General features: G+C 49.8%; 1 protein-coding gene across 1 annotated transcript; it reads left to right on the forward strand.

Moving 5' to 3' along the window:
- Positions 1-21,533: 21,533 nt before the first annotated feature.
- On the forward strand, positions 21,534-25,019 carry cdkn1cb (cyclin-dependent kinase inhibitor 1Cb). The gene is made up of 3 exons (XM_038807460.1): positions 21,534-22,322; positions 22,880-23,018; positions 24,280-25,019. Exons 1-2 carry the CDS (start codon positions 21,812-21,814, stop codon positions 22,984-22,986), a joined length of 618 nt encoding a protein of 205 aa, XP_038663388.1. The 5' UTR covers positions 21,534-21,811; the 3' UTR covers positions 22,987-23,018; positions 24,280-25,019.
- Positions 25,020-72,089: the final 47,070 nt, after the last annotated feature.

Below are 72,089 nucleotides of genomic sequence, written 5' to 3' on the forward strand. Positions count from 1 at the left end.
AGTCAAACAGCATTAGCACAGGCTTTTTACTCTGGTCAATTTCACCTCAGGCTCTTTTTTTAATCTAATCTTTATTATTGTCACAAGTAGGCTGACATTAACACTGAAATGAAGTTACTGTGAAAGGCCCCTAATCGCCACATTCCGGCGCCTGTTCGGGTACACAGAGGGAGAATTCAGAATGTCCAGGTTACCTAACAAGCACACCTTTCGGGACTTGTACGAGGAAACCGGAGCACCCGGAGGAAATCCACACAGACACGGGGAGAACGTGCAGAGTCCGCACAGACAGTGACCCAAGCAGGAATTGAACCTGGGACCCTGGCGCTTTGAAGCAACCGTGCTAACCACTGTGCAACCGTAAAAGCTTTCTGGTCTTGCAAACTGCAGTCAAACACACTCTAACACAGGCTTTTAACCCTTAAATTGCCAAATGTTTATAATCTAATATATCTATAATTCTGCATTTGTCATACAGATGCAAAGCCCCCCAACCCCCAGCCCAGGGGAGACCGCCGACCTGAAATGCTTCAGCCCCCAACCAAACCCAATCCTCCTGAGGGGATCCCCAAGCACTGGGGCCAGCAGTTCTAGTGCCCTTCAGCTGCATGCCAGAAAATGGAAATGGCTACTCACCTCCTCACTTTCCCACAGCAGCCACTGCTCCAACTTCACATTTTTAAAAATGAATAATAAGCGTCGACCACGTGATTTCTCATTGGCGAGTCGGGTAATTCCCGGGAGGCTGCTGCATTCACCTTCAATCTCTGTAATGAGATTGGAATTAATGCAAATTAATTCATGATATTCTCGCCACCTTTGGACATGATCTGGACATGATCTGGAACTCGCCATCAGGGGTGAGCTGGTGAATTGCAAACTGGTTCCCACCCAGCATAAATCTCCTGCTATTTACCCAGTACATCCAGATCCGCGCTGGGTGCAGTGCAGTGGTTGAATCGCGCCCCAGGGTTCTATATCGCACATAGGATTATGAGATATCTTGGTGGTGAAGAAAGGAGTTTTAATCACCGCGCCTGCCCCAAAATGTGGATCTGGCAAATAAAAAACATTTACAATCTCCAACCTGGGCCTAATGAGCCTCAACCCCGCCCATGCTTCTAGTTTTAGCAGAGGTAAGATGGCTGGTGGGCAAGCAACCCATACCCAGGAGGTGAGCTGGCCAGTTAATTATTTTTACAAGTATATTTATGAGGATATACTTAGCGTCCAAAGATGCGCAGGTTAGGTAGGATTATGGGGATGGGGGGGACATGGGCCTGGGTAGGTCCTCTTTCAGATGATCGGTGCAGACTTGACGGGCCGAATGGCTCCTTCTGCACAATAGGAATTCTAATAGGACATCCTGGGAGGGAGGGTAGACCCTCCTCCCCATGCCACCCAAGGGCCCACAGCCGCTCCACCAAGCCAGACCAGAACCAGAACCAGCCCAATGTTCGTCCAAATGAAAAAAACGGAGAACAAACAATATCCACGGAGGACACACCCAACTTGTAACCACCGCCATATGAAGGATATCCAGGGCTACTCCAATCCCCAATCCTCAGCCACAACTACCAATCCGACTTCAGCCTATTCTAATAACAGAAAAGCTTAATTCAAATTTAAAAGAAGAAAAAAAAACCTGAAACGGAATTGCTCTAACTGAAGGGACTACCCACAATCACAGCAAAGAAGAACTAACTCTACCAACCCCAACCTTCCACTCCTCTCCCCCCTCTGGTTCCACTCAGCTTCCTTTCAAACGAGACAGGAGATGATAATGAAGACCAACCCGTTCCCTCAATCATTAGGATTAGACGATACCGTGAGGCATAATTACAATTAGGAGTAAAACTGTACACAAATCCCATTTCCCATTTGCTGAATCGGGAGAATGAACGGTACAGGCCATCGCACGCATATTTCACGCTCCCTGTAGGAAAAAGACGGCATCAAGAAAGCACACACGTCACAAGGAGTAATGTTCAGGATAACAAACAATCTGCAGGACAGTCCTCAGGATAAAGACATCTTCCCGGTCACACAAAGAAAGCAAAAGCCAAGGTTAAACCAGGATCAACGAGCACGCTTCAGGGCCTCGCGACGAGCATCAGAAAGAGGACAGTACAGGATCAGTGCTCTGTTGGCCAGACTGATTCCTGGCCTTGAAGGATACGTTGTGCTCCATCGAATCTGATACTCAGCCTCCAAATCGAGATTAGCGAAACATGGCAGCCAATTTTCAAACTCACTTGGGAACTCTTCTACCACCGCTCGCCAGGAGCCTGGCCCAGGGTGCAACGTGCTTGGTCTCCTTTTCTCAAACCCTTCAGGAAGTACTACACGCCATGTAGCAGGAACACAGAGGCAGGGCCCCACCAGGGAAATTACTCCCTCAAGTACCAGAACCTCTTTCTGAAACTTCATCGCCTTCATAAAACTACCCGTCAACTCTTGCAAGTGAGCCTTGGTGACCTGTACCACAGAGCCGAGATTTTCAACCAAGGCAACATCTTCGTTGGCATCTATCATCTGTTGCACACAGCACTGCCAAGATGAAAGCCCGCTCAACAGCAACTATGTACGTTCTCCCTGTGTCTGTGTGGGTTTCCTCCGGGTGCTCCGGTTTCCTCCCACAAGTCCCGAAAGACGTGCTTGTTAGGTGAGTTGGACATTCTGAATTCTCCCTCCGTGTACCTGAACAGGCGCCAGAACGTGGCGACTATGGGTTTTTCACAGTAACTTCATTGCAGTCTTAATGTAAACCTGCCTGTGACAATAAAGATTATTATTATTATGCCACCCATAGAAGGGCCCGAACACCGCTCACTCCAGCCACCACAAACAAGCAAGGATCCCAGCATTTTATCTCAGCTTTCTCGCAAAGACATCTGCCAAACATGTCCCAAGGCATAGCACAATCCACTTAACTCAAGAAAAGATGAATAGGAAATGTGTTTAGGATGGGAAGCCAGAATAAAAGATGAACCGAGCCGGAGCTAGTGAAAACATAGCTCCTTCCGCACTCACATCATGTGACCCCCATTAAATATTTTAATGAGGCTCAGATTTTATCTCTCTTCTCAGTTTAACTCTGGCTGCTGGACCCCATTCTCCCTGGCAGGGAGGATGCAGCTGTAGCCACCTGGGGTGGCCACGTCCCGATTATAAAATGGACACTTGCAGAGAATGAAGGGAAAAATGGACAATACTGAGAAAGCAAGCAGGTGCAAGGTTTGTCTGTTGATTGGAGTTTACAGCTCCCAGACAAGACCGATACTGTAAAACCATTAGTGTACTAATGAGCCATCTCCGGGGACAAAAGAGAAACATTTAGGTAAACGATACTAATGCAGACACCCCGGCGTCAGAGGAGACTAGAACAAAGCAGGTCAACGGCCACCTAGGGCCCGCCCAGCAATCAGGGCAGCCACCCCTTTATTGGAGGAAATCGCTACCAATGATCAGGATGCGGTCCAATTAATTGGGACCAAGTTCAAGGACCGCCCAAAAGTGCACGAAGCCCCCTTTGGGTATAAGAAGAAGCCCCCAAGAGAGAATTGTTCTTCTTGGCCTTGGCTCTCAGCGAGGAGAGACCTGCCTAGCAGTTGCACCAGAACAAGTAAGTCCAAAGTCAACGCATGCTACCAGATAGACGCTCCTAGCTACTATTCCGTACCAGCTCAACCCCAGCAGCCTCAGAACCGGACAACGACCACTGTTCCTCTGACTGAGTGGGCGCCCGAAGCTAAGTATAGGCTTTAGTAGTAGTCATAGTTTAGTTGGTAGAGTTTGTGCATGAGTATAATTGACTGTGTGTGTAAATAAATGAGCATTGATTTCGAACTTACTAACTGGTGTATCGAGTCTTTGACCAGTATTCGGGTTTGAACCTTGTGGCGGTATCGAAAGATACCTGCCGACTCTTGAGCAAAGGTAATTAGAATTAAGGAAGGCGACCATATTAACCGCCATAAACAGAGCCAATTAAAGAGAGAACACAATGAGCAACACAGCCAATCAAGATGAACGTACTGTCCAGGTTCCTCTTCCTGGTCAGATCCATACCGATTTACATCCCCAAGGCCTTCTTCAACTCAGTAGTAAAATTGATCATGGCATTTGTGTGTGTGTGTGGGGGGGGGGGGGGGGAGGGAGGGGGGGGACACACCTCCCTCTGGGCCCATCCACAAATTAGACACTCAACGAACCCCTGAAGATAGCCACACTACGGTCATGGAAGCAACTACGACAGCACTTCGGTCCATTAAGGCCCCCATCTGCAACAACCACATGTTCGTGCCAGCCAAAATGGACGTCACTTTTAAAAGGTGGAGACAGGAAGGGGGGACTTCTACACAAATGGCAGACTGACAGTATCAGACAGGAATTGAGGAAAAGAGATACCGCTGGGGATGGTGATTGGTCAAAAAAAATTTCCTTACCTCAGGGATACTGCGATCAATTGTAGTATTCCTACTGCTGCCCCGACCTAAGATGAACTGGTGTCAAAATCTAGGACTTCTGCTGTATTCTGACTTAATCTGCTAAGGCATTGGTGGAGCTAACAAGCGTATGACCATAAAAATAAAGAAAAAATTGTATTGATACACCTTTCAAAACCTCAGGCCATTTCAAAGTACTTAACAACCAGGGAAGTACTTTTGAAGTGTAGTCACTGCTATAGTGTATGAAACACAGCAGCAAATTTGCGTACAGCTAGTCACAAAAAAATTGATAATAACTAGGATACTGGGATCTTCAAGGTCCACAAGAGATGCTCTTCATTTACAGTCAGAAGATGGCACCACCTACAATGTTGCACTCCCTCAGTTCTGCAATTTAGTGTCAGCCATGATTTTTGTGCTCATGTCCAGGAGTAGAACTTGAACCTGCAACCTCGTGACCCAGAAGTGAGAGTTTTTCCCACGGATCAACAGCAGTTCCTCCCCATTACTCTGGTCAATTGACTGCTGGGTTTGTAAACAAACATACGTAATAACATACTGTATATGTAAAAAGTGACTTGTAAAATAATTATTTGTTTCCCGAAGAACTGCTTTGAAATCTTCAAAGTTGAAAGTAGCTGAATGGTTGCTTTGGAAATTGATTTTTGGAAGAATCCAAGGAAACTTCCCAAAAGTTCTTCTTTTCAAAAAGTAAAATGACTAGGTTCAGGAATTACTTTGACAGTGCACTCTCCCCACACACGGCATCAGACCCTTCCCCCTTGCATTATGGTCACTAGCCAGACAAAGCACACTTGAAGTACATTCTACCTGACATGTCTGCATTGCCAGATTCAGGTAATTTGAATGGGCCCAATATTTTTCTAGTGCAGGCTTGCCACTTGACAGGGGTCTGCTCTCAGAATAAGGGCTAGGCCTGAGTGGCTTGTGGTAAACAGTTTTGAGGTGCAGGGCCTTTGGGCTTGTCCAAAAAGCAACCACAAGGCATCCCGTCACAAAGATCTTACTATGACCAGATTTCATCCTCTAGCTGCCTGCTCCTTCTCAAATTCTCTGACCTAAACAGATTTGAGCCTAAGGCCTACTACTTCTGCATCTCCTTTCAAATGGGTGCAGTCAGCGAATGGTGAAATATTGTGGCTTTATTGTGCTCAATGTAAAGCCTCCTGCAGCTGGACCCAAGAATGGGGGCAGTGCAGGAGAGCGTACACTTTTATACAGAGCCTGCTGGGTGGAGCCAGCAGGCCGGGATTTACCGTAATAAGTGGAGTACAATGGCAGTGTACCGTAATACATTTAATGTATGTTCAGTGGTTTACCACATTAGTATTGACATTTATTGTCACGTGTACCAAGGAATGGTGAAAAGTATTGTTCCGCGTATAGTCCAGACAGATCGTTCCATACATTAAAAACATAGGACGTGCCATAAATACACAATGTAAATACATAGACATTGGGTGACGCATACAGAATGTGATGCTACAACAGTAGAGAATATGTATAGATACAGCAGTTGATGTTATGTCACTCTGTCCCAGGTGAAAGCACTTTATAGATCCTCAAAAAAAAATCCCAGAGCTACATGAAATACTTGGAGACCTGTATCATAGGATTCAGACTTCTTTTTCTCTGGTTTACCATCTGGGAATTGAGTATTCCCTGGTTGCAAATCAGGGGTAAATCAGCATCAGCTTGAAATTTTGGAACACTGGAGAATTGGACTTGAAATGCTTGATCAATGGATTGGCAGTAATTGAAACTGTGATTCAGGCAAGATACTACATATTTATCCCATGCTCATGGGCAGCACGGTGGTGCAGTGGGTTAGCCCAGCAGCCTCACAGCCTCACAGCACCGAGGTCCCAGTTTCGATCCCGACTCTGTGTGGAGTTTGCACAGTCTCCCCGTGTTTACGTGGGTTTCACCCCCACAATCCAAAGATGTGCAGGCCAAATGGATTGGCCACGCTAAATTGCCCCTTAACTGCAAAAATGAATTGGGTATACTAAATTTTTAAAAAACAAAAGAAAAAAAAATATTTATCCCATGCTCAATACCACCAGAATATTGACCCAGCCTGCTTTGCGAAGCCAACATGATGAAAGTAGGTCTCTTCAGACATGCCCAAGTATGTCTGCCTGTGTCTGAATGCTTAATTCTTGGGTGATGCCAAAAATGTTCCAGATGCTGAGGAGAACTAGAGCTGGCTTTATTCCCACTACCCCAACTCTTCTTACTCCTTCAGATCGGTGACAGCCAAAGGAAGACCTGATGGAATATTCATGCTGAGCATGTCAGGATAGGACTCAAGCTTGCAGCAGCTGCCAGCAATTATGCTGAAGTTACAGGTCTGTAGAAAAGAAAGCCTGCATTGCAAAATAAATAATTAACAGCAGAATAAATGCTTGCAAGAGCAATAATATAGAAGGAGTGGGTCAATACTCGCAAGAACAGCCAACTCACCAAATATATTTCAATCCCATTTTAGGATTCCAAGTTTTCAATGACAGTTAAGAAGTTATGAGGAGTGAGGTGTTACAAGACTGAGGTGGCCTCAAAGCACAGGAGACGCGAAAGTTAATTACGTAGTCCTGCTCTGCTTTCTGGGCTGGTACAACCGGCAATGAAAGCCTAATCAACTAATGCGATGCCAGAATCTCCTGGCCTTCGTCCTGGCCATGTATTCAACCAACTCTACAAAGGTCAGGCATGAGGCTGCAGGTTGAGCCACGCACCAGCATTCTTTAAAGATCAATGCACCAAAAATTGTAGACGGTCATTTCTGGCAATTTCTTTCCAAAGCAAAGTCTCAGGATGTACTCTGGAGAGATCTTGTTTGTTGAATTTCTGCATTTGTTTTCTCACAGGGAGGACAGAGGAGTGGGTAACCCATCTGCACAAAAGCTGCGACAGGTAAGGTGACAGCAGTGGCATTGCCTTTGGGTCCACACCACGACAGAGAGTCAGAGTAGAGGCTGTGGTGAGGGTAAACTCTGTGCAATGCCCTCTACCAGCTTGGAGCCCGGCAGCACGGTAGCATGGTGGTTAGCATAAATGCTTCACAGCTCCAGGGTCCCAGATTCGGTTCCCGGCTGGGTCACTGTCTGTGCGGAGTCTGCACGTCCTTCCCGTGTGTGCGTGGGTTTCCTCCGGGTGCTCCGGTCTCCTCCCACAGTCCAAAGATGTGCGGGTTAGGTGGATTGGCCATGCTAAATTGCCCATAGTGTCCTAAAAAAGTAAGGTTGGGGGGGGGGGGGGGGGTTGTTGGGTTACGGGTATAGGGTGGATACGTGGGTTTGAGTAGGGCGATCATTGCTCGGCACAACATCGAGGGCTGAAGGGCCTGTTCTGTGCTGTATTGTTCTATGTTCTATGTTCTATGTTCTTCCATGCTCCTTGACCACAGGAAATTGTCTAAGAACTCTCCAGAACATATAAGAATTAGAAGCAGGAATAGGCCATTCAGCCATTGAGCGTGCTCCGCTGTTCAGTAAGATGATGGCTGATGTGATTGTGGCCTTAACTACATTTTCTTGCCAGCACCCCCCCCCCCACCCCCCGCCCCCGCCGAGCCACCCACCCCCAATATCACCTGACTCCCTTGTTAATCAAAAATCTAAGTCTGACATGTCAGTCAGCGCATCCAGCATCTCAGTATGCATGCCTCTCAATATTCTCCCTGTGTGTCATCCAGTCAAAGTCCTCACCTTGTGCCCTATGCAGAAGAATTCATCTGTAACCTCAACCTGGCAAACGAACCATCCTTTCCCCTTTCTTTAACTCTGTAGGAGAGTTATACAGACTTGAAACGTTAATTCTGTTTCTCTCTCCTCTTGTGATGCCAACCTGCTGAGTTTATCCTGCATTTTCTGTTTTTATATCATATTTTCCCACTGGCCTGATTACTGTCCATTTGCATCCAGGTGGCATGCCACAGGCTCATCCCAACTCTGTATCAGCATTCAAGGTATAGGCAATGCATGTATCTGAGCTAGTGGCTGCGAGGACCAGATCACATGGTAGTGTTTGTTCATCAGTGCTCGCTGTCCTCTTCCCTTTTTTGTGCGACTGGGCAGGCAGCAGCTATTGTTGTCTGAAAGCAGGAAACCAGGAGATGAAATTTGAGGTGAGGGACGAGGTTTGAGGTGCAGAGCAAGAGATACATCACAGCACCATCTGCAGCTTGCTCATCCTGTTGGATAGCAGGATGAGGGTGCACTGGGAGTTGAGAGGACTTAGAGCATGTACATAAAATCACCCTCAAGGTTCTCAGCAGCCCAATTGATGCAGCCCAATGATGCCAAGAACCATATAAGGCTCAGGAGGTACTGCCATTCTCGTCCCTCACTTGTCTTCCTCCACTCCATTCTATTTTCTGCTATCTTATGCTGCAAGAGAGAGGGACGAATGTCAGTGACTGTGTAGCACTGAGATTAGGTGATGTGGCTGCCATAGCTGAATAGTGCAGGGATGGGGAAGCAGCACGAGTTGGGTGTGAGGCTGGCAGCATTGGCAAGTGTGGGAAGATGAGAGATGTATTTGGATGTTAGGCATGAGTACTGAGTTTGAGGGGGTGCAAGGGGGAGCGATGGGTGCGTGATGGGTGTGGTGGATACGAGATGTCATATGAAGATGCATTCACTGACATTGACCCTTTTCATGAGGTCATTAGACTTTTGTGACACAGCTTCCTGGACCTCAGGTATAGGTGCCAGTGATTGACATCCATGGCCACCTGCTGCCTATCTCTTCTGAAGGTCTCCAGGCTCCACAACCACCCCCCCCCCCCCCCCAACCCATGACATCTCACCTGCTGTCCACCTTCATACTGCTGCCTCCTGTGCTGCCTCCGCCACCTCCTCACCCACTTTCTTTACTGGTGTTCACTTAGCCACCATCTAACTTGCAACAATATTCTTCAGTGCAGCTTCCCTTTAAGAGGGGTAGCCTCCATTTAAGAATAGCAGGCTGGATGCGCCACATATGTTGTGAACAATGCTACTCAACCCTCTGATGATCACAGAGTCCATGGATAGTGTTATATCAAAGATAACAGAGTGACACCTACTTGGGGTGATGCTGCAAAGGTGCAGGTGTGGGCCTGGGGGTTGGTGCAGAAAGTTTATGTGTTGCCCACCTCAGTCTGACTGCATGTTGGCGGGCCATGAATAGATAATAGATAATACAGTAGCAGAATTGAAGCCTTTGAAATAACGGGGCAGTGACTGTATAGATAAAAGATTTTCTAAGGAACAGGTTGCAGAGAGTTTAGGTGAATGCTTGTTTTTCTGACCAGAGTGGAATGTTCAGTGGTACCCTTCAGTAGTCCATGTTGGGACCACTACTCATATTGATGTATAGTAATGAACATTATTTGGGTATACAGGGCATAATTTCAAATTTTCCAGATGTCACAAAACATGGGAATGCAGTACACAGCAAGGAAGATGGACTTCAGGAATGCATAGACAGATTGGTGAATTTTAATGCAAAGAAGTGTGAAGTAAATGAGGAGAGGCAATATAAGCTAAATGATGCAACTTTAAATGGGTGGGGATGCGGGACAATGCAGGCACAAGAGACCCTAGGGTGTATATTCGCAGGACTTTGAAAGGAATCAGGTATGTTGAGAGATCTATTAAAAAGACATGCATAATCCTTGACATTATAAATAGAGGCACAGAGTACAAAAGCAAGGACGTTATTCAAACCTTTTATAAAACACTGGTTAGGCCTCAGTTTATCACAGAATTTACTGTGCAGGAATACTGTGGCCAATTGTGGGCTCCTCACTTTTGTCATGGCTTTATGGAGAATGCAAAGGAGAATGATACCAGAAATGGAGAACTTTAGTTACGCAGAAAGACTACAGAAACTAACGTTTCTCTTTACATCAGAGAAGATTTAAGGAGGAGCTTGATAAAGGTGTTTAAAATCATGAAGTGTTTTGACAGGGTAAATAAGGAGAAACTGTTTTTGATGCCAAATGCTCGGTTTACCAGTGGACACAGATTTATGGCTATTGGCAAAGTAGCCAGAAATAATATAGGAACACTCATTTTGCAAAGTGCATTATAATAATGTGGAATGCACTGCCTTAAAAGGCAGTGGAAGGAGATTCAATAATAATGCTCACAAGCGAATAGGAAAGATAATTGTTGGGGCAAAGGTTTACAGCCAATGGGGAAAGAGTAGGGGAGTGGGACCAATTCTAGTCAAATCAGATATGATAAATCTCATAGTTACCTTCAGTATTGTATCATTCGATGCTTCTATGAAGTGTGGGTTTAAGGGTCTATTTTTCTCTCTCACGGTTTGTCGGCATATTTCCAGGTGATGGCGCTATAACATTGCAGTGGCATCAAAAGTGCTGTATGGGCCTGGGTTTGTAATTTACCTCAAGCGTGTTTTTAACTCAATAATTGTTGTGTATTGATGTGGATATAAGAGGGGATAAAACATTTTTAAATCTTCTTTGAAGAAAAGCGAGATGATCTGCATTCCAAACCTTCTTGTTACTTTTCCCATTGCAGATTAAATGAAGGATTTGGCACCATTTGATTGAAATTTGGTGCTGCACCACCTTTTTCAATTCCTGTGAAGCTGTTCCAGAACTCTCGGAAGTGATTTTCCAGAGAAAGAGTACTGTTTTATTGAGAATATGCTGTAAATGATTACATGTATCACCATTTTCATCAACATTGTCTGTGTGCATATGAAAAAAAGTGCCTGTTAAGGCAATACTGCCAAAGAAATATTCTTGGTGCAGAAAAGATCTTGCAATGTTCTACTCACTCATTTCATTTTAAACCAGTGTAACTTTTTTTTAAATTTTCATTAAGAAATTGCAACGTGCTACACAATGCACAACGAATAGTAGCAAAAACAGATGGGTGTGGCTTCCTTGCCATTGCAATTTTAATAGAATATAGCAAACCAAACAATGGGACTTGGTGACTTTCCAAATGTTAAACCAAACTTAGTGCTGGGCATATAATTCACTCACTCGTAGGACTGACTCACTCTGTAGTTTATTTATCATTAAACCACTGAGTTTCACTGTGTAGCACAGTTACATTTCACATTGAATTCATTACTTTTTTTAATGTTGCCTTGAATAGTTCATATATGGAATAATGGAGGACACCTGGCGTGGGATAGAAGCTGGATCTGGCTTGGATGATTCAGATATAGCTCAGATAGCTGGGCAGCTGGTTTGTGATGCAGAGCGACACCAACACAGGTTCAATTCCTGTACTGGCTGAAATTATTCATGAATATCCACCTTCTCAACCTTGCCCCTCGCCTGAGGTGTGGTGACCTTCAAGTTAAATCACCACCAGTCAGCTCTCTCTCAAAGGGGAGAGGAGCCTCTGGGACTGTGGCGACATTTACATTTAGAGTGAGGAGCATGCAGGAGTGAGTTACAGGCTGGAATCTAATCAAGGGTTTAAGATAATTTACACAGAGCTCATGGATACCTGAAAGTGAGTTACAGGCTGGAATCTAATTAAGGAGTTCAGATGGGTTTTAGGTAGAATTGCAGACACTTGAGAGTGAATTACAGGCTGGAATTTATTGAAGGAGTTTCAATGGTTTAGAGATGAAATACTCAATACCTGCATTTGAGGTATAAGGTGGAATCCAACGAAGAAGTTGACATTGTTTAAACATAAAATAATGGAATGATGAGTAAGTCATGAACATGAATCTAAACAAGATGTTCATATAATAACAAAAACTTTCAGTGCCTTTGACAACAAAAATATACTCGGGCATTTGACAGAATCAGACAAAAATGATTGTCTGACAAAAATAGACATTAAGATAGAGGGAGATATTAAGATGGAATGAATAAATGCAGGGGCAAAGTTTTAAGGGAATTTAAAAGAAGGAGAGAAGGATATGGAGGTACCTCACAGAGAAAATGCGTGAGTTTAGGATCGAGACAAGTGAAGGCACTGCCACCGAAAATGGGGGCAAAGTGACTTTGTAACACACAAGAATCCAGAGTTTGAACAGCACAAGGTTCGGGGAGGGTTGTAAGCCCAAATAAAAACATAGAGATAGGGAGGTGCTAGGCCATGAAAGGATTTGAACTCGAGAATGAGAAGTCCGAGGCATTTGTGGATTGGGGGCGAATTTAGGTCTGCACGCACAGGGCTAATGTGGGGAGCAGAACTAGGGTGGCATGGTAGCATAGTGGTTAACACTGCTAACTCTTGTAGTGGTGGCAATGGATGCCGAAAAAGCTTTTGACCGGGTGGAGTGGGACTATTTATGGGAGGTGCTGGGACAGTTTGGGTTTGGAGAAGGCTTTGTGGACTGGGTTAAACTGCTATATCAGGCCCCGGAGGCTGGTGTAAGGACGAACAGGACGACATCGGAGTATTTTAGACTACACCGCGGAACAAGACAGGGGTACCCCCTCTCTCCACTGCTGTTTGCGTTGGCCATAGAACCGCTGGCAATTGTTCTGAGATCGGCAAGGGGATGGAAGGGAACGGTCAGGGGGGGATAGAACACAAGGTCTCGCTCTACGCGGATGACCTGCTTTTGTATGTGTCTGATCCAGCGGCAGGGATGGACGGGATTATGGAAATCCTGGGGGAATTTGGCCGGTTTTCGGGCTACAAGTTGAACATGGCAAAAAGCGAGATGTTTGTGGTGCAGGCGAGGGGTCAGGAGAATAGGCTGAGGGAGCTACCGTTTAGGCTGGTTGGGGAAAGTTTTAGGTATTTAGGGATACAAGTGGCACATGACTGGGGCAAGATGTATAAGTTGAACTTGTCTCGGCTGGTGGAGCAAATGAGGAGCGAGTTTCGGAGGTGGGATGCGCTCCCGCTGTCACTAGTGGGGAGAGTACAGACGGTGAAGATGACGATCCTACTGAGATTCCTGTTTATTTTTCAGTGTCTCCCTATTTTTATTCCGCAGTCCTTCTTTAAAAGAATCAATAAAATCATCCTAGGATTTGTTTGGGCAGGGAAGTTCCCGCGGGTAAAGAGGGGGATGCTGGAAAGGAACCGTAGCGAGGGGGGACTGGCGTTGCCGAACCTCAGCAACTACTACTGGGCGGCTAACATAGCCATGATAAGGAAATGGATGGTGGGTATGGGGTCGGTTTGGGAGTGGGTGGAGGCTGCTTCGTGCAGGGGCACCAGCTTGGTAGCCCTGGTCACGGCTCCCCTGCCACTCCCACCGGCCAGGTACTCCACCAGCCCTATAGTAGTGGTGGCTCTGCGTATTTGGGGCCAATGGAGGAAGCATGCAGGAGAAGTGAGAGCGTCGGTCTGGTCCCCAATATGTGACCAGCACCGATTTGTCCCGGGGAAGATGGATGGCGGCTTTCGAGCGTGGCGGAGGGCGGGGGTGGGAAGTATGGACGACTTGTTCCTGGAAGGGCGCTGCGCGAACATGAGGGTGCTGGAGGAGAAGTTTGGGCTGGCGAGGGGGAATGACTTTCGGTACTTGCAGGTGCGGGATTTCGTACGTAGACAGGTTCCGTCCTTTCCACGCCTTCCACCAAGGGGGATCCAGGACAGGGTAGTTTTCAGGGGTGAGGTAGGAGAGGGGAGAGTCTCGGATATTTATAAGGGGCTTATGGGAGTGGAGGACACAGAGACCGAGGAACTGAAAGTCAAGTGGGAAGAGGAGCTTGGTGGGGAGTTGGAGGGAGGCAGATGGGCAGAAGCTCTGAGGAGGGTAAATGCAACCGCAACATGTGCCAGGCTCGGCCTGATTCTGTTCAAGGTAGTTCACTGGGCCCACATGACAGTGGCCCGGATGAGCAAATTCTTTGGGCTGGAGGACAAGTGTGCTAGATGTGGGGAAGGACCAGCGAACCATGTCCACATGTTCTGGGCGTGTCCAAAACTCAGGGGATACTGGCAGGGATTTGTGGATGTCATATCCTGCGTACTGAAAACAAGGGTGGCGATGAGTCCAGAGGTGGCGATTTTTGGGGTGTCGGAAGACCCCGGAGTACAGGAGGGGATAGAGGCCGACGTTGTGGCCTTTGCTTCCCTGATAGCCCGGCGACGAATACTGTTGGCCTGGAGGGACTCAAAGTCCCCAAAGACCGAAGTATGGCTGTCGGACATGGCAAGCTTTCTCAGCTTTTAAAAAATCAAGTTCGCCTTACAAGGATCACTATCGGGGTTCGCCCGGAGGTGGCAACCATTCATCGACATCTTCGCTGGGAACTAATCGTCAGCGGCGGGGAGGTAGAATAATGTAGAGTAGGGGGAAAGAATAGGTGGGTCTATTTGTGAGAGAGGTACTGTTATTTGCACTACGTTTTTTGTAATTGGTATCCGCACACTAATGTATATTGTTACTGTTTACAATGCCAAAAAGTACCTCAATAAAATTGTCTGTTAAAAAAAACACTGCTAACTCTAAGCCCCGGAGACCCCTGTTCAATTCAGGCCTTGGATGACTGCCTGTGTGGAGTTTTCGCATTCTAACCCGTGTCTGCGTGGGTTTCCTCTGGGTGCTCCGATTTCCTCCCACCGTCCAAAGATGTGCGGGTTAGGTGGATTGGCCAAGCTAAAATTGAACCCTATTTTCCAAACATGTGCAGGTTAGGTGGGGTCATGTGGATAGTGCGGGGGAGTGGGCCGAAGTAAAGTGCTCTTTTGGAGGGTCGGTGCAGACTCGATGGACAATGACCTCCGTCTGCACTGTAGGGATTCTATGGTGCAGGATAGGGGTATCAGAGTTTTGGGTGATCTGACATTTTTTGAGGTCGACAGGTGAACGACTGACCTAGAAAGCATTAGTACAGTCAAATCTTGAGATAACACAGGCATGGAGGAGGATTTCAGTTGGCAGTCAATATTTACTGGTTAATGTAGCTAACAGATTAGGATGGCGCATGGATGAGTGGATAATATATTGACACTAGGAAAACCAGTGTCATCTTTATAAATCAATTTTTGGACATGAATTCAAAGATTTTCCTTTTCTGCAATGTGTACATTTATATACATCATATGATAAGGTTGCACTTCAAAAGAACAATCAGCCAACCAGCTGCTTGATATTGAGAATCAAAAATAAACTGGCCAAAGCAGTCGGAGGAAACTGAGGAGGCAGACAGAAGTTGTTGCTGAAATTTCTTAAGACGAAGCAAAGCCTGTGGTGGGAGAGAGAGAGCGAGAGAGAGTGTGAGGAAGATATGGACAGAAAGGGTGTGGCATTAGGTAGCAGATGGGCAGAGACTGCAATGGAAATAGACAATTTGGGAAAAATTGAACTTTGTGGTCTTTGCGATGGAGAAAATGGCATTGGAAAGTCAACTCAGAGTCACCTAGGAACCAAGGCTATGAACAGTCTGGTATAGCCTAAAACCATGTCCAAGAACAAGGGGGGATTAGCCTTCACTCTTCTCATCCTTTAGCTGAGGGAAATTCTGGTTTGTCAAGGAATTTTAAACAACAGTCCTCCAGCATGGGGAGGTAGGACTGGCCGTTGTTGGTGTCCATGTGGAACCTATCCTCATGTCTTCAGATGATTATCTTGAGCAGCATATAGATGAGGAAAGGAGGTGTTAAATCTGGGATATTGAATGCCTGGGAGGGAGTTGCAGGCTGGAGGTATTCAATTGTTTTACGTAATAGGAATATATTTTCTAGTGTACTTCATCCATCACCAATGTAACTCGGAAAATCACAAGCTGCGCACCTTTGATTTTTCCATGTGTATTTATGGTGAGAAAGGTTCACCTTTGCTAGTATAGGTTCAAAAGATTATTGCCATTGAGCAATGTCAATTGGGTAAATTACAGATTGGCATCTTATCAATCAATAGGATCAGATTATTTATCTGTGGAGTTATTTTCAGCCTGTGATCTAAAAAATATATTCAAATAGTTTCTATACGGAATACTTATCTGGAGGTGAGCCACAGACTGTAATCTAATTGAATGTTTTATTTGTTCATGGGACATGGGCATCGCAGGCTGTGCCAGGATTTATTGTCAATCGCTAATTACCCTTGAGGGGCAGTTAAGAGTTTCTGTGGATCTGAAAAAATGAAAATGAAATGTCTGGAATCAAGTGTAGGCCAGGCCAGGTAAGGATGGCAAATTTCCTTCCCTAAAAGACATTAGTAAACCAGATGGGTTTTTACGATAATCGAAAATGGTTTCCTGGTCACCGTTAGACTTTCAATTCCAGATTTTTTTTATTGAATTAAAATTACACTAGTGGCAGGATTTGAACCTGGATCCCCAGAGCATTTCCCTGGGTCTCTGGATTACTAGCCCAGTGACAATACCACTACACCACTGCCGCCCTTCTGCAGTGAGGCCTACCAATTGTCACTAGAGTCTTCAAAGGCAGACATATCAGTGATTGACAGCAGCTGCAGGAGAGAAAGCAAGAAAGGGACAAAAAGATGTACAGGTTTGGGGTAATCCATATTAACTTGTTAACTCACATTAGTTAGTGCCTGCACATGAAGCATAACCATAAGCGTGAAGATACTAGCAGCCTGCCATTAGTTAGATTTTAGTTCAGTTCTTTCAGGAGAAAAGGGGGAGTAAATAGGAAATTAAAGTCTACAGATATTTGAACTCAATGTGATAATCTATAGCAACCCTACAGAGCAAAAAGAGGCCCTTTGGCCCATTGAGTATGCACTAACACTCCAAAAGAACACTCTGCCTAGGCCCACTCCCCTTGTCCTATTGCTGTTATCCCTGTGCATTGATCATGGCCAATCCAGCTAATGTGCATGTCTTTGGACACTAAGGGGCAATTTATCATGGCCAATCCACCTTACCTGCACATCATTGGACTGTGGGAGGAAACCAAAGCACCTGGAGGAAAACCACGCAGACACTGGGAGAATGTAGAAACTCCACACTAACAGTCACCCAAGGCCAGAATCAAACCTGAGTCCCTGGTACTGTGTGGCAGCAGTGCTAACTAGTGTGATACTGTTAGGACAAAGAACAATACAGCACAGAATCAGGCTGACCATGATACCTGCCTAAACTGAAACCGTTGGCATCCTTCCATTCTCACCCAATTTATATATTCGTCCAGATGTCCCTTAAATGCCGCTATCATACCTGCTCCCACCATCTCCCCAGGCAGCGTGTTCCATTTATTTACCACCCTCTGTGTAAAAGCCATGCCTCGTACATATGTTCTAAACTTTCCCCCATACTCTTTAAACCTATGCCCCCGAGTATTTTACTCTCCTCCCCTCGGAAAGAGCATATGACTATCCGCTCTCTCCATGCCACTCACAATCTTGTAGACCTCTATCAGGTCGCCTCTCAAACTCCGTCCTTCCAGTGAGAACAGACCGAGTTTATCTAACCTCTCCCCGTAGCTAATGCCCTCCATAACAGGCAACATCCTAGTAAACTGCTTCTGCACCCTCTCCAAAGCATCCACATCCTTCTGGTAGTGTGGCGACTAGAATTGTACACAATATTCCAAATGAGGCCTACCTCAGGTCCTGTACAGCTGCAACATGACTTGCTATTTTTTATATTCAATGCCCCGACCGATGAAGGCCAGCATGCCGTATGCCTTCTTGACCACCTTATCCACATGCGTTGCCACTTTCAGTGATTGGTGGACATGCACGCCCAGATCTCACTGCCTGTCAATACTCGCAAGCATACTACCATTTACTGTGTAAACTAGACTAGACTAGGCCCAGAGCTCTGGAATTTCCTCCCTAAACCCCTTCACTTTTCTCCCTTTTTGTTTTCTTTTTAAGACACTCCTTAGAATCATACCTGATACTATATGTTGATTATTTTCCTATTCCATGTAGAAATTAAATACAATTTGTCTCACAGGACTATTTTTGAATCACAATGAAATGTTGCAATCATATTGCACCTTTATCTTGTTGATCTCTTCATCCCATATCCAAATGTATCATTTTTGTTGGTTTCTCTTATTCAATCTCATTGCCGATAATCCCTTTGCCGGGTTATGTGCTGGAAACGCTGGTGTTGGGCTGGGACCCACAATCTGTCGAATTGGACAGTGCTCCAACAACACAGCTGACACCTTGGAGAGCAACCTTCGCCCCATAATGCCCGATCACTGAGGATTGGCACACGTTAGGTCATCCTCTCGCAAATATGTGACATTGTTTGCCAGTCTTTCCACCAGGTAAATATGAGAAGATGCTGGCCTAGTAAACCAGTGCTTTTAAAAAGCACTTTGAGGCTGAGCCCCCATTGTAAATGTGAACTTTAAATCTGGCTCCTGACTATGTCACTTCTTAGAAGCAGTAACATCTAGTCTGTTACCACCACTGTGTGTAATTTATTTCGACTCGCCCACCAGCTGGTCTCTGTGAAGTAAAGCCTAACTGCGTATTTTAAGACCCGGGATGGTGTTATAAAGGAAAGACTTGTTACCTATGAATGGTGAATCTGAATGTGCTCCGTGTGCATTTTCATAGCGTGGGGTAAACTCCGCTATTGCAAAAACGATCGGAATGCGATGTGGTCTCTGGCATTTACATAACTATTATCAAAACTTTATCAAAGTATTTTACATCCAACCAGTGTTACTCGGGATCAATTCCATCATTTTAGAAATGGCTAGTTCCATATTCGGTGCTCTGAATTCTTGGAGCAAATAGTTTTTTTTAAACGATAGCCTACACGAGTCGCCCCCACAACTGCATGAATAAAATATTTTTGTGTTTTTATTAATGAATGATTGAACACTTCCCTTTGTATGCGTGTGATCATGTTTCATGCTCATTTAAAATGTTTCAATCTCTGCAACGGCTTTGAACAGTGGGTGAGATTGTTGTGCTCAAAGGCGTCCACCCACACCTCCCCATTCATTCTGTCTGGCTAGTTGAACCAGCGTACTACTTTCACTGAACCCTCGATACCGTCAATAGTCATGAGGTACCAGACAGAAGATTATCTGTGTTAAACCTCAATCCCATCCCTGGCAGGATACGATTCGCTGACGATAACATGAAACCAGGAGTATGAGTAAACATCTAACCTTCCAAAAATAAATTAAAGTACTCCAATGGCTTAGGGAAAGTCGTTCTTTTTAATGTTAAAAGGAATCTTTAATCCGCTTTCGTCTGCTCCCACCTGGGACTGGTGTTACGGTCTACTTTTAAGTTTATAGTGTGTGAATGACGGAAGCTTTTGAGATTGGGAAAAATATTTCCATGTCTGCGAGTGTATTTTCTTTGGAGAGGGTTGGGGGGGGGGGGGGGGGGGGTCATGCTCTGTTTATTAATAGGGAGTAGCCAGGTATTTTTAGAGCAATTACTATACATTGCAAAGTTACTGAGTGACAACTTGAACTTTGTTACAAGACCGCAGGAGACATTGTGGCTTTAAATGGCACATTGCGTAAGCAACGATTCCTCTGCATTTGGACTGAAGTCAATGGACTAGTAAATGAAGTCTGCCCGCGCGAGCGTGTGCGATCACTTTGCCTTCATGTGAATTAAATAATCTGTCTGAAGCTGCTCCAGACCCCACCGGGTCAGATCTGTTATTAACAATATTCCGTGCCGCTCCTGCACATGTTATATATTTTTTAAAGCAGGAGAGGGATTCGCTGGGTTATTTGATGTGAATTTGTTTATCAATTACCTATGCAGATTTCCTGTTTTTTGTTCCAAAGTTCCGGATTCTGCTGGAAATGTTGCATCAGGTAATGTGTGCGCTGGCCAAGGTGGGGTTAGATTCAGTGGAAATTGCCTTCTGGATACAGGGCAAGAGACTCGATTACAGTCGGGGCAGGGTTGGAGGGGAGGGTGTCTTATTTCACCTACACCCAAAAGCCACATCACAGCAAACATGTGTGTGTGTTTTGCTTAACGATTTTGTTTTAAATTAAAGGTTCTTAAACGCCCCGTTTGTGCGTTCAGTTTCTTTGTAGCCGGAACAATCTGTAAAAGGACGATGTGAAACTGCCTCCTCCGCAGGGGGCAGACAACGGCGATGGCTAATCTGCCGTGGGGTGTGACGGCAGGGGGGGAAGGGGTGCCTGGTGTGGTTAAAGGCAGCTTCGCCATGTAAGGTGGTGGATTTGTCAGAAAATCGCCACCTAATGGGACCGATGTTATCAGTTTTCCCAGCGGGAAGTTGCGGTGCTGTAAACAACCCCTAAAAGGTTTGTTGACAAAGTCACTACGCGCCAGAAGAATGAGGGAAACAGCCGCAGCAGCTGAATGTGTGCAATACCTTTAAAAAAAAGTGGGGACAGTATTCGTGTGGAACAGAGCAAAGTTTCTTTTCCAAATCTGTGTTTACTTTAACCGACGGTCGCTTTTAGATTAGCGACCCAGAGAGCCCACAGGAATAAAATATTGTCTTTTCTGTTGAAACTAAAGCCATCATTAGGGCGAAATCTCAAATATGTTTTATTATCCCTGGAACTCGTAAACATTCTTTGAAAGCCCGTGTTGAGTTTTAAAGCACCTCTGCGGACTCCACCCAAGTCACGACGGGGTAATGTAAGGGTTAAATTAAATTCCTGCACGTTAATAATACATTACCAAGTAATAGTTTGGAGAGTACGTCGAAGATATGTGTAGAAGAGTCGAGCGGAAATTGATTTTTTTTTTACGTGTTTTACAACTTGTTTTGCAAGGCGACACGCGGACCGTCTCTTCGAATTGGTTTGATAACCTGGTCTGCAGTTGCGATTTTGTTATTGTTTGTGCTGGTGTAGTGGCAGCGGTTTAAAAGGCCGGGATGTGTTTGTGTGTGTGTGTGTGCTGTGCGCCTTTTGCACATTGTCCACACTCAGCAAGTCTCTGCCCCAGCCTCTCGTAGTAAGTAGATCCTGGCGTAAACAAAGAGAGTGCGCGGGCTGCCAATCAAAGCCAACCTCCCCGCCCCCTGCTGATGGACGGGTGGCTCGGCCAATCCTGCAGGCGGAGGTGTCGGGCGGGGGAACCAATGGACAAGGCGGAGACGGCGGGGAGGGCGGCGCCGCCGCTGGTTGACTGAGGGTATAGGGCGAGGAGAGGGAGGAGGGCGGGCGCTTTGGAGTGTGCTGATGTCCAACCCTCCCGAGGGCTGGTTAAATAGCATGGAGGCGGTGTTGCAGACAAACATCGCATACGCGCGCCAGTGAAGCAGTCGCAATAGCATCCCTCTAAATATATTAATCCTGCCTCAGGGCTGTGCTTCGTGTTGCACTCGCTGTATTAGTAACCACTCCCTTTGCAGAAGGAGCATCCCCCCTCTCTCTTCCTCCACTATCCCCCTTTCCCTTCTTTCTCCCCCCCCCCCCCCCCCCGTTTGCTGGTGCGTCCACTCCCCCCACCACCCCACCCCAGCTCTTGGCATTTGGACGGGACGTGCAATGTCCAGCGTGCGGCAGCTCTCTAGCGGCTGCCTGGAGAGGATGGCAGCCAGGCGCACCTACCCTCTCCACGCCAGGACGGCCGTGTGCAGGAGCCTCTTCGGACCCATCGACCACGACGAGCTGCGGCGGGAGACCAAGAGCAGGCTGCGGGAAATCAGCGAGAGGGACCGTAGGAAGTGGAATTTCAACTTCGCCACCGACACCCCGCTCCAGGGAGGGGAGTACGAGTGGGAGGAAGGCGAGGACGTGCCCGCTTTCTACCGGGAGAGCGTCCAAAGGGGGAAGGTCCGGCTGCAGTGCCCGCCTCAAGAGCCCTCCAACTCGGACGCCGACAGCAGCGATTCCGCCGCCCTGGAGAGCAGGGATTCGCCCGACCTGGTCAACCGATTGTTAGGGCTGGAGAGCAGCGAGACGAACCAAGAGAACAGATCGGATAACTTGCACTCAGGAATTAAAGGAGCCAGAGGGTCTTGCTTGTGCAAAAGGGGCTCCACGGCACGTATCACAGGTGAGGGGACAATCCCAGTAAATAACCTTTTTCTCTGTTTTTATTTGGAATGGGCAGCGATTGTAATCTCTCCTGGTGGTTGTTATTGAAGGGTGAGTTGTTTTGGTGGCGTGTAGTAACAACTCTCTCTCTCTCTCTCTCTTTCTGAGAAATGCTTGCACAGCAACTTTCTACCTTAAGGGAAAAACAAGAGAACAGAGCTCACAATACGATCTAACAGACAATGTTAACGGAAAGTCCACAACTCTCCTTAACGTTTTGAGCCCCTATTTTAAAGAAGGCATTTAATTATTTGATTGGATTTGAACAATGGATAAATAATTAAATGTCCTTTTAAAAAATATATATATTTTTAAATATGTTTATTTAGCCATTATTTAATTTAACCGGGGTTTGATAAGTGCAATGGGGAAGAGTTAAAATTGCCCTTTTTTAAAAAAAACATTGTGATTTTAAAATATGTTTAAGTAGACAGTTAGTTGTTTAGCCGACTTCGAGTAATTGCAATGGGGAAATAAATGTATTTTTTTTTCTAAACAAAATCCTATCGTGAACAGATTTTTTCGCCAAGCGAAAGAAGACGGTCGTTTCTAAAGGTTCCTGCGAGAACGGGCCCCTTTCTGGGATGTCGGGGGAACAGACTCCAAGAAAGAGAATACGATAAACAAAAGGAAATCTAGACGGACAAAATCCAAAGTGAGTAGGTTGAAGGGCTGTAAAGGGGGTCAAGTGGGAGAGGGGGGAAAAAACCCGGGCTGTGTTGGGAGCATGAGAAACGGCCCATAGTAGAAACCCCCTGTGTAGTAAACAATTCGCTCGGGCTTTTACGTCAGCCTTTTTGGGGCGAGGTTTGAGCTGTCATTGTCCCGTGACTTAATATTTGGAGAAGTGCAGCAGGGCGAGCCCGCTCCGGCTCTCGGATCAGCGGACATATGTTTTATTTTTAAATCACTTCTCGGAGCAGTTCATTGTGTTGATTTTTTTTGTGGGGGGGGGGGGGGGGAGAGGCAGTGAAATGGGTTTAGGAGGGGATTTGGGAGGGCAGTGGAATGGGTTTTGGAGGGAAGTAGATGGTTTAGGAGGGGTGAGGGACAGTGGGATGCGTTTGGAGGAGGAGAGGGCAGTGGATTGGGTTTAGGATTAGGATGCAGGGGACAGTGGAATGGGTTTGGGTGAGAGGGGAACAGTGGAATGGGTTTAGGAGTAGTGTGCGGGGGGGGGGGGGGCGGCAGTGGTATGGATTAGGAGGGACAGGGGGTAGTGGAATGGGTTTAGGATGCAGTGGGCAGTTGTATGGGTTTAGGAGGAGCCAGGGGGCAATTGTATGGGTTGGGAGGAAAGTGGGGGACAGTGGTTTAGGATTAGGGTGCGGTGGCAGTGGATTGGGTTTAGGAGGAACAGTTGAATGGGTTTGGGAGGAGAGTGGGGCAGTGGAATGGGGTTAAGGTGTGGGGACAGTGGAATGGGTTTAGGATTAGGGTGCGGGAGGGGCAGCGTTCTGGGTTTAGGAGGAGCAGTTGGCAGTGGAATGGGATTAGGGTGCGGGGGACAGTGTTCTGGGTTTAGGAAGAGCAGTCGGCAGTGGAATGGGTTTAGGATTAGTGTGGGGACAGTGGAATGCGTTTAGCAGCACGTTGCCTCATCTAGTGATGAGAGTTTTGTAAAATGTTGTAAGCCGAGTTGCAATGTGTGAATCTCAGGATTTTACAAACTTTTTGTGGTGGGTAAGCTAAGCTATTGTTAATATCTCCTGGGGACACAGTGACGTCAGCCGGTGGTGGGTGGGGGTGGATGGATGCCGACGTCACGGGTGTGGGCAGATTGAGCTGACTCACCACTGACTGGTGTGGGGAAAGATCCGATTTTCGCAATGTCATTAACACATCCTATTGTCTGCCTCAGGATCCGGCCACTAATGATGTTCTTTTCCTTTCCTCCCTCTGCACATCAATTTTAGATTTTTGCACTCTCCACTCTTTTTTTAAAATTTGGTTACTGGAAGAAGTGGGCTGACAGTGACGATCACCAACCATCTTGACTACTCCTCCCAAGGCTGAGCAAAAAAAAAGAAGACACGAAATTCAGAAGAGCGAATGATTGGCCGTCTTTCAACTTTATGGAATGAATGAATACACAGTACATGTAGCAAAGCAACCTCCAGTGGTGGATGTGCCACTGCAGCAGTGTTAAGGAGCACAACGTGCAATGTAAACCAATCCAGTTGCATTGTGACCAAAAAGTGTAAATGATTCACAATGAGTATATTACGGGCAGAAAGTCAGTTCTAAATAGTGCTCTGCTGGTATCTCAGTACAACTCGAGATGTATATTTGTAAAATACAAAGGCTTATACTAACTTATATTTCCTATTTATGTTAAAAATGTTTTTTGATCAGTTGTGGCACCCGATCAACTCCCTTTGTTGTGGGACAAAAGGGCGCTCTTGACTTGCTTTATTTACAAAATATGTAAATATGTTTTTTTATTATTTTTTTAGTTGGTGTCTCGCGTTCAAATCCTGTTTGTAGCTTTAAAAAATGTTTAGGTTACTTGAAGGGGAGCAGAGGGTCCCATTGTGTTTTTTTTCTCTGAGCCGTTCACATGCCACTGCCACTTGTGTGTGTGCGTTGGTAAAATTTGAAAAGACAAAGTGCTTTTCTTGTTTCCGCTGAATAAATGAATACCCTTTAAATGATACACAGTTCCGAGTCTCGTTTATCTTGTCCTGATTCATGCGTGGTCTGTGGCACGGTCAGGTTATGCACGGTGGTGTGTGGAATCGTCCAACCTCCCAAACTGATTCCCGCCTCTTTATCCATCACCCCTAGGTGAATGCTGGGCTGTTTCGATGCTGCGTAAGTTAGAATCTTTTAACAAATCATTGTACCGTGTGAAGTACTTGACTCAAGCTATTCGGCAGATGAAGAAAAATATATTTGTCAGGATTTAAAGTTGAGGGTGTAAATTGTATTTTTTTGGTAATTCGACACATAATTATTTTACATATACACATAGAGGTATACAGAATGAGAATTCAATGGTCAAGCACTCCGCTGTATCTCCAGACACAGATCAAATAATGGAATAACCTTCCCTCAGCACCTGACTCACAGGGGTCGCCCGGCTGCTGGCCTCGGCCTTCAGTGATTCACCAATCGTCCAGTCAATCTGCGCTGACTTGTTTCAAACACCTGCTCCCCTTCGCTACGGGGCAAAAGCTGGCCGAATTCCCACCGCCTTCATTTAATTTCTTAACAATAAAACATTAAGAGGAGGGGGGAGGGAAGGAGAACCTTTCAGACTGATGGCTTGTGTGTAACTTTCAGCCGAATCAGGAAGGCAGCATTTCTATTGTCCCTCAGTGGATTAGTTGAGAGACATGTGTCCTGGAGAGAATGCCCGGCAGTAAGTTATTCATTTTCATGTCATTCAGTAACTGGGTTCGAAGGACATGAACATTCGAATTATGTTCAATGTGCTTTTGGAGTGAATTGAATGGAGGCAATATTATTCGGTCCTTTTAAAATTACAGCTGACTTTTTTTCTGACTTGTATATGTTGGAGAAGGGGTTGCTTCCTGTTCCAGTTGCCATTAGTACAAAATAAAAAGTTGGTTTTAATCAGCCAATGTTCTACACAACACAGTCCAATCACCTGGAAGCCATGATATGGTGTTGGGGGAATGGGTAAGGGAGGGGTCATACTGCTGATTAAAATATCCTCACTTTTTAACATCAGCTCGTTTTGTCGCGGGGAATGCAGTCCAGCCGGTCTCTCCGATTTCTGGTCTTCGTGTCGGCATGAGGCGGCCGTAGTGTGCAAGGCGAGAGAACGGTCAGAAGCGCACAAAAGATTGGCTAATTTTGCAATCGAACTGTATTTGTTTTTTAGTGAGAAACGCAGCATCTAGCGGTTGCGATTTGCCGAGTTTCGGGTTTCCCCGTGCGCGCCGTGACTGTGCAAGTGTGTGAAACAGAAAGTGTAACATTGGAACAGTCGTTGCAGTTTCTCTAAAGCTCCAGCACTGCGGTTCATAAGCGAAAACCACGTTCTCGTGTCAGTACTTCACCGTCAGAAAATACAAGGAGACCCCATGTCGAAGTCTTAACCACCGGTGAACGCACCCAAACCCTGAGTTCAGTGGTATCAGAATGGGAAAACAAAAATAATTTTAATTCTGTGGAGCTGAAATTAAAACAGAAAACAGGGGAGAGTTGTCAATAGGTCGGATAGCATTAGAGTGGAAGTCCATACCCAGATAATGAACGGTCCGCCAATTTAATATTACTGACTTTGAATGACAGAATTATCGCTTGTCTCCTCATTGAAGGGTTCAGTGTGCACAATGCGGGGTGTTAGCAATATCATTTTTATCTCCCGAGGAGGAGGAGGGGGTGGCGGTGGATGGGCTTTTGTATTTCAGCGACCATGTTAAACAATATTAACAATGGACTCAGGAAAGGCAGCTGTATGGAGCTCGATTTATGGTCTTTCTCTCCTGCTAGAATGGAAGCAGGTGTCTTATGCACCATTGTGTAAGCAGCCTGCAACTAAAATAGCTTCATCGAAATCACAATTGACTCTGTCAGACTATGCCCTGCCCAAAATATATGAATTTCATTTCGGATCAATATATGCATGTGTGTGTGTGTGTGCGCGATTATGTAATATGAACTGATGCACCCGCTTCACTTGCCGTGGCCCAGGTTGGAGATAGTTGCGCAGTTTTATTTTGTTGTCGCTACTTTTTTTTGCAGTAACAGTGCAGGAGTCTTGTTCTCATTACAAACACAAAGCACACTGGGCCCCTATTATTCACGAGGTTTGTAGCCATATGGTAAATCCGTGTAGACATAGTCGAGATCCATTTATTCGGGGCGATAATGTCTTGCATCAAGAACAATTGGAACTTTGTTTGGCTGCTTTATATAGACGCGAAAAAGAGGGGGGATCTACTATGAGAGATATCCAGCTAATTATAAACTAGGCCCATATGTGCCTATAGTTTTAGAGTAATTGAATGGACTGGCCGAGTATGCAGGGTAAATAAGTCATGTGTGTAGATATACACAGCACAGAATAAAATACAAAGGTTTGATTTAAGTTATTTTAAAACATCAAATGAATAATTGAACAGGGACAAACGTCATTTTAACTCCAACCAATACTCCAAATATTACCGTTATCGCCCTTCTATTTATTTGAGTCTACGAGTCAAAGCATATTGGGGGTAAATTTATTAGAATACCAATTCATTCTCGTCGTTACTTTCCAGACTTATATTTTTGACAGATTGAGCCACTATCAAATGCTCATCCATCTGAAAAACTCGGGATTCCAAAATGTCACACATAAAACCCCTCTGGCGCACATGTATGTTTGTGTGCTTAAATAACACGTCAGTCTTAAATATCACCAAAAATAAATCCAGCAATGTATACACCCTGCCCCCAAAACACAGAACATGACTAATGGGTGTGAGGGAATCATCGCCATATTTGATCTCTGGTTGTATTAATGGTCGATTTCAACAGATTGGTATAATTATGATAATACGCCACATGATGCAGCCTGCCCTTATAGACAGCTTTATAGACAATATAGATAGATTTATAGACAATGAGTCAGTGGCTTCTGTCTTTTTTTAAGCAGGGGGTGGTAACCGAATCTTTCTACATGGCCAATGCCAGTGTGAACTCAGCGAGGGGATTGAGAAGACCCACAAGGACTGAATGAGTTGGGAAATGTGATATAAAGTGCCCAGATATTTATCGGAGCACATGAGAGAATCTCTAATTCTGATGGAATTCATCCAAACACGGAAAGGGATGAAATTCAATCTATTAAGGGTGACTCCCTCTGATGGTTTGAGTGTGTGGTTTTCAGATCCATACATGGTGCAATATGACCATTCAAAATCAACATTACGCCAGACGTATTGAGCAACCCGAACAGTGCAATGTGACTGTGCATCCTGTATATATCACTAGCCATAGCTTCCGTTTGCTTATGACTCATTGACCCGGGCCGTGCCCACCCAGACAAACGCCCCTCTGTTCATTTTCGAGTTAAGGCGGAGGCAAAACTTTCGTCCTGGCATGTCGTTCGACATCCCAGATGCTCAAAAAGAGACAACCACCTCGTGAGAAATCGCACCCGTTCAGTAAAGTGGCGGGCTTTTCAGTCTTGACCAGCATTTACTTACAATGGGCTCCCGTGTTTGACCCCATGTGATTTACAGACTGCGAAAAGTTGATATGTTTCTATTCTACTTATTACCCACCAGGCATAAATATCACACTAAGCTGCTTCGTTCGTATAAAGACGAAATCTTTAAATAACTGTGTGGTCTGCGTAACCCAATCTGCTGCCATTGTATGAGTAAAGGTTTCAGCTCTTCCATAAGGCGATTATCGCCGCTGCTTTATAATACTTATTGCGGTTGTGGCTCTGAAATAAATCCTTAGCTGTAAAAGAAAATGTTGCTTCCTTCATGAACCATTCATACCGTTTCAAAAAATATATATAAAATAAATTGGAATCCGAAACTAAACCGATTCATTTGCTTTTCCCCAGGAAAAAATACGGTTTTCCTGAGCGTTTTCAATGAAGTGTGAATTGTCACATTATTGGAAACCGTTATGTGAGACCAATGTTGTAAACTTATTGGGCCAACATCTGCACACACACACAAATAAGCACCTTCGGGACAGAAAAAGGAGCAGAAAAACGGAGAAATCAACCGAATTTACCAATTTGTAGTTGTTCTTTTCACAGGGAGATAGATTACAGCTCATTTGGAGTGAACAGAAACCGGGTGTTCATTTTATTCAGACACCAGCGACCTTTCAGAAAACCTGTTAATCTCACCAAGAAACTGGACGGGTTACAAGGACGCACTTGCTGTAACTGCGAGAAATGCAAAACCTAACACCTCCCTCCTCCAATAATATCCTCCATACCATCCCCATTCAATCCCCCCATAACATCCCAATACTATCTCCCTCATGTCATCCCCATAGCACCCCCTCATATCATCGTCCCATCCCATCCCCCTCATACTTCCTCACATAATATCCCTCCGAAACATCCCCCTCATACATTCTCCTTCATCCCATCCCCAATAACACTCCCCTCATACCTCTCTCCTCATACCATCGCCCCATTCCATCCCCCTCATAACATCCCAATACCATCCCCCTCATATTATCCTCCGTAACACCCCCCTCATACTTCCCCAATCATATCCCACCATACCATCCCCCTCATACCTCCCCTTTATCCCATCCCCCTAATGCCATTCCCCTCACACCATCCTTCATATCATCCCTCACACCATCCCCCATATCATCAACCACATACCACCCCCATATCATCCCCCTCATACCACCAAGCCCCATACCAAACCCGTCCTTTCCTCCACACACACACACGCTCCAGTGTTCTGTAGATTAGAGTCCGATCCCTGAGATAAGGTAACCCGCGCCCTTGCACTGGGAGTACGGTAAACAACGCATTTATTATATTACAATATTAAGCCGCTAATTTGAACGTTGTTTCGTATCCATCCACTCCCCCCTCCTCCCCGCCCCTGTCTCATTCAGGATTAAATGATCTGAGTCCACTACACCTATTGAACGCATCACTGCTCCATTGTAACACAGACCAGTGATGTCTGTCTTTCCGATTATTTTTTAAATAACACCTTATGTAGCCAGTAAACATCAGAGAGCCAAATATTGCCTTTTGTGGTCGGACTAAAGGTGACCCCTGCATGAACCTAGAGGCATTTTTTTTCTCTCCCTCATACCCATAACGCGCCGAATATTGGCGCTGACAAGGATCGGGTGGTGGCGGGATCAGATTTAAACGAAAGCAATACAAAGCTGACTGATCAGATTTAGTACATTCAGTCTCTGGACGGTGGAAACCTCGTCTCAATATAAATCCACACACACACACATTCCTTGTCCCATCTGCAAAGCTACACAATTTAATTCCAGGGAGAGAGAAAGCTAAGACAATTAGCATTTTACAGGGCATCTGGCACTAGGGTTTGTTTCGAAGCAGACGACGTTTGGGGATGAATAACAAAAGGGAGCTTCATGGCGCGTTTAGGCTGAGGAGTAGGGTGAGTGTGCCACGCCATTGACCTGTAAATAAGCCATTGTCCCCGAATTAAAGCGCTACCGTCCCGGGGCTCGCAATCAGCCCGATCGGCCTCCATCAGAAGGAAAACACTAATGAGTGCCGTCTGCCTCCTCACATACACTGTCCATTATGTACTCGGGGTCCCGAGAACAACAAGGAGGAGCTGCGGGAGTCGCTGGCGGCGTGAGCAAGCTCCTCGGCGCACGAGTGTCCCAATCTTCCGAAGGATACCCCCCTCCCCAGCCCACACGTTTCCCAGAAGACCAGTTCATCCACCCCACCCCCCCCCCCCCCACCCCACAGGTTTACCAGAGGACAGTTTACCCCCCCCCCCCCCCCATCCCACTCTTTTGCCAGAGGACTAGTTCACCCCAGCCCCACATCCCACTCGTTCCTCAGAGGACCAGTTCACCCCCCCCCCTCCCCAGCCCACACGTTTCCCAGAAGACCAGTTCATCCACCCCCCCCCCCCCACAGCCCACAGGTTTACCAGAGGACAGTTTACCCCCCCCCCCCATCCCACTCTTTTGCCAGAGGACTAGTTCACCCCACCCCCACATCCCACTCGTTCCTCAGAGGACCAGTTCACCCCCCCCAGACCACTCGTTTACCAGAGGACAGTTCACCCCCCCCCCCCCAGACCACTCGATTACCAGAGGACAGTTCACCCCCACCCCACACAGCCCACAGGTTTACCAGAGGACCAGTTCACCCCCCACACACATCCCACTCGTTTAACAGAGGACAGCCCCCCCCCCCCCAGACCACTCGATTACCAGAGGACAGTTCACCCCACCCCCACACACATAGCCCACAGGTTTACCAGAGGACCAATTCACCCCACATCCCACTCTTTTGCCAGAGGACCAGTTCACCCCACCCCCACATCCCATTCGTTTCCAAGAGGACTAGTTCACCTCATCCCCCACATCCCACTCGTTCACCAGAGGACCAGTTCACCCCGCCCAGACCACTCGTTTACCAGTTCACCCCCCCCCCCAGCCCAATCGTTTCCCAGAGGACCAGTTCACTCCCCCCCCCCCCCCCCCCCCCCATCCATCCCACTCGTTTCCAAGAGGACCCAGTTCACCCCTCCCCCATCCCACTGGTTTCCCAGGGGACGAGTTCACTCCCCCCTCCCTCCCCTGTATTAACCAATCTGCCTTCATTTTATGAACCACACCAGCCCAAAACTCAAAATGCTCTCTTATTCTTGGCGGCTTCTACCCTCATGGGTGTCACTGCACGAGTGCAATGTCCCGGCCTGGTGATTGAGATTTCCAGCTAGGGCAGGTACAAATCCTTAAACGTGACTCAAACCATTCCAAACACATGTTGGAAATGCTAGCAGTGGGTTTAAAAACAAAAGTAATATTAGTTTGACCAGGAGCCTGAAATCCTACCTAGGGGAGCGTTTTAAAATTGGATACCGGCATAGAGAGATTAAACATAATTCATTTGATGTCCTTTGAGTCATGTTGTAACAGACATGAGACACCCTGCTGGGCTTCCTCTGCACCTGCCCCTTTAATGTTCTCATTCTTTCCAAGTGGGAGGATGGAAGTGTTACGGCGATGAGAAATTCTACCTGACAGACACGCCTCCATTTCGCAATCAACTTTGCGCGGGAAAGAGGGGGAAAGCCCGGCTCTTGTTTCCTCTAAGAGCGCCTGCAAGGAGCGGGCTTTTGCGCTCAGGGGGGAGACTGAGAGATTGCACAACCAGAAACTCCCCGCGAAACAGAACCAGAATGTCCCGCGAACCAGAAACTCCCGCGAACCAGTCCAATTGACCAACCGATCGATCGATCAATCAATCTTCGAGGCGAATGAATGGCACCGCGGGGGAACTGGTCAGTAACCAGAGCGACCTTTCAATCAAATCCCACCCCCTGGAGAGCGGTGGCGAAGGGGGATGGCCAAGTCAATATAGAAGACCTGCATACACATATATGTTTACACACACCTCCCGAGGAGCTGCAGATAAACAGTTAGAATATATTTTTTAACTGGTTTGTACATCGTCCTTTACGTTCTACAGCCACTTCAAAAGTGGTCCCGGCTAATTTCGGACCACATTGTGACAAACATGCAGCCGATGTGTACACCCCCCTGGAGGAAAACAAATGCTGCACGTTAAATCAGCAGACAATCTTGGAAAAAAGTGGAGGGGAGATGCGTATCTGCAACCCCCCTTTTGGCTGACATGTTCCCTTAATAACTCCCGGGCAGAGAATAAAGACACTCGCTGGGAAGGGAGGGAGTTCACTATAACGACCCAACCACATTCCCTTCTAGTATATTCTATCGCTGATCTAGAATAAAATGTAAAGGGATTGGCTATTTTTAAACTGCAGTCTCTGCCACCTCCTGTTCCTCTCTGCGCTTGTAAAAACCTCCTGGTGACCACTGCCCTATTCTCTCTGAGTGACTCGGTGTCACCGTTTCTCTGATAACACCCCCTTACGAAGCATCTAATGTGAAGGCACCATATAAAGGCACGTTGTTGTTGCAGCGTGCCCCTGTCTGCTACACACTGAGTCCTAATCAATATAATGCACAAGCCAGTTTAGGCACTGATGGATTGGGGAGGGAAAGATGGATTTACTGCCCCCCCCCCCCCCCCCCCCCCCCATTTCTTGCCGGCTGGCTAGTTGCTCCCAGGTGTTAGGAGCTGTTGCTTGTTTTCCATCTGCATTCATCCCCGGCGCAAACAATGGAAGCTCATTCAGGCAAAGCGACCAGGCAGAAGGCTGAGTGACAAGGAACTCGTGGCAGTCTCCCCCCGCCCCCGGATGGACGAGCGGGAGCCGGCTCAGCCCTGCAGCCCTCTGATCCCAGCAATTTTCCAGCACTACCCACTTCCGCAACCACTCATTTTACCGGCCAGCTTTTACATTTTAGCGGCAACGCTGAGGAGAAACCTCGGGTTGTTTCTCAACTGCCCGGACAGTTTCACCGCTCCCAGCTCATCTCTATTCTGATTTATCGGTACAATGTGTTAATAAACAGCAATCTATTATAAAGGTGGCACTGGTAAAGCAAAAGTCAATAATATGAAGTTAACTGTGAAGAGCTCAGTCACGTCGCTGAGAGAAGTTGTGGAGGCACAGGAGAGACCAGAGATAGCAGAAGAGCTCCGAGGAAAACATATAGCAATTAAGACTTGCCAGGAAGGCAGTGCGTGGTCCAGCTCTGCATTGCTGAAACTCAGGCTGCTGTGGTCAGTTTGTCAATAAATAGAATCCATAGAATCCAGGCAGTGCAAAAGGGGATCATTCGGCTCATTGAGTCTGCATCGACCCTCTGAAAGAACACTCTACCTCGCTCGCCCCCCCCCCCCCCCCCCCCATCACCAAGGGAGCACTTGATGTCCTGAGTGAGCAAGGCCTTCCACACCCTGTGACACCACCGGGACTGGGGTGTTTTATTGACCCCTTCAATTACATTTTGTTTCGATGTATTAATTTTCCGTTGAGATTTTGTTTTCTTTGATGCAGTATCTCCTTAAGGAACTGTATTTTAATTTATCCCTCAATTTGTTGATTTTGTTTATTTGGAGGCGGAGAATCATGGGGGATCGCTAATCATAGAATCATGGAATTTACAGTGCAGAAGGAGGCCATTTGGCCCATCGAGTCTGGACCGGCCCTTGGAAAGAGCACCCTACCTAAGCTCCCACCGCCTGCACAGAATGCCCTGGGCCTTAGACATGCTAAACTATGGTCAAGACCCTTGCCCCCAAGGGCTCCACCACGGACGCCACACGTGTTGTGTTGGCCTGGGTTGCATGCATGACCGTCACCACCTCCTGCTCCTGCAGGGATTGGACTCCTCCAACTGCACCTGCAGGTGCTGGATGCTCGACAACAACCCCTCATGGAGTTCCTGGCTCTGTGACTGCATCTCTACAAGCAATGGGACCGTCCATTCCAAAAGCCCAAAACCCATCTGGACGACAGCTAATCCCTGATGTCGGTCTGCCCTCCAACTGTGCGACCCCTCGGGTGTTCCTACCTCCACCTGCTGTACCATATGTGTGGTGTGCACCAGAGTTTCCAAGGAGCCTCTTCCCTAAAATGGCCAACCAAGGAGAGTGTCGTTGGGATGGTGGAGGGTGTTGGAGACAGCTGTGATGGGAAATCTGTGTCATCCTTGGACTTGAGCTCTGGGGTGTCCTGGGCCTCGGGTCTCGGCCTCCCGTCTGTGTCGGTGTCGTCTTCGTCGTTGGTTGGCACCTGGGGTTCTGGCTGTGACAGTGGCTGGGGTCGGGGGCATGGCACACCAGAAGGGCCGGCCCATCACCACCAGTTCCTGCAAGGCAAGACACATGATTAGCGCGGGGTTGGGGGGAGGGGGGTGTTGAGGAGGGGGCTGTGTTTGGAAGGGGGGAATAGAACATACAGTGCAGAAGGAGGCCATTAGGCCCACCAAGTCTGCACCGACCCACTTAAGTCCTCACTTCCACCCTATCCCCGTAACCCAATAACCCCACCGAACCTTTTTGGTAACTAACTGCATTTTATCATGGCCAGTCCACCTAACCTGCACGTCTTTGGACTGTAGGAGGAAACCGGAGCACCCGGAGGAAACCCATGCACACACGGGGAGAACGTGCAGACTTCGCACGGAGAGTGACCCAGCAGGGAATCTAACCTGGGACCCTGGCGCTGTGAAGCTCAGTGCTATCCACTTGTGCGACCGTGCTGCCCGAATAGGGGTGGTGGTGCTGTTGTAGCAGGGGTGTTGGGATGGTGCTGGGTTTGAGGGTGGTGTTGGGAGGTGGGTGACACATGTGTCACGGGGAACTGCAGCTCAGTAGAGTCTCACTTCCTCACCTGATGCCAACCTGCACTCCGGTGACTGCCCTTTCTTTGGCCCGCCGACCACGTCCAGGGCCCTCTGCTCTGCCGTGGGGAGGGGCCGTAGGTCAGGTGGTCCCCCTCCAGTCTTCTGCTCCCGGCAGCTATGGCCAGCCTTCTTCTGGAGTGGGGCCACAGAAAACGCACAGTATTAGACAGTCTGATGCATTTAGCTCAGGGGGTGGGTAGCTGGCGGCCGGTATGGGTGCTGGCATGTAGTGCAGGGTGGGGATTGGGCCACACTCCTGGTGGGCGGGATGCTGGGGTTACAGGTGGGTGGGGACGAGGGTTGATGCTGGGGGAACAGTGCTGCCTACTCACTGTCCATTCTGAGGAGGTTGTGCCGTTTCTTCTGGCACTACAGGCCAGTCTGGATGGTGTTGTTCATGCCGCTGACCACCTCTGCCACCTGTGCCCAGGCACAGTGAATGGCAGTGGCTGGCAACCTTGTTCCATGGCCAGGGTGCAGGGTCGCCCACCTTTCCTCCTCGGTGTCAAGCAGGATCTTGAGCTCGCCATCCGTAAAACCTGTACAGCTTTCCTCGCTGCCATCTGATTGACTGGGATGGTGTGTGTGGGAGTAAAGTCTGTGTATGTGGCTGCAGCTTGTCAGCCTCCTGAGTGTCAATTGCGAACCCGGTGAAACCAACACCATTTCCCATTGGAATTGATTGTGTTCCATGTGGCGTCGCTGCTCGCCCCTTCACAGTTGTTGAGTCGGTCCAGGTGTGGCAACAGTTTTGCTGTCATTGAAGTCCATTAAACTGCCCCGGCGTCAACACTTGGTCTCAGAAACATAGAATTCCATAGAATGTGTTTCAATAAGTTCTTCTGTCTCTGATAGCCCATAGCGCCTCATGGATGCCCATTGAAAGAATACCAAGAAAGCACTACAGTGCCTATACTTCCTCAGGAAAATGAGGACATTCAGCATGTCCACAGTGACTCTTACCAACTTTTGCAGATGACCATAGAAAGCAAACTATCTGGCTGCATCACAGCCTGGTATGGCAACTGCTCAGCCCATGACCGCAAGAAACTTCAGAGAGTCCTGAACACAGCCCAGTCCATCACACAAACCTGCCTTCCATCCATTGACTCTATCTACACCTCCTGCTGCCTGGGGAAAGCAGGCAGCATAACCAAGGGCCAGGGAGTACTCATTTTTCTCCCACGTGCATAAGGCCTATTCTAGGATTGATTTTTTTGTCCTGTACAGGGGGCTGGTTTCGAGGGTGGAGGATGTTGAATACTCTGCCATTGCCATTTTGGATCATGCCCCGCACAGGGTGGACCTCGGGCTGGGGGAGGAGAGGGACCAGCATCCGCTCTGGCGCTTGGAGGTGGGGCTACTGGCAGACGAGGAGGTGGCTGGGAAGGTTCGGGGGTGTATTAAGAGGTACCTTGAGGCCAACGATAACGGGGAGGTCCGAGTGGGAACGGTCTGGGAGGCATTGAAGGCGGTGATTAGAGGGGAGTTGATTTCCATCCGAACCCATAGGGAGAGGGGGGAGCAGAGGGAGAGGGAGAGACTGATAGGGGAGATGGTGCAGGTGGATAGGAGATATGCGGAGGCTCCAGAGCAGGGATTGCTGGGGGAGAGGCGTAGCCTTCAGGCCAGGTTCAATCTATTGACTACCAGAAAGGCGGAAGCTCAGTGGAGGAAAGCACAGGGGGCGGTGTATGAATATGGGGAGAAGGCGAGCAGGATGCTGGCACACCAGCTCCGAAAGCGGGACGCGGCCAGGGAGATCGCGGGAGTGACGGATAAGGCTGGGAAGGTGGCGCGGAGGGGGGTAGACGTTAATGGGGTCTTTAGGGACTTTTATGGGGAATTGTACCGGTCTGAACCCCCGGTGGAGGGGCGGGGGGGGGGGGGGGGGGATGGGGCGCTTCTTGGACAAGCTGCGATTTCCGGGTAGAGGAGGGGCAGGTGGAGGGACTGGGGGCGCCGATTGAGCTGGAGGAGCCGGTTAAAGGGATAGGGAGCATGCAGTCGGGGAAGGCGCCGGGGCCGGGTGGGTTTCCGGCCGAATTTTATAAAATGTATGCGGACCTGTTGGGCCCCCTGTTGGTCCGGACCTTTAACGAGGCAAGGGAGGGGGGGGGGGGGGGGCTTTGCCCCCAACTATGTCACGGGCGCTGATTTCCTTGATCCTTAAGCAGGACAAGGACCCTCTGCAGTGTGGGTCATATATGCCGATCTCGCTGCTAAGCTGCTGGCAAAGATCTTAGCCAAAAGAATAGAGGATTGTGTGCTGGGGGTCATTGACGAGGACCAGACGGGGTTTGTGAAGGGAAGGCTGTTGAATACCAACATACGAAGGCTCCTCAACGTCATTATGATGCTGGCTGTGGAAGGGGAGGCGGAGATAGTGGTGGCATTAGATGCAGAGAAGGCCTTTGATAGGGTTGAGTGGGGGTATCTGTGGGAGGTGTTGGAAAAGTTTGGGTTTAGGGAGGCGTTTGTCCGTTGGGTGAGGTTGCTTTATGAGGCCCCGATGGCGAGTGTAGCCACGAATAGGAGGAGGTCGGAGTACTTTCGGCTGTACCGGGGGACGAGACATGGGTGTCCCCTGTCCCCCTTGCTCTTTGCGTTGGCAATTGAGCCCCTGGCCATGGCGTTGAGGGAGTCAGGGAACTGGAGGGGCCTGGTACAGGGTGGGGAGGAGCATCGAGTGTTGCTTTATGCGGACGGCCTGTTGCTGTATGTGGCGGACACGGTGGGGGGGATGCCGGAGGTGATGAGAATTCTCAGCGAATTTGGGGGCTTCTCTGGGTATAAGCTCAACCTGGGCAAGAGCGAGTTGTTCGTGGTGCACCCGGGGGATCAGGAGGAGGAGATTGGTAGGCTCCCATTGAAGCAGGCAGGGAGGAGCTTCAGGTACCTAGGAGTCCTGGGAGCTGGGGGCCCCTGCACAAGCTCAACCTCACAAGGTTGGTGGAGCAGATGGAGGAGGAGTTTAAGAGGTGGGATATGTTACCGCTGTCACTGGCGGGGAGGGTGCAGTCCATTAAGATGACGGTGCTCCCGAGATTTTTGTTCCTGTTCCAGTGCCTTCTAATCCTTATCCCGAAGGCCTCTTTTAGGAGAGTTAACAGGAGTATTACGGAATTTGTGTGGGCGCATGGGACTCCGAGGGTGAGAAGGGTGTTCTTGGAACGGGGCAGGGATGGTGGGGGGCTGGCGCTGCCCAACCTCTGTGTGTACTATTGGGCTACCAACGCATCGATGGTGCGTAAGTGGGTAATGGACGGGGAAGGGGCAGCATGGAAGAGAATGGAGATGGCGTCCTGTGTGGGCACGAGATTGGAGGCACTGGTAACGGCGCCGTTGCCGCTCCCTCCAATGAGGTATACCACGAGCCCGGTGGTGGCGGCTACCCTCAAAATTTGGAGGCAATGGAGACGGCATAGGGGAGAGATGTGGGGGCTCAATCGAGTCCCCGATACGGGGGAACCATCGGTTTGTTCCAGGGAGCATCGATGGCGGATTTCTGGGCTGGCACAGGGTAGGTGTTAGGAGGTTGAGGGACCTGTCTGTGGATGGAAGGTTTGCGAGCTTGGGGGAGTTAGAGGGGAAGTTTGGGCTCCCCCCGGGGAACATGTTTAGGTACATGCAGGTTAGGGCGTTTGCTAGGTGGCAGGTGGAGGGGTTCCCCTTGCTGCCCCCACATGGGGTACGGGACAGGGTGCTCTCGGGGGTGTGGGTTGGAGGAGGGAGGATTTCGGACATATACCGGGTGATGCAGGAAGTAGACGAGGCCTCGGTGCAGGAACTGAAGGGTAAATGGGAAGAGGAGCTGGGGGAGGAGATTGAGGAGGGGATGTGGGCGGATGCCCTAGAAAGGGTGAATTCCTCCTCTTCCTGTGCGAGGCTTAGCCTCATACTGTTCAAGGTGCTGCATAAGGCCCATATGACTGGGACGAGGATGAGTAGGTTTTTTGGGGGAGAAGACAGGTGTGCTAGGTGCTCGGGGAGCCCAGCGAACCACGCCCATGTGTTTTGGGCATGCCTAGCGCTGGGGGAGTTTTGAAAGGGGGTAGCAAAGACAGTGTCGAGGGTGGAAGGATCCACGGTCAAGCCAGGCTGGGGACTCACAATGTTTGGGGTTGCAGTGGAGCCGGGAGTGCAGGAGGCGAAAGAGGCCGGTGTCCTGGCCTTTGAGTACCTAGTGGCCCGGCGGAGGATCTTGCTCCAATGGAAGGATGCGAGGCCCCCAAGCGTGGAGGCCTGGATCAATGATATGGCGGGGTTCATCAAATTGGAGATGGTGAAATCTGCCCTGAGGGGATCAGTACAGGGGTTCTTTAGGTGGTGGCAGCCTTTCCTGGACTTCCTGGCAGAACGGTAGGAAAATAGGCCGGCAGCAGCAGCAACCCGGGGGGGGGATTGGGTTGGGGGGAGGGATTGGGTTGGGGGGAGGGAGAAGTGTGTACATGATGCCGGCGGTGGAGGGGGAGGCGGAGATAGTGGTGGCTATGAATGTGGAGAAAGCCTTTGATAAGGTGGAGTGGGGTACCTGTGGGAGGTATTGAGGAGGTTCGGGTTCGGGGAGGGGTTCGTCAGTTGGGTGAGGTTACTATACGAAGCCCTGGTGGCGAGTGTGGCCACGAATCGGAGGAGGTCGGAATAATACTTTTGGCTGTACCGGGGGACGAGGCAAGGGTGCCTCCTATCCCCCCTGCTATTTGCATTGGCAATTGAGCCTTTGGCGATGGCTTTGAGGGAGTCCAGGAACTGGAGGGAGTTGGTGCGGGGGGGGGGGGGATGCCGACGCTTTGTTATTGTATGTGGCGGACCCGGTGGGGGGGATGCCGGAGGTGATGTGGATCCTCAGGGAGTTTGGGGACTTCTCCAGGTATAAGCTCAACATGGGGAAGAACGAGCTGTTCGTGGTATACCCAGGAGGCCAGGGAAGGGGGATAGATGAGCTTCCACTGAAAAGGGTGGAAAGGAGTTTTAGGTACCTGGGGATCCAGGTGGCCAGGAGCTGGGGGGCCCTACACAAACTCAACTTGACGAGGCTGGTGGAGCAAATGGAGGAGGAGTTCAAAAGATGGGCTATGCTGCCGCTCTCTCTGGCGGGTAGGGTGCAGTCGGTGAAGATGACGGTGCTCCCGAGGTTCCTTTTTATATTCCAGTGCCTCCCCATCCTGATCACCAAGGCCTTTCTAAAGCGGGTCAGCAGGAGCATTATGGGGTTTGTATGGGCGAAGAAGACCCCGAGGGTGAGAAGGGTGTTTCTGGAGCGGAGCAGGGACAGAGGAGGGCTAGCGTTGTCTAATCTATGCGGGTACTACTGGGCTGCTAACGTGGCGATGATACATAAGTGGGTAATGGAGGGGAGGGGGCAGCGTGGAAGAGGCTGGAGATGACGTCCTGTGTGGGCACGAGCCTGAGGACGCTGGTGACGGTGCCGCTCCCGCCGACAAGGTACACTACGAGTCCAGTGGTTGCGGCATCCCTCAAGATTTGGGGGCAATGGAGACTCCACGGGGGGAGGTAGAGGCTTCGGTGTGGTCCCCGATCCGAGAGAACCATTTGTTTTTCCCGGGGAGAATGGATGGGGGGTTCCAGAGCTGGTACAGGGTAGGTATTAGGAGGATGGGGGACCTGTTTATAGACGGGACATTCGCGAGCCTTGGGACGTTGGAGGAAAAATTCGGGCTCCCCCTGGAAATGCCTTCAGGTACATGCAGGTACGGGCGTTCATAAGACGGCAGGTGAGGGCATTCCTGCTGTTGCCAGCACGCAGGATCCAGGATAGGGTGCTCTCGGGGGCATGGGTTGGAGAGGGCAAGGTCTCACCGATCTACCAGGAGATGCAGGAGGAGGTGTAGGCCTTGGTGGAGGAGCTAAAAGGTAAATGGTAGGAGGAGCTTGGGGAGGAGATAAACGAGGGTACGTGGGCAGACGCCCTGGGTAGGTAAATTCTTCCTCCTCTTGCTCCAGGCGGGGCGTTGCGAGGACGGTGTCGAAGGTGGTGAACACCTGGGTTAAGCCGAGCTGGGGGCTCGCAATATTTGGGGTATTGGACGAGCCGGGAGTGCAGGAGGCGAAAGAGGCCGGCATTCTGGCCTTTGCATCCCTGGTAGCCTGGCGCAGGATTCTGCTGCAGTGGAAGGATGCGAGGCCCCCAAGTGTGGAAGCCTGGATCAGCGACATGGCAGAGTTTATTAAATTAGAGAAGGTAAAATTTGCTTTAAGAGGATCTTTGCAAGGGTTCTTCAGGCGGTGCCAGCCGTTCCTAGACGTTCTAGCAGAGCGTTAGGAGCTGGTCAGCAGCAGCAGCCCGGGGGGGTGGGGGGGGGGGGGGGGGGGGTTGGAGAATGTGTGATATAGCTATAATCTGTTTCTTTCTTTTTTGTTGTTGTTTCTCTTATTTTTGTAAGGGTTTGTTTGTTGTTGAAAATATGTGAAAAATTTTGAATAAAAATTATTTAAAATAAAAGGAGACCTAATAGAATTTCTGCACCTGGAGAAGGACAAATACACCGTGAGGGGATTGGTCAAGGGATTTTCCCGGATGTGACGGCCTTTCATTGCCTATTTTAAGGAACGAATCACTGCCAGGTGGGGGAAGGGGGTATTGGAAGGAGGGAGATATGGGTTGTGTGGGTTTGTCTTCTTTTTAGTTTTTTTTCCGAAATGTTTTTGTGGATTTGTAAATATTAACATTTTTGTAATATTTGGTAAAATTGAAAATTAATTACGTGTTTTATAAAAACTCAGCCACTCACTCACACACCTACGCACTCACACACCCACACGTACTCTCCCACTCACACCCACTCAATCACACTCACTCACTCACTCACTCCCTGTGCAACCTTGGTACAAATTGGCTGCTGGAGCCAATTCACTCTTGAACGTATTCCTGCCTGGGCAGTCCATGCAGTCCACCTGTAAAATAGTGCAGTTCAGCCATCTGGTTCTTCTTCATTTGATGCTTCGACATCAGTAGTTACCAGAATTGCTTTGGATCCAGCATAACAACAATAAGTAGCCTATTTTTTCTGTGGAAGAGATCTTTACAATCAATGACCAGGGCCCTTTGCTGCCCCTGCTCCCTCCACTAAGTCCCACTCCCAACCTATCTTACAGCCTACCACAACCTCCCCTAACCAGACTAAAATATTTGTGTGAAGGTGCGACTTCTTAAGAGTGCCTGAGGATTAAGAAGCTTGCTGAGGTGAGAGGATATGGCTATTTGCTAAGGGCAATTTTCTGCAGTTACGAGAGAGCCAGGATTCTGCCTTAAATCTCAGTGAAAAGAAGAGTTATACTTTTTTTCAATTTAAAAAAAAACTTAGAGTACCCAATTCATTTTTTCCAATTAAGGGGCAATTTTGTGTGGCCAATCGTCCTACCCTGCACATCTTTGGGTTGTGGGGGCGAAACCCACGCAAACACGGGGAGACTGTGCAAACTCCACACGGACAGTGACCCAGAGCCAGAATCGAACCTGGGACTTCGGTGCCGTGAGACTGCAGTGCTAACCACTGCGCCACCATGCTGCCCAAGAAGAGATATACTTAGAGAAAGGGAATTCAGGGACGAAATTCTCCGACCCCCAGCAGGGTCGGAGAATCACCTGGGGCTGACGAAAATCCCGCCCCCGCCATGTCCAGAATTCTCCCACCCGCAAAAAGTCGGAGTGCCGCCAATCCCGCCGCCCGCCTCGGAGAATGGCGGGGGCCGGCGGGAGGCGACGGGTTTCTGTGCTGCCGTTATTCTCCGGCCCGGATGGGCCGAAGTCCCGCCGACGTGGCCATGGGTCATGTCGGCGTTAATCACAACAGATATTTAACAGCATCAACCAGTGCTGATGGTTGACGCCATTCATCGTGGAGGTGGGTGACAGGCCGGGGGGGTGGGGGGGAGAGAGAAATCACAGAGTGCGGGTGCCGGTGGGTTGTGGGGGGGGTGGTGGGGAGAGAGATCACAGAGAGGGGCTGCCGGTGGGTTGGGGTGGGGGGGAGAGAGATCACAGAGTGTGGGTGCCGGTGGGTTGTGGGGGTGGGGTGGGGGGGTGAGAGATCACAGAGTGCGGGTGCCGGTGGGTTGGGGGTGGGGGGGAGAGAGATCACAGAGTGCGGGTGCCGGTGGGTTGGGGGTGGGGGGGGAGAGAGATCACAGAGTGCGGGTGCCGGTGGGTTGTGGGGGGGTGGGGGGGAGAGATCACAGAGTGCGAGTGCCGGTGGGTTGTGGGGGGGTGGGGGGGAGAGATCACAGAGTGCGAGTGCCGGTGGGTTGGGGGGGGGGGGGGGGGGGGGGGGAGAGATCACAGAGTGCGGGTGAAAGTGGGTTGGGGGGGGGGAGAGATCACAGAGTGCGGCTGCCGGTGGGTTGGGGTGGGGGGGAGAGAGATCACAGAGTGCGGGTGCCGGTGGGTTGTGGGGGGTGGGGGTGGGGGGGAGAGAGATCACAGAGTGCGGGTGCCGGTGGGTTGGGGGTGGGGGGGAGAGAGATCACAGAGTGCGGGTGCCGGTGGGTTGTGGGGGGTGGGGGTGGGGGGGAGAGAGATCGCAGAGTGCGGGTGCCGGTGGGTTGGGGGTGGGGGGGGAGAGAGATCACAGAGTGCGGGTGCCGGTGGGTTGGGGTGGGAGGGGGGGAGAGATCACAGAATGCGGGTGCCGGTGGGTTGGGGTGGGGGGGAGAGCGATCACAGAGTGCGGGTGCCGGTGGGTTGGGGGTGGGGGGGGAGAGAGATCACAGAGTGCGGGTGCTGGTGGGTTGTGGGGGGGAGAGAGATCACAGAGTGCGGGTGCTGGTGGGTTGTGGGGGGGAGAGAGATCACAGAGTGCGGGAGCCGGCGGGTTGTGGGGGGGGGGGGGGGGGGGAGGGGAGAGAGATCACAGAGTGCGGGTGCCGGTGGGTTGGGGGGGGGGGGGGGGGAAAGATCACAGAGTGCGGGTGCCGGTGGGTTGGGGGTGGGGGGGAGAGAGATCACAGAGTGCGGGTGCTGGTGGGTTGTGGGGGGGAGAGAGATCACAGAGTGCGGGTGCCGGTGGGTTGGGGGGGGGGGAGAGATCACAGAGTGCGGGTGCTGGTGGGGTTGTGGGGGGGAGAGAGATCACAGAGTGCGGGTGCCGGTGGGTTGGGGGGGGGGGAGAGATCACAGAGTGCGGGTGCTGGTGGGTTGTGGGGGGGAGAGAGATCACAGAGTGCGGGAGCCGGCGGGTTGTGGGGGGGGATGGGGGGGAGAGAGATCACAGAGTGCGGGTGCCAGTGGGTTGGGGGGGGGGGGGGGGAGAGATCACAGAGTGCGGGTGCCGGTGGGTTGGGGGTGGGGGGGAGAGAGATCACAGAGTGCGGGGTGCCGGTGGGTTCGGGGGGGGGGGAGAGATCACAGAGTGCGGGTGCCGGTGGGTTGTGGGGGGGGGGGTAGGGGGGGAGAGAGATCACAGAGTGCGGGTGCCGGTGGTTGGGGGGGGGCTTATTTGTGTAGTCACGCCGGGAGGCGTTGATTACGTCGCCCGACGTCAGCGGGTGACGCTGACGTGAATGGCGTAACGCCGCTGCTGGCCCATTCGGGCCCGGAGAATACGCGATGTTTCGCGGGGCCCGACGCCGGAGTCATCAGCGCTGTTTTTGGCGCCGGGTCCCGGGCATCGCGACGGTCACCGGAGAATTTCGCCCCTGGTGTGTGAATGGCTTTTAGAAAGTAAATGGAGAGACATAGGATGTGGGATGCAATGTGTAAGTTTTATGGAAGAGAGAAGACTGATTTACTCAAGTAGAAAGAATGAGAAAAAAATGAAAAGAGAGATAAAGTAATGAAGATGAAAGAAAGCTGTATGGAGAGATTGAGAGATAGAGAAAGTGAGAGGCAAATAAAAATACAAAATGAAATAGTGGGAAACATGGAGAGACAGTTCTAGCAAGACATTTTGAGAAATGATAATGAGAAATATCGCAGGAGATTAATTGCTATTTAAAAAGCCATACTGATGCAGATAATTCCTTTTTACAGATCAGCACAGGGAGGAAACTAGCTACAAGTTACATATAATACATTTTTAAAAATCAATCTGTGCATGCCTCCTCTTGGAAAATATAACTTCACAATGTAGAAAATATATTGCACTGTCGGGGAGTCCAATAGGGGATATTGTGACTCATGGGTTTAAGGCAATTCCTCTGTCAGTTCTAGAATATGCTCCCTGCCAATGATTCACGCCTCTCTCTGATGCAGGTCGTTGGCTTCATTGCTCAAGACGAACAATTACCCTAATTAGAGTAAAACTGCAAACTGAACATTAATTAGTCTCCAGTCAATATAAAAAGCGGAAATGTTGCATGGAAGACGAGACTAATATGGGCTACAATTATAATATTTATTTACAAATTATAGAATACACTGCAGCCATTGTACGAAGTTAAGGCAAAATATTGTACAAACATGAGACAATGTTGTTGTACATACAGCTTTGGAAGTTCATCAAAGCAACAATCTATTTTGGCCACCCCCCTGCAGAAAATAAACCTTTTTTTGCCAATTTGACTAAAAGATCTATTCCAGAAATCAGCCCAACATTTGTTTCAAAAGACCCTCTTGAAAGATTTCTGCCCAAGCGGCAGTTCCTAAACATACATCTTCTTTGATGTCAAATAGCATCAGACGAGCTACAGAAAATCCCTTTAACGAGGATGTAAAATAATGAGAGTGTCCTAATGTTAATAAAGTGCAGGAAATCTTTGGCAATTAATCTGTGAATGTTTAGGCCATTTCAGGGAACTAACTGCTCTGTGTTTCGAGCAGTTAATGGAAGGGCACTAAAATACACTTCCCAACAATACTGAAAATGTACCAGATGCCACTATAAAAATTCAGTTCAGAAGCTCAGACATTCACAATGTCATCTGCGAGAATACATTATGTTTCTACGCAGATGTCAAACCAGCATGACTTTGGATAAATGAATGCACACATTTGCATTTCAAACCAATGCAAAGGTCTTTTCCCAGAGCAACAGCACATGTCTCATGTTATTTTTATCCAGCTGACTGAAATACCTGGGAACTATAATGTTTGGCAGAAATGGATCCTAACATTGATCTTCAGAAGCAAAATTTAATTAAGACTATTAAAGAACATGTTAATAATTTCTATCTAAGCGACAATGTCTCCATTTCCTAGGGTGGGATTCTCCAGTTCTTAAACCAAATGTTGACGTTGATGCAGAATCCGTGGACATTCACAACATCAAACCTGCCGCCGAACCTGGATCAATTCAGCAACTATGAAGGGGCTAGCACTGGCATCAGGTGGAACACAATCGATTTCAATGAAAAATGGTGCCAGATTCGCCGCATTCATGATTGACATGTGGGAGTCTGACAAGCTACAGTCGCATATACACATTACAATCCCCACACACACCCATCCCAGCCAACAAGATGGCGCTGGTTGTGCTGGAGTGCACCCATACAGCTGATGGGTCGGCTGGGGCCAGAGGGCACCTACGGTGGTGGTCTGGGGGTCACCTATACGACCTGTGGCCCTAAGTTCACAGTGGGCCTTCAGAGACTTGCGCAGCTGCATGGCTGCCTTTCCGGCTACAGAAAAGGTGTACTGTGCCTTCCACCTCTATCCCATAGCCCACCTCCTGGCTACACCCGCTTCCCTCCCCCCAGCTCTGGCAGAAGCCCCCCAGCCAGCAACACAACAGCAATGTTGGACACTTTCCATACCCCTCACTCTCCCTCAGCAACCACAATGCCAGTTTCACGATTTTTAAAAGCACAAGTGAACCGCACCGTCAGGAACTCGGTCCATCGGAGGCGGAGCATTTTGGATGTCCCGGAGAATACCGGTTTGAGGCCGCTAATGACATGCAAACGGTGTTTACTATATGTGCGTTCTGGACAGCACTGACGCCACTGTCGGGGTGACGGCGAATTGCGATTTGGCATCAAATTGGCGCCTGCCGCAATTTTAGCAAGGGAACCTATTCTCCGCCAATCGTGTTTTGCGATTTTGGTGTCAGCCAATGTAGAATCCCGCCCCCAGTCTGCAAAACAAATGGGTTTTGGAAGGTCACACATTTGGGATTTTGGGTTCACATCTGGTCCAAACTGAGAACCCGAATCACATTCAGTGTCAACCACTGTAGAAACATACTCAATAACACTGCATGCTGGGGCTTCTGGTGGTGGCTATGAGGGAGTAGGTCGCACATTTGGTGGCTCCTGTCTCGGTCAGACTTTTGAACCTTTTCCCCCAACTTTTTTGCGCTTTTGAGCGCGGAACTGGAAAGCAATAGTACTCAGGCACAGGACCCATACAGAATTGTATGGACCTAAGACGCCGGAGGGACCCGAAACAGCAGAAGAAGTGGTTGAGTAAGGGCACAGTGGAAGCTGTGAGAGAGACCAGCATGGCTGGTGTTCAGAGCAAGGCGCCGACAGCCCAGCCCACAATGGAGCAGCTGCTGCAGACTATGCAGGAGGGCTTTTTGGCTCTGAAGTATGACAACTTGGAGCCGCTACAGAAGTCGATTGACTGGATGGAAAAAAGATTCGATGATCAGGCTGAGAAGCTCCAGCAGTTGGAGAAGCCAGTGGAGGAGCAGGCTGACTTTCAAACGGTAGCGGATGTGGAGATTTGGAGGCTGAAGGACCAGCAAAAAGTGCTTCTGGAAAGGCTGGAGGACCTGGACAACAGATTTCGCTGCCAGAACGTGAGAATCGTGGGCCTCCCGGAGAGGGCAGAGGGGCTGGACGCTGCCGCGTATGTGGAGGGTATGTTTCAGAGGTTGCTGGGGAACGAGGGTTCCCGCGCCCGCCGGTGGTGGACAGGGCATATAGAGTGCAGGTGAGGCAGCTGCGACAAGGGGGTCCCCCACAAGCAATGGTGGTACGCTTTCACAGGTACCTGGACAAGGAACGGGTGCTGCAATGGGCAAAGAGCACACAAAGCTGTACTTGGGACAATACCACCCTGCCTGTTTACCAAGATTTGAGCGCTGAGGTGGCCAGGAGGAGGGGAGGCTACAGGCAGCTGAAGGAGATACTATATAAAAATAAGCTGAAATTCGGGCTGCTTTTTCCGGCGCGACTGTGGGTTACGTAGGCGGGTCAGCACCACTATTTCGAGGAACCCGAAGAGGCGATGGACTTCGTTAAGAAGCAAGGGCTAGCTCTGAGCTGAGGGCGTTTGGACTCATCTTAGAAATTTTAAGTATATGTGGTGTCTCTCCCGTTTTGAAAATTGCCTGTTTGTTTGGGTACGTTTTTGTTGTTTATTTTTTCGACCATTTTTGGGGGTTAGAAGGTGGTAGGGATGTGTTTTATTTTTCCGTGCTTTTCGCATGGTTTACCTGAATGTTTCCTTTTTGGGCTCTTTGAATATTTAGAGCTTGGCTGGGGGGAACATAATAAAGAAAACAGTTAAAAGAGTTGGGTTAAGATGGATGCTTCATGGGAACTTTGTGCAATCTTTTACTGTGTCTGTAAGGGAAGGACTGAGAGTGCTTGTTATTTATAGAACATAGAACAGTACAGCACAGAACAGGCCCTTCGGCCCTCGATGTTGTGCCGAGCCATGATCACCCTACTCAAACCCACGTATCCACCCTATACCCGTAACCCAACAACCCCCCCCTTAACCTTACTTTTTAGGACACTGCGGGCAATTTAGCATGGCCAATCCACCTAACCCGCACATCTTTGGACTGTGGGAGGAAACCGGAGCACCCGGAGGAAACCCACGCACACACGGGGAGGACGTGCAGACTCCGCACAGACAGTGACCCAGCCGGGAATCGAACCTGGGACCCTGGAGCTGTGAAGCATTTATGCTAACCACCATGCTACCGTGCTGTTTAACTTGAATTGTGCTATTGTGGGGGTTGTTTATGACTTGTATAGAGTGTTTGCTAAAGTAGGGCTGATCTGGGGAAGTGGTATGGATGGGTTAGGGGAGGGGTGACTGGGAACAATGAGTGGGAGACATGCTGGCGCCGAAGCTGGGAGCCCCCAGGCTAGCTGAGTGGGGCTAGTCAACGGAAGCCGAGGTGGGGGCTGTGCATATAGTTAAATTAGAGCAGGGGTTAGGTGACAGGTGTTCTGTGGTGTTGCTGGGGGGGGGGGGGGGGGGGGTAGGGGGGAGTCGTTCTGCTGACGGGGATGGAAACTAGGCATGGCGACAGTGAGGAGGTCATGGGTGGAGCCGGTCAGGAGGCGAGCCTGCTGAGGCAGATACATGGCTGGGGGGTGCTGGCCACGGAAAGTGGATGGCTGATTGGCAAAGTGGGGGGTGGGGGGCGAAGTGCCCCCCAACCAGGCTGATCACCTGGAATGTTAGAGGGTTAAACGGGTCAGTGAAGAGGGCACGTGTGTTTGCGCATCTGCGGGTTCTGAAGGTGGACATAGTCATGCTGCAGGAGACGCACCTGAAAGTGGCAGACCAGGTTAGGTTAAGGAAGGGTTGGGTCAGTCAGGGCTTTCATTCGGGACTTGATTCTAAGACGAGGGAGGGTTGCGATCCTAATTAATTAAAGGGTACAATTTGAGGCGGAGGGCACAGTCGTGGATGGGGGCGGCAGGTTCGTTATGGTGAGTGGTAAGCTCGAAGAGGTGAGAGTAGTCCTGGTCAGTTTGTATGCCCCTAATTGGGACAATGTGGATTTTATTAGGTGGATGCTAGGGAAGATCCCCGACTTGGACTCGCGTAAGCTGATCATGGGCGGGGACTTTAATACAGTCCTGGCCCCGAGCCTGGACCGGTCATACTCAAGAACGGACAGGTTTCCAGCGATGGCAAAGGAACTGAGAGGGTACATGGAGCAAATGGGGGAAGCAGATCCATGGAGATTTAGCCGGCCGATGGCGAGGGAGTTCTCGTATTACTCCCACGTCCACAAAGTATATTCCCGAATTCACTACTTTCTGCTGGCCGGAATGGTTGGGGCAGAATACTCGGTAATTGCTATATCGGACCATGCTCCGCACTGGGTAGACCAGCAGATTTGTAATGACAGCTTTCAGCACCCACCATGGAGGCTGGAAGTTGGATTACTCATGGACGAAGCGGTGTGTGAGAGGCTGAGGAAATGCATGCAGAATTACCTGCAGGTGAACGATACTGGAGAAGTCTCGGCAGCGGTGCTCTGGGAGGCACTGAAGGCAGTGGTGAGAGGGGAGCTGATTTCAATCCGGGCATACAGGGACAAGACAGACAGGGCAGAGACGGACCAACTGATTAAGGAAATTCTACGGAGGGACAGGAGTTAAGTAGAATCCCCGAGGCCAGAGTTACTCAGGAAACGACAGAGGCTGCAGGCTGAATTTGGGGTGCTGACTACAGGCAAAGCTGTGGAGCAGCTTAGAAAGGTAAAAGGTGCGATTTATGAGCATGGGGAGAAGGCCGGTAGAATGCTTGCGCAACACCTAAGGAAGAAGGAAGCGGCTAGGGAAATAGGGAGGGTAGTGGGTGGGGAGGGTAATCTAGTGGGTGACCCGGCAGGACTGAACAAGGTCTTCAGGGACTTTTATAGGAAGCTGTACACTTCGGAACCCCCCGGGTGACAGGGGGGGTGAGGCGATTCCTGGATGGACTGACCTTCCCAAGAGTGGGGATGGTGGACGGACTGGTAGCCCTGGTCAAGATCGAAGAGGTATTGGGGGGCCTGAAGGTCATGCAGTCGGGTGAAGCCCTGGGGCCGGACGGGTATCCAGTGGAGTTTTACAAAAAATTTGCCGGGATAGTGGGGCCTGTGCTGGTCAGGGTTTTAACGAGGCAAGAGACAGAGAGAGTTTACCCCCGACGATGTCACAGGCCACCATCTCGCTTATTCTGAAACGGGGTAAGGACCCGGAGGTTTGTAGGTCATACAGGCCGATCTCTTTGATCAACGTAGATGCCAAGTTACTGGCCAAGATCTTGGTGACCAGAATTGAGGACTGTGTACCGGATGTAATTGTGGAGGACCAAACCGGGTTTGTAAAGGGGAGGCAGCTGGTGGCCAATCTAAGAAGGCTGCTCAACGTGATTATGATGCCCTCGGAGAGTAGGGAGGTGGAGATAGTGGTAGCCATGGATGCTGAAAAGGCTTTTGACCAGGTCGAGTGGGATTATCTGTGGGAGGTACTAGGACGGTTTGGGTTCGGGGCGGGGTTTATCGACTGGTTTAGGCTAATATATCAGGCCCCGGAGGCAGGTTAAGGATGAACAGGACGACATCGGACTACTTTAGACTGCACCGTGGGACAAGACAGGGCTGTCCTCTCTCCCCACTGCTGTTTGCGCTGGCCATAGAGCCGCTGGCGATTGCACTGAGAGCTTCTAGGGACTGGAAAGGGCTGGTCGGTGGGGGGGGGGGGGGGGGGGGGGTGGGGGGGGGGGGTGGGAGGATGGAACATAGAGTCTCGTTATACGCAGAAAATCTGCTTTCATATATATCGGACCCAATGGTGGGGATGGATGGTATTATGGAAATCCTGAGGGAATTTGGCCGGTTCTCAGGATATAAATTAAACATGGCTAAGAGCGAGATGTTCGTAATTCAGGCGAGGGGGCAGGAGAGTAGGCTGAAGGGGTTGCCGTTCAGGCTAGTGGGGGAGAGTTTCCGATATTTGGGAATTCAGGTGGGATGGGACTGGGGCAAGTTGCATAAGCTCAACCTGTCCCGACTGGTGGAACGAGTGAGGGAGGAGATCCGGAGGTGGGATGCGTTCCCGCTGTCATTGGTGGAGAGGGTGCAGACTATTAAGATGACGATTCTCCCGCGGTTCTTGTTTGTTTTTCAGTGTCTCCCCATCTTTATTCCCCGGTCCTTCTTTAAGAGGCTGAATAAAATTATTCTGGGATTTGTATGGGCAGGGAAGTCCCTGCTGGTGAAGAGGGTGATGCTTGAAAGGAACAGAGGAGAAGGGGGGCTGGCATTGCCGAACTTCAGCAACTATTACTGGGGGCCAACATAGCGATGATAAGGAAATGGATGGTGGGTGCGGGGTCGGTTTGGGAGCGGATGGAGGCTGCTTCGTGCAGGGGCACTACCTTAGCAGCCTTGGTCACGGCGCCTCTGCCATTTCCGCCGGTACGGTACTCCACCAACCCGATAGTGGTGGCGGCTCTTCGGATCTGGGGCCAGTGGAGGAGGCATATAGGGGAGGTAAGAGCATCATTGTGGACCCCAATCTGCGACAACCACCGATTTGCCCCGGGAAACATGGACCGGGGTATCGACTGTGGAGGAGGGCGGGGATTGTGAGGAAGGGGGATCTGTTCCTGGAAGGGAGCTTTCCGAGCTTGAGAGCGCTGGAGGAGAAGTTTGGGCTGGTGAGAGGGAACGACTTTAGATACTTGCAGGTGCGGGATTTTGTACGCAGATTGGTGCCGTCCTTCCCACGTCGCCCGCCGAAGGGGAGGCAGGACAGGGTAGTTTCCAGAGGAGAGGTGGGAGAGGGTAGAGTCTCAGACATCTACAAGGAACTAATGGGAGCTGAGGATATGCAGACCGAGGACCTGAAGCTTATGTGGGAAGAGGAGCTCGGGGAGGGAGATGGAGAATGGTATCTGGGCAGAAGCCCTGAGCAGAGTAAACACGGCCGCAACATGCACCAGGCTCAGCCTGATCCAGTTTAGGGACGTGCACCGGGCCCACATGACGGTGGATGAGCAGATTCTTCGGGCTGGAGGACAAGTGTGCTAGTTGCGCCGTAGGACCGGCTAACCACGTACACATGTTCTGGTCGTGCCCTAAACTTGGGGTATTGGCAGGGATTCGCAGATGTCATGTCCCGGGTATTGAAAACTGGGGTGGTAATGAGCATTGAGGTGGCAATCTTTGGGGTTTTGGAGGACCCAGGAGTCCAGGAAGAGAGAGAGGCCGACGTTCTGGCCTTTGCTTCCCTGGTAGCCCGGCAACGAATGCTGTTAGCATGGAGGGACTCAAAGCCCGCGAGGGCTGAGGTATGGCTATCGGACATGGCGAGCTTTCTTGGCCTGGAGAAAGTCAAGTTCGTCTTGAGAGGTTCGCTATTGGGGTTCGCCTGAAGGTGGCAGCCATTTATTGACTTCTTCGCGGAGGAGTAAGCATCAGCAGGGGTGGGGGGGGCTAGGCTAGAGTAGTGTAGAGTAGAGATGGGGGACAGGTCCGTGCGTGAACTGAGCCGTGGTTTGCACTATGTTTAATTTGTGTCTTGACCTCTTTTTTTTGTACTGTAAAATGTCACTTTTTCTATATGCCTAAAATACCACAATAAAATTGTTTGTTTAAAGAAACACTGCACGCTGGAACACTGAAGTGGAGTTCTTCCTGGTTTCCCCATTAATATTATTATCACTCAATCAACATCACTTTAAAAACAAATTAGATGGTCATTATCACATTGCTGTTTGTCAGATATTACTGTGTGCAAATTTACCACCAGGTTTCCTTCATTAACATAATGACTACATTTCAATGGTACTTTGTTGGTTTTAAAGCATTGTGGTACATGCTGAGTTCATGAAGGGTGTTATATAAATGTACCGGGGGGGGGGGACCAAGTACAGATTGGGTGAAAGCAAATTACTGTGGATGCTGGAATCTGACACTAAAAGAGAAAATGCTGGAAAATCTCAGCAGGTCTGGTAGCATCTGTAGGGAGAGAAAGTAGCGAATGTTTCGAGTCCAGATGACCCTTTGTCAAAACCGGATTGGATGGTTGCTTTGCTGAACACCTCTGTTTGGTCTCCAAGTGTGACCCTGAGTTTCTGATTGCTTGTTATTTCGAGTGTCTTCACCTTTCAATTCTGACCTCTTCCTCCTTTGTCTCCTACAGTGTTCTCATGAAGCTCAATGGAACCTTGTGCAACAGCACCTCATCCTTCAATTAATCACTTAACAGCCTTTAGACTCAACATTGACGTTAGAAATTTCAGATCATAACCACTGCTTCCATTTTTTCAGACAGTGAATGCTGGTAATGGTTCTCTTGCTTCTATTTACACTTCCTCTGGAACAATCTTACATAAGAACATATGGATTAGGAGCAGAAGTAGGCCATTCAGCCCCTCGAGCCTAGTCTGCCATTGAATAGGACCATGGCTGACCTGACTGTGGCCTCAACTCCACATTCCTGCATATCCCTTACACCCTTTGACTCCCTTGCCAATCAAGAATCTACCTAATTCAACCTTAGAAAAGTACCCAACGACCCTGCCTCCATCTTTCTGTAAGGAAGAGTGCTCCATAGACACATGCCCTCCTGAGAAAATAAATCTCCTCATCTCCATCTTAAATGGGACATGCCTTATTTTTAAACCATGTCCCACAGGAGGAAACATCCTTTCAGCATCTTGTTTCTTTATTTGGCCAATTACCATCCCTGTTTTCTTGCCCCATCACCCCATTCGTCATTTAATCTCTCTTGCCTTCCGACCTATCACAGACCTTCCCGTTAAAGCACTCTCCTCCCCTCTTTCCCCTGTCCTGCCTCTGTAATCGTGGAAACCTGGTGCATCTACCTCACCTAATCTAAGATCGAGGGTGATCTCCTTGAAACCTAGAAAGTACTGAAAGGAATAGACAAGGATGATGTTTCCCCTGGTTGGGAAGTCTAGAACCAGGGGGCACAATTTCAAAATAACAGGGGTGTCATTTAGGATCGAGGTGAGGAGAAATGTCTTTTTACGCAGAGGGTTGTGAATCTCTGGAATTGGCTGCCCGCCCCCCCCAGGGCTGTGGAAGGTCAGTCATTGTGTATGTTTAAAGCACAGATTGGACTTCCGGTGGCGCCCTCGAGGAGACAGGTCGCAGGTCGGATCGCTCCCGCCCGCGATGGGCAAACGGACCTTTTTTAACGGGCTTTTTTGGGACCTGGCAGCCTGAATCGGTGGAGGAGACGATAAGGAAGAGGCTTCCTTTCCCGGGTATGGGCAGCTGGACTAGAAGTGGTCGAGTGGAGCGGCAAGGATCGAAGCGGGAGCAGCAGGGACCCCAGACCGGGCGGCCAAGCATGGCGGACGGCGGGGAACGAGGAGCGGAGGCTCACTGGCCAAGGGAGGAACAGATGGAGTTCTTCAAGAACTGCTTCACCGAGCTGAGGAGGGACATGCTGGACCCGATGAGAGCAGTGATGGACCTGAATGGTCGAGACACAGGCGGTCCAAGGGAAGGCGCTCAGGGAGGTCGAGGCGAAGCTCTCCAGCCAGGCGGGCACGGTAACGGAGCTGGAGCATGAGGTGGAGGAGCTGAACGCCCGTCAGAGGAGGATGCAGGAGCAGCTTGAAGAGCTGGGGAACAGAGCCAGGAGGCAGAATTTAAGGATCATTGACCTTCTGCAAGGGGTCGGATGTGGGTGCATACGTGACGGGTATGCTTGAGGCGCTGATGGGACCGGAGGCCTTCCCTCAACCCCTGGAGTTGGATGGGGCACATAGAGCCCCCGCAAGGAAACCCAGGACGGGCGACCGACCAAGGGCCTTGGTGGTCCGCTTTCACCGGCTTGCTGACAGGGAACGTGTGCTGCGATGGGCCAAGGCGGAGAGGAGCAGCAGATGGGAGAACTGCGAGGTGCGCATTTACCAGGACTTGGGAACGGAGCTGGCCAAGAGGCGGGCAGGATTCATCAAGGTAAAGGCAGCCCTCTACAAAAAGGAGGTGAGGTTTGGAATGCTGCATCCTGCAAAGCTCTGGGTTACGTTTGAGGAACTCCACTACTATTTTGAGACACCAGAACAGGTTTGGACCTTTATTAAAGATAAGAAACTGGACTTGAACTAATGGGCACTTGGTTCTTTCAGTGCTGTACAGTGGCGACGGTCTGTTAACCTAATTTGCTCTGATTAGGTGTGGACTTTTATTAAAAGAAGAAGCTGGACTTGAACTAAAGAACTCTGGGCTCTCAGAGCTTTTGTGTGGCAGCAGTTTGTTAAACTATCCTGTACTGTAATGTTTTATCCAAGATTGTTTTCAGCCTGGACAGAGAGTGGGGACTGGAGGGCGCACTATTTAGGGTGTTTTGGGGGGGATTGCAACAAGGGGGGGGGGGGGGGGGGGGAAAGAGAGGGGCCCTGCAAAGGGGGCCCTGCACTTGGTACCTTTTGGCAGGAGATCGGGGCCTCTGATAGGGGGATGGGCTAGGGGCTGGTTACGGGACTTGAATGGGTATGGTGGGATACAATTAGGTTAATAGGTCCCTGGTGTGTGGGGGGAGGGCCCGAGCGCTCGGACGGGAGACAGGCAGGCGCCAAGGGTGGGGGTCAGCGTAGCTAGCGTAGGTCAGGGGGCACCAGGGAGAGTTGGAGGTGGGGCGGGGCGGGCTAGGGCCAAGCGCAGTGCTGACCTGGCAGGTCAGGCCTCGGGGGGCAGGGGAGGCCAGGGGGGGTGGGGGAGCGGGGGGAGTGAGTGGGGGGGGGGGGGGGGGGGGGGGGGGGGGGGGAGAGGGTTAGGGCCACGTTAGTTTAGTTGACCACGTGTGGCATGGGCAAACAGAGCTGGCAGGGGAAGTGCCTTATTAACATGTTTACTCTTTCCCACTGTTCATTTTCACTATGTTAAGGCTCTTTGCACAGGGCCATTTTGTTCTCTGTAACTGTTACAAATCTGTGTTAAATAAAAAACTCCAAAAAAAAAGCAGCACAGATTGATAGATTTGTGTAACAATAATGTAAAGGGTTATGAGGATAGTGGGCGTAAAAGGCATTGAAGTGTCCAATCAGCCATGATCGTATTAAATGGCGGAGCTGAATGGCCTACTCCTGTTCCTACCTTGAATCTTTGTCGATTGTGATATAAGAGCAATGACCTCAGATGTTAACTCTTCTCAGGCAGAAATTTGTCACACCGCCAATGGAATTAAGATGCAGGCACTGCACATAGCCAATATCACACGTTTTGCGCCCGACAGCACAAGATGGGTTTCCATTCCTGCTTCTCCACTCACAGTTGCTGCCTGGTCGGCCTGCTGATTATTTCCACTTTTTTTTTGTTTCATTTGAGAGTTCCAGGGTGGGGGGGGTGTTGTGTTTTTCTTTGGTGTGGAAACGCAAGTTCTTTCTATCTCTCCAGCAGCTGTAGAAGCTGATCCATTATTGCCAATGACACACTGGCCATTTGGGAAATCTGGAAATTCAGCCTCCTCAGACTCAGCTGCCAGTTGTCCATGGGGAAAGTGATAACATTGTTTGCTCCAATGACTAACAGATTAGGCACCTGTCTGATGCATATGTGAGTTGCAGATTGACTGGCGGCCCCTCTGGAAGCTTGGTAGGAGCCAGAAAGAGCGAAAGGTCAGAACGGTGATGACCTTCCTGGCAGCGCCCGTCTCTTTGATAAGGTTTGGCCGGAGATTAGTTTACAGGACATGATGCAATTTGATCAGATATGCTGTGGTAGGTGTGCCTCAGGCTACAGCTCGGTCTATGTGGGTAGTGCCAGGTGCCTGGAGTCCATCTCGGGTATCTGGTATCCTGAATTTCCTCCCGTACCTTTTCCTGCGAGTTAAAAAAAAATCATGGCATTCCCAGAATAAAAACGGGGGTAAATATGGGTGAAGAAATATTTTAACCAAAATTGACTCAAAAGGAACGAGAATTGATTGGACAATAAAAAATAGGCATTCAAAATAGCCTGTTAGATAGCATGCAGTCCCCCTTTCAATTTTCTGTCAGCATCAACTTGAAAAGTGTTCAAGATATATGTTTTGCTTCATTTTAATAATATAACGAGACTTGCACTCTCCTGGCAGTGCACATGATGTTTTATGGGTAAGGTGCCCACCCTCCAGTTAGGCTGTGACAGGCGGTATCCTGCCAAAATGCAAGATCAGCTTTTTATTTGTGCCAAAACAGCGCATAGTGCTCACTTGGAGGCAGTAGTCCTCAGCAATTCAACTGTCCATTAATTATTTGTGCAATTAAAATGTTGGGACTGCCTCTCGTGTTCAATTCCGTCGTTAGTCTCTGAATAAGCAATTCAGTAAATTTACAAGAATAAAGATGGAGCAGTAAAATGCCCCCCATCATCAAACATTGATTAAGAGGAATGCAAAGATTCAGAGGATAGCTGAGTTGAACCAACTTTGTAAGCAACTAGAGCCTTAGGGCACACAAACAGTGAGTCAATCGAAAAAGGAAAGTCAGAAAAGCTATATAGTGGGAGGCAGATTCAATATTGGTTAGTTAACACTATCACTGAAGGTTGAGACTACAACTTGCACCCCCACCCCCCACAGTATGCTGAAACTTTTGTGTGCTTGTATCAAATTCCCTCCCTGTTATTTTAACAGAAGCATTAACCCAATGAATGCACTACATCACGTGGTGTTCTTTCAGGGTTAAAAGTGTTTTAAGGACTTATCTGTTAAATCATTGTTTCCAGTTTATTTTCTTAGTGACATGATGCTGGAACAGGTGTCCCCCTGAAATAAGGAGCCCGCGGACATTATTGTGACAGCCGAGTGCAGAAGAAGTCACTAATTTCCTTTAGTGAAGATACGCCAGCTTTCACCTGCTAAAATGTGCTAGGTTTTCTTTTGAAGCTTAAAGACTGCAGGCAGACGGATAGATGAGGTCTTGTAATTTGATCCTTAACTCACAACTCAAGGTCGCGCTAAGGTCACTGTCCATACAAGCAAAGCTATTGAAAGCTTTGTTGCTGGTCTGGGCTGTTTAGTTAGGCAGAGATGATGTTAGGACAAAGCATGACCACATCTAGCCAGGTGCATAAGGGAATGGCAAACAGCAATAACTGGAGCTTATTATAACACAAAGAGAGAACAGGGCCCTAGATTAGCCATTTCTTTCTTTAGCATGGTGAAATAGAACGATATTTAAAATCAAACATTTAAAATTCATTTCAAGTAGTCATTTTGTTTCCCCAGGGGCTGGTAGCTTCCTGGGCCACCGCCCGGCCTGTGATCTGGGTAACATTCTTTATTTGCACTGGTGTACACGACTGTATCCCTTTGTGTGCCCCCGAATATGTTGCACAGGAATTATTGTAGGTTCACAGATTTATGGAACTTTTGATTTTGGAAAGTGCCCAAGAAGAGTCTCGAGGATTTTGGGGAGGATGTTTTGCTGCATCCTCACCGGGATGCCTGAGTAGCAGATGCGCTGTCCTCACAAAGACATGGGTGAAGATAGCAGTAGCTGTACCTCTGGGCCTGCAGCATTTGAGGGAGATGGAGCAAAGGTTGCGGTGAGTGTAAGCTCGGCATGATAACCTCTTGTCAACTTGGAGTCCCCTTGCACCATGGCAATGACAGGAGGACGAATGGCAGAGCAATCAATGCACCCAGCGTCTCAATGTGCATGGCCATTCAGTGCTCACCTGAACGGTGCCCCATTCTCGCACTGGATTTTCTGGAGTCCTGCTGGAGTGGGCAAGATGCTGGACAGGCATGGGGAATTGCGCGGGAGGCCACTCATTGAATTCCCGGCGGTGGGAAAGTGATTAAGCCAGGGGAAGGAAAATAACAAAACAGGAAACAATGCCATGAGCAGTGGGAGACTCATTGGTATGTTTAAGTGCTCACTTGCATATAGTCTAAATGCAATTTGACACAATTTAATCCTGCCTCCCTGATTTAGTGAACCTCACTATCTTCAGTAACCCATCCAGTGACAGTTCGTGACTGTTATAACCCCAGACCAGGACCACGGGGAAACCATAATTGATTGGGGACTTGTGGTGTATGAACTTCCAAGGTCGGGGGTGGAGATCAACCACCCGGCGCTCGTTATGAGCTCACATAAAAGCAGGCCCAAAACAATATGCTGTGTAATGCTGACCTTTGTAAATAGCAAAACTAAATCCATTTTAGTTTCCCGCCAGCCTCCTCTGAGTCATTACAGTGACTTACATGTGGCTTGCCTGAGTCACTATGAGTCTTTTGGACTTTCCAAGAGACTCAGTGACTGGATTGATCTTGGAGGTGTTTTTGCTCTGTAAAAACCTGCTGAGCTGACACTCTGAGAGGAGGACCCTTAGGCAGGAAATTCAGAAGTTAAAGTACTGGGTCCAAAATTTAAAGGGGCAGTGCACAGATGAGGTGCAGAGGAGCGATCCCATAAAATAGCATCGTGGACCAGGAGACTTAACAGGGAGGTCACTGAGCTGGCTGACTGCAAGGGAAGGCAGAGGTGGTGGCAGGATGGGAGTCACCTGCCCTATCCTTCTTCATCCTCAAGTGCTGGATTATAATGTCTCAGAGTTCAGTTGAACCAATTCATGTCTTCGAATGATCCTGTGTGACAGCAGAGGAATTTTCTGGCTTGACTTTAGATGTCGTTTTTTTGTGCTGGGGCAACCGAAATTCGATGCTGAAGATTTAAACTGCAGAACTTTCTGGAAAAAACCCCTGCGAGGCGATTTCCAACTCGAACACAGAGATGGCTGCCCTTTAAGTATAACATCTGCTCCTGCATGGCCTTCACATGATCATAGAATTTACACTGCAGAAGGAGGCCATTCAGCCCATCAAGTCTGCACCAGCACTTGGAAAGACCACCCTACCCAAGCCCACGCCTCAACCCTATCTCCCTAACTCAGTAACCCCACCTCACCTTTTGGATACTAAGGGGCAATTTAGCATGATCAATCCAACTGACCTGCACATCTTTGGACTGTGGGAGGAAAACGGAGCACCAGGAGGAAACCCACGCAGACACGGGGAGGACATACAGACTCCGCACAGACAGTGGCCCAAGCTGGAATCGAACCTGGGACCCTGGAGCTGTGAAGCAACTGTGCTAACAACTGTGCTACCGCCTTGCCCCGTGATGCAGGCTTCCCGAGGTCAGAACACTCCTGCCAAATGATCTGGCAGCGTGCCCTCCCCCCCATCCCATCACTCACATTCATGAGTATGTCGCCAAATAATCAGGTTGAACTGTCTGCCGGGGACCAGCACAGGGTCCATGATGACTTCCCAGCAGGTAGCAGGTACAGCAGAACTAAACCAGGCCCTTCATCTGAATCCTGTATTGAGTTGGCAGGTTGACCACCCTTCACCCTCAGCTTGCTTGCAGCCGTCTCATTTAAAAAAAAATTATACAACACGTTTTCACATATACAAAAAGTCAGAAGAACCAAACAATTCAGTAAACAACAAACAACCACACCCCACCTGCTCTCCTGATGCCATCCCACCTCACCTCCCGCCTTCCCCATTATAACCCCCATACCACCCCCCCCCCCCCCCCCCCCCCCCCCCCCCCCCCCCCGCACCCACCTGCACTTGCTGACCCCTCAAACCTCCTTAAAGAAATCAGTAAACAGCTTCCACCTCCGGATGAACTGCTCTGCCGACCTCTCAAAGTGAACTTGACCTTCTCCAGCCTCAGGAATTTTGCCAGGTCACTGACTCACACTCCCGCTTTCGGTGTCTCCGAGGCCCGCCAGCCTATCAAAATCTGTCTCCAGGCTGTCAGGGAGTTTGCCAAAACATCAGCCCCTCTCACCCCTTGGACTCCTGGGTTTTCTGGCACCCCAATATCGCCACCTCTTGATTCAGGACTATCTCCACACCCAGCACCTCGAACATCACGGGCGTGATTCTCCGCTCCCCAAGCCGGGTGGGAGAATCGCGGGAGGGCTGGGCGACTCACGACACGCCGCCCTGGCACCCCCCGCGATTCTCCCACCCCCCCCCGCTTGGAAAATCCCCGCTCGCCGTTTTTCACTGCGACCGGCGATTCTCCGGCCCGGATGGGCCGAGCGGCCTGGCGTTCCCGACCTGTTCACGCCGGCGGCAACCACACCTGGTCGCTGCAGTCGTGAACATGGCGCCAAAGCTTCGTTTGTGGCTTGTGGGGGGTGGAGAGGGGAGTGAGCACCACGGCCGTGCTCGGGAGGGGACTGGCCCGCGATCGGTGCCCGGCGTCTCCAAGGGACGCACTCTTTCCCCTCTGCCGCCCCGCAAGATCAAGCTGCCACTTCTTACGGGGCAGCGGAGGGGAAAACGGCAACCGTGCATGCGCGGGTTGGAGCCGGCCAACCTGCGCATGCGCGGCTAATGTCACTTAGGCGCCGCCGTCGCGTCAAGGCCCGGCAGCCGAGATTTACGGAATGCCACTCCTAGCCCCCCTGGGGGGGGGGGGGGGTGAATAGGGTGTGAGGAGCGGCCTCAGAGGCCGTTCTAGAAACTCGGCCGAGTTAACGACGGCCTTCCCGATGCTGTGCGGGAAAGGAGAATTCCGCCCCACATCTGAGAACCACTGGCAGAGACCCCTCAGTCTTGGACATGCCCAGAACATGTGGATGTGATTCACGGGCCCTCCGTGCACTGCCCACATCTATCCTCTACCCCCTCAAAGAACCTACTCTTCCTCACCATCACATGAGCCTAATGCACCACCTTATATTGGATGAGGCTTAACTTCATGCACTTGGAAAGTTCACCCTTCGCAAGGCCTCCGCCCACATCTTTCCTGCCAGATTCTCCTCCTATTTCCTCTTAATATCCTCCAACCGGGCTCCCTCCAACTCCTTATAGACATCCAACACATGCCCCTCCCCATTTCCTCCTACGGCAACGCCTTGCCCTGCAACCCCAGGGGTGGCAGCCCAGGAAAGGACGGCTTCTCTCTCCTTACAAAGTCCCAAGTCTCAAACCTGCAGGTACCTCAAGCCATCCCCTCTCGGCAATTCATACACTTCATAGATTGTTTTCATATAATTTACAGTGCAGAAGGAGGCCATTCAGACACAAAGGGGCAATTTAACATGGCCAATCCACCTAACCTGCAGATCTTTGAACTGTGGGAAGATACCGGAGCACCCGAAGGAAACCAACGCAGACACGGGAAGAAAGTGCAAACTCGACAGTCATCCGAGGCTGGAATTGAACCTGGGACCCTGGAGCTGTGAGGCAGCAGTGCTAACCACAGTGCCACCGTGCCTCCCTCAGGTCCTCCAACCCCATAGCTTTACCCCCTATAAACAAGTTGCCGAAGCACTCAATCCCTGCTTGCCGCCACCCCCTAAACCTCTCACTCAACCCCGCCGGCACAAAGCTATGGTTACTGCAGATCGGCACCCACACCGAGGCACCATCCAGCCCCAGATGCTGCCTCCACTGCCCCTACACCCTGAGTGCTGACACCACCACTGGACTTGTAGAGTAATTGGTTGACGAAAACGGTAAAGGCGCCAACAGCAAAGCCCTCAAACATGTACCCCTGCACAATGCCGCTTCCAGCCTCCACCACACCGATCCTTCCCCTGTGGCCCATTTTCTTACCATAGCAATGTTTGCTGCCCAATAATAGTTCATCATGTTCAGCAACGCCATCCCCCACCCCCTCACACCCACTCCAAGAGAGCCCACTGCACCAGCGGGGTCTTCCCCACCCACTGAAACCCAGAGATCAACCCATTGACCTTCCTAAAAAATTACTTGGCAACAAGGATTCGGAAGGTCTTTTTTAAAATAAATTTACAGTGCCCAATTTTTTTTCTAATTAAGGGGTAATTTAGCCTGGCCAATCCAGCTACATGCACATCATGTTGGGTTGTAGGGTGAGACCCACGCAGATACGGGGAGAGTGTGCAAACTCCATATGGACAGTGACCTGGGGCCGGAATCAAACCCTGGTACTTGGCGCTGTGAGGCAGCAGCGGTCGTCGTGCAGCCCCGATTGGGAGGTTCCGAACACAAACAGAAACCGAGACTGCACCGTCATTTTCACTGTCTGCAACCCCTGCCAGCGACAATCGCAACACATCCCACCTCTTAAAGTCCACATTCATCTGCTTCATCGGCCGAGCCAAGTTCAGCTTATGCAACTGCGCCCAACTCCGCGCCACTTGGATACCCAAATACCTGAAACTCGCCCCCAGCACCCTAAACGGCAACTCCCCTCACCTCCTTTCCTGCTCCCCTGGTCTCAATCAAGAACACCTCGCTCTTTCCCATATTCAATTTGTATCCTGACAACTGGTCATTTCCCCCCAGGATCTTGACGATGCCTCCGATGCTGCCACCGGGTCCGAAATGCATAATAACAGATTGTCCGCATACAACGAGACCCTGGGCTCAATTCCGCACCCCCCCCCCCCCCCCCCCCCCCCCCACCCGCTCAGTCCCTCAGCACCCTGAGCAGCATTGCTAGCGGCTCTATTGCCAAGACAAAAAGCAACGGAGAGAGGAGGCTCCTTGTCTCACGATGCAGCCCGAAGTATCCCAAACCCACTTGGTTCGTCTGCCCACTCGTGACCGGCGCCTTATATAGCAACTGGGCCTAATCCACAAAGCCCTGCCTGAACCCGAACCTTCCCAGCACCTATAGCAAATACGCCCATTCCACCCGACCAAACACCTTCTCCGCGTCCATCGCCACCACTACCTCCACCTCCTGCCCCTCCAGGGGCATCATAATTACATTGATTAGCCTCCTTCTCACATTTGCCAAGAACTAACTTTCACAAAACCGATCTGATCCTCACCTATCGCATCTGGGACATAGTCTTCAATTTGCGATGCCAACACTTTCGGCAGCAACTTAGCATCTAAGTTCAATGGCGACTAGGGGCTTTTCACAGTAACTTCATTTGAAGCCTACTCGTGACAATAAGCGATTTTCATTTCAATAGTGATTGCGGGCGGTATGACCCACTCTTCTCCGGATCCTTATCCTTTTTTAATATCAGGGAGGTGGAAGCCTGTGACAGTATAGCTGGGAGTTACCCCCCCCCCCCCGCTTCATTATACACCTGCACGAGCAGTGGCCCCAGGTCCGCCCTAAATGACTTTTAAAATTCTACTGGGAAACCATCCGGCCCCCAGGCATTCCATGCCTGCATCATCCCCATACTATCCATCACCTCCCTCAGCCCAATTGGGGCCCCCAAGTCCCTGAACCAGCCCTTCGTCCACTTTGGGAAACTCTAACCCATCCAGGAACCCCCGCACTCCCTCCTCCCAGCTGGGGCTCTGACTTGTAGACCCTCCTATAAAATGCCACGAACATCCCATTCACCCTCGCCAGGTCCTTCACCACCTTACCCTTATCATCCCTAACTCTGCCGATCTCCCTCGCTGCCTCTTGCTTTCTCAACTGATGGGCCAACATCCTGCTCGCCTTTTCCTTATACTCATCATACTCATACACTGCCCTTCTGCCCCTCTAGAGCACTGTTCACTGTAGAAACTAGCCCAAACTACATCTGGAACCTCTGCCTCTCCTTCAACAACCCTGCCTCCGGGGCCTCCGAATATCCCCTATCCACCCTCAAAATCCCATCCACCAGTCTTACCCTCTCCTCCTGCTCCATTTTCTCCCTGTGCACCCAAATACGCATGAGTTTCCCCCTGACTACAGCCTTGAGTGCCTCCCACAGCGGTTGTGACCTCCCCCGTGTTGTTCAGCTCCATGTAGTCCTGAAGGGAAGCCGTGACCCGCCTGCACACCTCCTCATCCACCAGTAACTCCACATCCAGCCTCCACAGCGGGCGGCTGTGCCGAGCCTCCCCCCACCCCCGATCACCCGCAAATCCACCCATTGCCAAATACTCCGAGTCAGCCACCCCCACCATCAATGTCTTGTCCCGCTTCAAACCACCCTTCCCCCTCCAGTGTCCTATCGCCACCGACCAAACTAACTGTCAACTCCTTAGGAGTAACTAAAGGTGCACTCTGTTTCATTGCTCTCCCGTAAGAACCTGCCCCAGAAAACACCCCACACCAAACACTTTAAAAGGCACACTAAACTCCTACAAAGTTCAGTGTCCTCACACTCCTCCCAGTCCATTGTCCCTCATAAATTCCATTGCCTCTGCTGGCGTGCGAAAACAAAGCTCTCGCTTCTGGAAAGTCACCCACAGGCGGGTCGGGTACAATACCCAAAACTTCAAAGAGGGTAGCCTTATTCCAATTAAACCCGGCCCTTGTCTTTGCCAGCTCCGCACCCAGGTGCTGGTACACCCTCAGCTCTCTCCCTGCTGTAGCTGGGCAGGTGGCAGTTCTTGAATGCCTGAAAGCAGGAGATGCATTGCTACATCATCAGCAGCTCACTCATCAGACCAGATAACAGGATGAAGATGTGCTTCAGTTTGATAAGGGGCCGGATGCAGCCGGCTCTGTCACAGCTGGCCACAAAATGCTGAGAACAATCTCCTTTGTGGGACTCAGGAGATGCATGGGTTGGTGCCCTTTGCTGGCTCTATTCTATCCCTTGTCTATTGTACACGCATTGTGTTTGGGTGATGAACCTGCCTTAACTAAATAGTTGTAGGTATGTGGGTTTTGGCTGGTAGCATTTGTAAATGTGTGATGGTGAGATGGAGTATTTGGATGTTAGATGGAGTATCTGGATGTTAAACCCGAGTCCTGACTGTCAGGGAGTGCTGCTGAGTGAGTGATGAGAGTGTGGTGTATTGAGCAATGTGTGAGATTGGTGTTGCAGTGGATAGGAGATGTCATGTGAAGAAGATGCATTCACTGGCATTGACCACTCACATGAAATCATTACACTTCTTGTGGTATAGCTGCCTGGTCTTTGGGGCCAGACACTGGGAGTTGACCTTGATAGCCATCTGTGTCCCCTCCTGCCGGAGGGTGGTCCTTGAGGGTGCCCTGCCTTCTAAAGGACTATGGTCCCTTTTCCTGTTTTTTTAAATGCCATGCAGGGCTGTATTTTTATCTTGATACATGGGTGAGAATGGAGGTGGGGTGCTCATAATTGTATAGTGCCCATGGGTGCGCTGGTTTGAAGGCACCGTCGCAACCCCAGCTGTTTTTCCAGATGCTTTTTTTCAGAACTCATCAAACCATTATCAACTGCCCCCACAGTCTCGGACACACCCATACCCACCGTCATAGCTTCCAAAATCAGATCGGCTTTCTTGAAAGTGAACTCTTGGAAAGCGATGGTCCAGACGGGGTCCCTGGTCGCACTCTCAGATCATGCGAAGACCAGCTGGCTGATGTGTTTGCAGACATTTTCAACCTCTGCCTACTCCAGTCCGAGGTCCCCACCTGCTTCAAGAAGACCACCATTAAACGGAAGCCAAAGAAGAACGAGGCAACGTGTCTCAATGACTATCATCCGGTAGCCTTGACATTGATCATTATGAACTACTTCGAGAGGTTGGTCATGAGGCACATCAACTCCATACTCACAGAATGCCTAGATCTAATGCAATTTTCATACCACCACAACCAGTCCACAGCAGAAGCTATCTCCATGGTCCTACACTCATCCCCAGAGCATCTCGACAACAAGAACTCCTACGTCAGACTTCTATTCATTGTCTACAGTTCCGCCTTCAACACCATAATCCCAGCCAAGCTCATCAAAATTCCAAAACCTAGGACTTAGCTTCTCCCTCTGCGACTGCATCCTCGACTTCCTGACCCAAAGACCACAATTAGTAAGGATAAATAACCAACACCTCCTCCATGATAGGTTGTAATACTGGGGCCCGCAAGGCTGCATACTTAGCCCCCTACTATACTCCCTACGCACAAACGATTGTGGGCAAAATTTGGCTCAAACTCCATCTACAAGTTTGCTGATGACAAGACTGTAGTGGGTTGGATCTCGAACAACGATGAGTCAGAATACAGAAGGGAGATAGAGAACCTAGTGGAGTGGTGTAATGGCAATAATCTCTCCCTCAATGTCAGCAAATCTAAAGAGCTGGTCATTGATTTAAGGAAGCAAAGTATTGTGCACAGCCCTGTCTGCATCAATGGGGCCGAGGTGCAAATGGTTCACAGCTTTAAATTCTTGGATGTGCACATCATCAACATTCTGTCCTGTCCTGTTCTACCCATGTCGATACTACGACCAAGAAAGCATAACAGAGCCTACATTTTCTCAAGAAACTAAAGAAATTCAGCATATCCACATTGACTCTTAAGAACTTTTACAGATGCACCATAGAAAGCATCCTATCTGGCTGCATCACAGCCTGGTATGGCAACCCCTCAGCCCAAGACCGTAAGAAACTGCAGAGAGTTGTGAACACAGCCCAGTCCATCTGCGTAACCGTTCCCATCCATTGACTCTATCTATGCCTCCCGCTGGCCTTATATATTTATGTATGTTCTATTTTTTTTTCATGCATGGAATGATTTGGCTGGACTATACGCAGAACAATACTTTTCACTGTACCTCGGTACACGTGACAATAAACAAATCCAATTCAATTAGGGCCAATTATCAGAGACTAAGAGGAGTATTCGAGACTTCCTCTAGCTTTCCATGGCAATGGAACTAGGCCAACTGCAGATCAGGAGGCCTGTACTCAGGCATGGGTTGAGGCCCTCCCCTGGCCATTTCTGGCAATACTGAGGCATTTCCTTTTCAAAATGGTTGCCTAGCAGCTGTTGCCATTAATTCAAAATTTAAAAAAAATGTTAAGAGGGAAAATCAAGGTGGAAGAGCTCTTTCTCCCTCTCTTTCCTTTACCTATACCAACAGGTTGAGGCTCCCGCTGTGCAGGAGGGCCTCGTTTGGAACCACCAGTACTGAGATCCTGCCCACCGTCCTTATTTGGGGGCACTAATTTCCCAATTCAGGACTGGTGAGTGATTACTCCTGAGACAATGTGGGTTCAGGGTCCTCATGGAACACTGATATAAATGTTGTGACTCAAAACCTAAAATCCTGCCTCTAGTGTCTTGCGACATTGCTGATGCCTCCTGCAGTGTGGTGAATTATAAACACTAATAATCCACACTGTATTGTACAACATGTGTTAAGCCTGTACCTTGTATCAGATCATGTGTAGTTGCGCGGCTCTACCCATAGGGGGAGATGAGGAGCTTGTACTGGGCTCCACCCTTGGCTCCGCCCATGGCTCCGCCCATGGCTCCTCCCCATAACCAGAAGTATAAAGGTTGCTGTTGTGAGCCTGCCTGCCAGTTTATCAAGAGTTCATCTTGTCACAGGCAGGCTCTGTTGTAAGACGATTAAAACCAATGTTCGCTTCTAACCACGTGTCGCGTGAATTGATGGTCTCATCAATTTAATCATCTTAAGAAACAGTAAGGAATGACCATGGAAGCAGCCCTCAAACCTGATCAACTGGAACTCGACCCACAGGATGCAGAGGCGAAATAAATCTTTTCACACTGGCTCCGATGTTTTAAGGCCTACCTGGCTGAAGCAAGCACTACAGAAACGATGGAGGAGCAGAAACTCAGTCTACTGCACGCAAGGGTGAGCCACCGTATATCTACTCAACTTAATTGTACCGGCTCATATACAGAGGCCCTGGCCCTGCTCGACAGAATGTACGTGAGGCCCGTCAATGAGGTCTACGCGCGCCACATTTTTACTACTCGCCGCCAGCGCCCCACGGAATCGGTAGAAGAATTCCTATGAGACTTAAAAACCTTATCCCGGGACTGTAATTACCAAGCTGTAAATGCTGCAGAACATAGGGAACTCGCTGTCCGCGATGTATTTGTTGCAGGCCTCAGATCCAATTACGTGCGCCAGCGGTTGCTTGAGAAGGGGGCCCAAAACTTAGAAGACACTGTAGAACTCGCCACTACTATGGAGGTCTCGTTCCGCAGCCTCACCTCGTTCCCTGCGGACTCTGCGACCCTGTCATGGGCCCCCGACCAGCGACTACCCCAGACCTGCGCCGCGCGGCCACCCAGCCACTATGCTACTCCAGCCTGCCACTTTTGTGGCCAGCCCCAGCACCCGCGGCAGCACTGCCCGCCCCGCAATGCGACCTGCAGCAGCTGCGGACACTATGCCAGAGTATGTCTGGTGAAGAAAGCTCCAGCCTCAAACCATCCCGCAGCCCAGAGCACTCGCTCCATGAATTTGCAGGCCCGCAGGCCCCGTAACGCCGCGGCCTGTACTCCGACTCCGCCCCCACCCACCACGTGCAACCCATGGGGGCCGCCATCTTGTCAAACCCCCACCACGTGGCCGGCCACGTGCGACTCATGGGGGCCGCCATCTTGGACGGCATCTTCCTCGACGCCCACCACGTGCGATCCACGGGGGCGGCCATCTTGGGCTCCATCCTCTCCAAACTCGGCAACTCAGATCTAAGACTGCGACCTCAGCGGGCATTCATCACAGGGCCACTCCAGCACAGCTGATCGAGCCGCCGACTACCCACAACTCAGCGCGGTCACGTTGGACCAGTCGCGTCCGAAGCACCTCTGCAACTCCATGATGACCGTTGAAATCAACGGGTAGAGTACACCGTGCCTCTTCGACTCCGGGAGCACCGAGAGCTTCGTACACCCAGATCTGGTAAGACGCTGTTCGCTGCCTGTTTTTCCTGCACGGCAAACTATCTCTCTCGCTTCGGGCTCCCACTCTGTTCACCTCCAAGGGCGCACCGTCGCGACCCTAACGATCCAGGGCACTAGCTACTCTAATTTTCAACTATACGTCCTGCCCGAACTCTGCGCCCCACTCTTACTGGGACTCGACTTCCAGTGTAACCTCAAAAGTCTCACCCTCAGCTTCGGCGGACCCCGACCCCCACTCACCATCTGCAGCCTAGGCACGCTGCGAATCTCCCCCCCTCCACTCATTGCCAATCTCACTCTGGACTGTAAACCCGTAGCCACTCGCAGCAGGCGATACAGCCTGCAGGACAGTGTGTTTATCAGAACCGAGGTCCGGAGGCTCCTACGTGAGGGGATCATAGAGGCCAATAACAGCCCCTGGAGAGCTCAGGTGGTGGTCATCAAGACCGGGGAAACATTCCGCATGGTCATGGACTATAGTCAGACCATTAATCGGTTTACACTCCTCGATGCGTACCCCATCCCCAGGATTGCAGACATGGTGAATCAGATCGCCCAGTATCGTATTTTCTCCACCGTGGATCTGAAGTCTGCATACCACCAGCTCCCAATCCGTCCAGAGGACTGCCACTACACGGCGTTCGAGGCCGATGGCAGCCTCTTCCATTTCCTCCGGGTTCCCTTTGGCATCACGAACAGGGTCTCGGTGTTCCAACGAGCAATGGATCGAATGGTGGACCAGTACGGGCTGCAGGCCACTTTTCCGTACTTGGATAACGTCACCATCTGCGGCTATGACCAGCAGGAGCACGATGCCAACCTCCATCGATTTCTCCAGACGGCCCAGAAACTCAACCTCACTTACAACATGGAGAAATGCGTTTTCCGCACAACCAGGCTAGCCATCCTCGGCTATGTCGTGGAAAACGGAGTCCTGGGCCCCGACCCAGACTCTTAGAACTCCCTCTCCCTCATTGTCCCAGGGCCCTCAAACGGTGCCTGGGATTCTTTTCATACTATGCCCAGTGGGTCCCTCAATATGCGGACAAAACCCGCCCACTATTTAAGGCCACACTTTTCCCCCTGTCGGCTGAGGCTCGCCAGGCCTTCAACTGCATCAAGGAGGACATCGCCAAAGCGGCCATGCGGGCGGTGGATGAATCCGTCCCTTTCCAGGTTGAGAGCAATGCCTCAGAGGTCGCTCTAGCAGCCACACTAAATCAGGCAGGGAGACCAGTCGCATTTTTCTCCTGAACCCTCTCCGCTTCAGAACTTCGACAATCCTCGGTCGAAAAGGAAGCACAAGCCATTGTGGAGGCTGTACGTCACTGGAGGCACTACCTCGCAGGTAAAAGGTTCACCCTCATCACCGACCAAAGATCGGTTGCCTTCATGTTTGACAACTCGCAAAGGGGCAAAATTAAAAATGATAAAATCCTGAGGTGGAGGATCAAACTCTCCACCTACAAATATGATATCATGTATCGACCGGGGAAGCTCAACGAGTCCCCAGATGCCCTGTATAGCGGCACGTGCGCCAGCACGCAGAGCGACCGCCTGAAAGCCATCCACAATAACCTC

Source organism: Scyliorhinus canicula, chromosome 9 (assembly GCF_902713615.1).
Source record: "Scyliorhinus canicula chromosome 9, sScyCan1.1, whole genome shotgun sequence".
NCBI classification, from domain to species: domain Eukaryota; kingdom Metazoa; phylum Chordata; class Chondrichthyes; order Carcharhiniformes; family Scyliorhinidae; genus Scyliorhinus; species Scyliorhinus canicula.

Excerpts from the sequence above, each read along its gene's own strand:
- cdkn1cb (XM_038807460.1), top strand. The coding sequence starts at position 21,812 with ATGTCCAGCGTGCGGCAGCTCTCTAGCGGCTGCCTGGAGAGGATGGCA. Across the intron at positions 22,323-22,879 it reads CTCCACGGCACGTATCACAG|ATTTTTTCGCCAAGCGAAAG; the intron begins GTGAGGGGACAA and ends TATCGTGAACAG.